Genomic DNA, 72,089 nt, shown 5'->3' on the forward strand with positions numbered 1-72,089 from the left:
TGAATGGCTCAAACAACAGAAATTTATTTCTCACAGTTCCAAGGGCTGATAATTCTGAGATCAGGGCACCAGCATGGTCAGATTCTGGTAAAGGCCCTCTTCCTGGTTCACAGAAGGCTTTCCTTTTGCTGTGTCTTCAGATGCAGAGAAATCATTTCTCTTGTGTCTTTCCTTACAAGAACATTAATCTCATTCATGAGGGCTCTACCCTCATGACCTAAGGCACCATGTCCAAGTATCATCACATTGGGGATTATGGTTTCAACGTCTGAATTTTGGGGAGAAACAACATTTGGTCCATAGCAGACATCAAGAGCTCATGAGCGGATGATGTTCCCTCAGGGAACAGGCATCTCTGAACTAGAGGGTGACACTAAGTTGACACTTTTCTTAATAATTCTGTTGTTCTGGGGTTTGAAGGAGGATGGAGCTAAGGGATTACAAAACATGGCAGCATGAGAAAAGTTTTTTTTTTGTTGTTCAAGCGGTACTCCTTTGAATAAGCTTGCAAGTACTCCTAATCTTGATCCCTTAATGTGCCCAATAAGACACTATCAATGCACATTTCTAAGTTGTGCACTGCAAGCCAGACTGGATTCTCTTTTCTCTCCAGTTCTGCAAGATTTCAAGGTGCTTCTCAAAGGAGACTCTGTTTCTAGTCAAATACCAGCAGCTTTGGCGGTCACTGGATTATTACAAACAGGTGCATTTGGAAGATAAGCCCAATAGTAGTTCATTGTTCTCTCTCCTGTTTGGCTGCTGCTTATTGGCTCTGGAATGAAAACAGAACACTTCCTTTGCCTTTAACAAAAGGCCTGTTTTCCTTGCCTTCCTCTCTTCATTAGAAAACACCAGATGTGCATGAGGCAGTGGGAGGTCCAATTCAGTTCTAGGATGGCTGGTTATTGGAAAGCAGTGAAAAGGATTCTGAAAACCCAGCTCTTCAAAGAATCCCAAACAAAGCCTTTGTGTTCTTAACTGCAAAGCTAAGTTAATTTCTTACCAGATACAGTAGTAGCAGTTTCCAATTAGAACTACAAGCTAGGACACTCAAGGCCAACTTTGGTGTGCATTTGTGGGAGATGGTGGTGGAGCCACCATAGCTTTGTTATTAAAGTAACTTTACCCTACTGGAAGTGAAAAGACACATATGCTTAGGAATAATGTATGGAAATTTGTCATATCACTGAAAAAAATTCATACTTTTACATATCAGTATAATTGCTATCACTTTCACTTTGTTATGTTCTTTTTTTAAAAATAAAAATGCTTACTCATTTTTGGGAGAGAGAGCATGAGGAGGGCAGGAGCAGAGAGAGAGAGGGTAACAGAGGATCTGAAGTGGGCTCTATGCTAACAGCAGTGAGCCCAATGCGGGGTTTCAACTCGTGAACAGTGAGATCATGACCTAAGTCTGTCGGATGCTTAACTGACTAAGCCACCCAGGTGCCCCTCATTTTGTTATGTTCTTCATGGGTAGTTGAAATTTAGTCAAATTCTAGTTATGTTTGCCCACCACTGTATGGTTTTCAAAGTGCATTCTTACACATTTTTACATAATTCTCACAACTGGAGAAAGTTTTCACCACCTGTTACATATAAGGAAACTGAGACTGGGGTGAAAAAAACCCCTCCTGGTCAGTGTTGGTAATGAGGCTGGAAATTCACATCTCCTCAGTCTACATCTGGGGCTCAAAACACCGTGGTTCTTTTTACAGGATCAAGGATACAGCATTTAAGGTCTAGATTTCCTGTGTATGTATGTGTGTGTTATGTGATGTATCTAGAAAAATACCTTCTTGTTCCTGTTAATTCAAGATATTGTCAGGGAATTATTCAGCTATTACTATCACCATTTTATAAGCTTCCTTTATCACCACTTTCATGTTGAATGGTATGTGGGGGAGGGTGGTCATAAAGCCTCTTAAACTCAGGCTTTGAAGCCATGTTACTAGCTATCACGTATTTTTCTCATCAACAAAATGGGATAATGATAGTATATTAGTTTGCTATTAGTAATATTAGTGTATTAGTATATTCGTAATCAAGTATCACAAACATAGTGGCTTAAATTGCAGAAATTTATGGTCTCAAAGTTCTGGAGGCTAAAAGTCCAAGATGAATATGTTGGCATGACCACACTCCCTCTGAAGCTGCTAGAGAAAGATCTATTTTAGGCTTCTCTCATAGCTTCTGGTAGTTCCTTGGCTGGTGGCAGCATAACTCCAATCTTTATGTGGTGTTCTCTCTGTACCTGTGTATCTGTCTCTTCATATGGTGCTCTTTTTATAAGAACATGAATCATATTGGATTAGGGGCCCACCATACTCCAGCATGACTCATCCAAACTAATTATATCTGCAACAAACCCATTTCCAAATAAGGTCACGTTCTGAAGTACTGGAGGTTAGGACTTCTACATGTAAATTTTTGAAGGGGACACAACTTAACCCATGAAAAACAGTATCTATCTCATTAGGTTATTGTGAAGATTAAATGAAATTATGTCTGAAAAATCCTTATCATGGAGATGTCAATGGAGTGCCAAAATTCAGAAATATTTGCTGTTATTTTTGTTGTTGAGAGTTTGCATTTCTTTGACTGAAGGTAGCAGAAAGTACAGTTTTAGTCTTTTTAGAAAAATAAGCTAGTTGGCATCTTTCTCCTCAACCTTAACTGCCTATCCTTTCTGCTGCTCCAAGTCAGTGAGAAAAATAAGGAGCCAGGGACAGTTCTCTCTAGGTGGGAATCACCAGACATGCAAGAGGATGCACTCTTTCTGTTCATTATTTTTTTTTGAAGGGAACAGATACAAAATGATCATTTGAGATGAAACCCACTTCAAGTTTGGCAAACTGATTTCTATTTGCCTCTCACTATACATGACCTTGAGTGAATTAACCAACCCCTAAAAGTCCTAGGAAATCATAATGACAGAAGGTAAATCAAATAATAAGTTATATTCCAATAAGTTTATGTAGGTCCACATTCGTACCACCACAGACAAATAAGTGTTATTTTTTACAAAGTCTAGAGAAGGAGATTTTGTAACTTTCTCATTGTCAGCAAATATTGGATTTGATCTAAATCCAACAAGCTCTAGTTTAAGCCCAGTTTTGTTTGTTTGTTCCCAGTATATAAGCAGAATAACTGGTCATTGTAAATTATATTTAAAAATCCTTTAGGTATATGAGTTGTTTCTTCTGCCTTTGGAGTTCCCTCTCTTTTTCACACTGCTGACTATCTACTCAGTCACAATTTGCATGTATTTATGGGTTATACATCTTCATTTCCAGGCTTGAAAATTTCTCCTTTCTTTTAGTATCATTTTTCCCTTATGCCCACAAGCAATATCCATTTGGACATTCCTCAAGTCCTATGCAGTTCTTCTTTCTCAGATTCGTAACACTGGAGCAAAAGCTTTTTCTCTTCTCTTTTTTCCTTAAATTGATCTCCAGGTACTGTAGATTCTGCCTACTTTTCTTTCATTTCCTTACCTTTTTCATCATCAGTGCCAAAATCCAGGGGTTGTTTCTGCACTCAGGCAATAGTTCCTGGTTGTTTCCAAACTTCCCATCATCTTACCATACTTTCCAGGTATCTTTGTCCAGAATCCTGGCTTCTATTAATGTGAACTTGCTATAATTCCGAATTGCCATGCATAAGTAAGGCTTCCAAGGGTAAGATTACCCAACCTCTGCACACCAGCAATACAATTCAATTATTGAGATCAATAATTAAGCAAATATTTATTGATCATGTCCAATGTTCCAGGTTCTGTGCTAAGTGCTGGGAAGGAGGTTGATGATGGAGAACTACCCTCATTTCCTTGTACATGTGACTCATTTGTTTTCCCATTCAAGCCTATGCAGATGCCAATGACCATACCAGAATGGTCTTCCTCCTCTCTGAGAGATTGTATCATTCATCCCTAAAATTCATTTCCTTCTCTAAGTTTTCTTGAACTAACTACACAGCTTAGATTACTCCAGCCACAGCTGGTCCCAATTACTGAAACATCTGTAGAGCTGCCCTTAGTAATATGCATGTTTTATAAATACACATGGTTTCAATTATTTGTTGCATCTCCTTATTTAGAAGCCCAACTGTTAGAACTGAACAGAGTGGCCTAGTATGTCCTATTAATATGCTCCTCACCTTTTTCGAGACTAAGTTCTCTGACTGAATCTGTCAGTTTTAGTCAGGAGACAAAAAACACAGCTGTTTCAACAGAAAGAGTTTAATATAACAAATTGTTAACCAAGTGTTGGAGATCCAGAAAGGCAAAAGGTTACAACTGTAATAAACTGTTCCTACCTCTAGGACTGGGAAATACAGAGAGGAGGTTGGGATTATTAAAATTTAGTAATTTGGAGGAGGGGGTACTGCTCAACTGGTGCTGATATGTTTGAGGAAACAAATGCCAGTGCCATGGTGAGGAATTCTTACTTGAACGATGCTGACAGAGACAGTGAGCAAATGGGGATAAGTTCCCTCTCCCTCCACCATCCTCACAGACTCTCTCATGCGCTCCCTATTGGCAGAGTCTAATAGGGCAAAGCTGACCAAGGAGAAAAGTGTCTAGCTGACTCTCAGCTCCTACCTCAGAGAAGAGAACAGAGCAGGGCAGGGTGGGTTTGGAGCTGAGAGAGAAAAGCTTTATAACCAAGAAAGTCACTTGAGAAAATTCTTTACTGTGCAGTTGACCATGGAAATCTAAAAGTAGACATTTAAACTGAATCCCACCCTTCACCCATGACCCTAACTCATTTTCTGTACATTTTACTCCCCCAAAGAAATCCATTGTGTTTGCATTTTAAGAGAAGGAGAGCAGTATTTAAAATTAGCACACAGTAGCAAACTTTAAGAATTTGTTAATGGGGTTTTCATGTGTTTTCAGGAGCAGTCAGTGGGGGATATTCTGCAAAACGGAGCCTTGCCTGCTACACTGCACCACACAGATAACGATGTCCTGGGTGAGCTTGGGAGAGGCTGGCTGGTATCACCTCGCTCCAGTGAGCCTGTGACCAGACATCTTAAGCCAAGCAACAAAGAAAACATGTGTGCTTTCCTGCTGAGCTGAAAGTGGCTGTTGGAGAATTTCATTGAGACTTAATTTGTTGGAAGGCCTTTTCATCTTTATGCTATGTGTTGAGGGAAGGTGATGATTGTTTATTCTTTGTAATTTCTTCCATTTCTGGTTATGCTCTGCTCAGAAGACTGCAGCTTTCAATTACACAGGTAGAAGGTCTTCAGATTATTTTTTAAAAGACTTTTTCCCCTCAGAATAAAAGGGATACATGCTCACTGTAGATAATTTATAAAACACAGTCAAGCAAAAAGAAGAGAATCTAAAAATCACCTGTAATTCTGCTTTCCAGAGATAACCACTATTAATATTGTGAACGTAGTGTTACATATCGTTCTATATGTATATATATGTATGTTTTTATATATACACAAATATTTTAAAATATGTACTTTAAATGTGTTTATACTTAAAGGTAGTATATGTGTATTACAAAAATAGTTCTTTGCTGTTTATTTTGGAATCTTCCATTTAACAATAAATTTACCTCTTGTAATAAAATTTCTAAATTGTTCTCTGTAGTACGTATTTTTCCTGTTCAGTTCTTCCGGTTACATCCTGCTGGCTGCAAAGTGGAAACAATTTCACATGCTGGTCATGTGTATTCCTTAGTTGCTTATATATATTTGCTTCAAAAATTGTCTTCATATTCCATACATAACATGGTATCCCAGAAAATGAAGGGATATGTAGATAGACAAAAATTTTCAAAAGTACTGAAGCATAACAACTTAAGTTGGTCTTAAACCCTTTCCTACTAGTCAAGATTCTACCCACTTCTGATCTTCACAAAGATTTCTCTATTTGGGAGTGCACTTGTCTAAGCAAACAGTGAATCAGCAGGTAAGTTCCAGTTTGGGCAACTTAACTTCAAGATAACATGCCTGCCTTCCTATTTCAGTTCATTATATATCTCTATATGCAGAATATTGCTCCCAGTATTTCCCTTAGCCATATAGATCATTGAAACTAATTATTACCAAGAGGAAAAGGAAAGAGGTCAAATGAATTTAAATGACATAATTTATTTAACCTAATAAATGAAAATATCATTTCTACATATAATCAAGATGAAAAATATATTGTTGATATATATTATTTTTTCATATTAATCTTTGAAAATTGGTGTATGCTTTGTACTTACAATATATCTCAATTTGTGAGCTAAATTTTTATTGGGAATAATTGAACTGGATTTAGATTTCATATAATTTTCAGTTGAAAAAGTAGATTCACATACCTAAGTTCTTCCAAACATACTCAACAGTTTTTCAATAACTTAAATCAAGCAAGTACCATAAAAAATCATGTGCCTTTACTATTTGCATCCACATTGACAAAACTGGTTTAAAGCTTTTAGAAGCAATGATTTGATTTGAATAAAAAGCATATCAATTTCAAAACTATATCTTTCCAAGTTAACTAAATTCACTAAATATTGTGTCAACTCAGTGAGATTAACAGGCTCAAAAAGAAATATATAAATTGAAAAACAAGTCAATTAACCAAAATAAGAAAGAGTTTTTTCAAGTTTTTCCTGTAGTATTTTTGTAGTCAACTTATATAATGCTATCAATTATAAGTGCATCTTCTACATATCATTTCACATTAGAAAACACAGGGAAAATGCCCTGCAGTTTGGTGCTACTGCATCTCTGACAAATGCCTGGTCTGACTCAACTCAAGCCCAAAGTGGGCCCAGACTGACCAACTAATGGCACAGGGACAAAACACTGCCCACAGCAGGCAATGAGAGTCACTGCGGATGAATGGACTGAGAAAAGCAGCTAAGATACAATAGCAGAGCATAGGAAACACAAATAGGAGACACCCCTGAAGAGTCAGGCTCTGATGAACAGTGGCATTGCACTGAAGGGCACTAGAGGACCTCTAATTCATAAAGTCATTACTTTCGAAAGCAGGAGACATAGCTGACTTTCCTGACACATAGAAACAGACACAGAGATTTAGACAAAATGAGGAAAGAAGAATATATTTTAAGTGAAAGAACAGGTCACAGCAAGAGAGCTAAATGAATTGGAGATAAGTAATATTGCTGATAGATAATTTTAAATAATGGTCATAAAGATACTCAGTGGATTTGAGAAAAGAGTGGAGGACCTCAGTGAGACCCTCAACAAGGAGACTGAAAACCTAAAAAAAGAACTAATCACAGATGAAGAACACAATAAATGAAATTAAAAATACACTAGGATAAAACAGATAGTAGATTAGGGAATAAGAATAATGCATCAGAGTACTGGAAGACAGAGTAACGGAAAGCAATCAAGGTGAACAGGTGAGATGATAGATAGATAGATAGATAGATAGATAGATAGATAACTCAGCAGCACCATCAAGTGTGATAACATTCACATTATAGGGATCCCAAAAGGAGAAGAGACAGAAAAGGGGACAGAAAATTTACTTAAAGAAATAATAGCTGAAAACTTCATGAATATGGGGAAGGAAACAGATACCCAGATCTAGGAGGACCAGAGAGCCCCTAACAAAATCAAGGAGAGGAACATCAGGACACAGTAATTAAACTAACCAAAAGCAGTGATAAAGAGAGAATTTTAAAAGCATCAAGAAAAAAGAAAACAGTTATTTATAAGGAAAACCCAGTAGGGCTATCAGCATATTTTTCAGAAGAAACTTTGCAGGTTAGAATTTTGAAAGCAGCAAGAGAAAAGAAAACAGTTACATATAAGGAAAGCCCAGTAGGGCTATCAGCAGATTTTTCAGCAGAAACTTTGCAGGCTAAAAAGGAATATATATTTTAATCATATATTCAAAATGTTGAAAGGAAAAAACCTGTAGCCAAGATTATTCTATCCAGCAAGGTTATCATTCAGAATAGAAGGAGAGATAAAGAATTCCCCAGGCAAAGAAAGTTAAAGGAATTAATGACCACTAAACCAGCCTTACAAGAAATGTTAAAAGGTACTCATAGAGTGGAAAGCAAAGGCCATAAGGAGTAAGAAAAGTAGGAAACATAAAAGCGATAAAATTAAAGCATAAAAGCAGTAAAATAAAGTAAAAAAAACTCTCTAAAAATTAGTCAAGGGATTCACAAAATAAAATAATGTAAAGAATAACACCATATACCTCAAACATAAGGGTGGAGAGGTGTAAAAATTTAGTGCTTTTAGAATGAGTTCAAACTCATGTGACCATCAATGTAATATGATGCTATATGAAGAAGACGCTATGTATGAACCTAATGGTAACCACAAATGAAAAACTGGCAAAACTGGCAATAGATATGCAAAAAATAAAGAGAAAGGAGTCCAAGTGTATCACTAAAGAAAGCCATCAAACCACAAGAGAACAGAGAAAGAGAAGAAAGTAACAGAGTAATACACAATAATAAAGCAAGTAACAAAATGGCACTAAGTACATACCTATCAATAGTTGTTTTTAATGCAAATGGACTAAATACTCCAATCAAAAGGCATAAGGTGATGGAATGGATTAAAAAGCAAGACCCACTGGGGCACCTGGGTGGCTCAGTCCATTACGCATCTAACTTTGGCTCAGGTCATGATCTCACAGCTTGTGAGTTCAAGCCCTGCATTGGGCTCTGTTCTGAAAGCTTAGAGCCTGGAGCCTGCTTCAGATTTTGTGTCTCCCTCTCTCTCTGCCCAACCCTGCTCACATTCTGTCTCTCTCTCCTTCAAAAATAAATAAACATTAAAAAAAACAAGACCCATACATGCTGCCTATAAAAGACTCATTTCAGACCTATAGACACATGCAGATTGAAAGTGAATGGTTAATGAAGCATTTATCATGCAAATGGATGTGAAAAGAAACCTGAGGTAGCAAGAGACAAAGAAGGACACTACATAATCATAAAGGGGAAAATCCAAAAAGAAGATATAATTATTGTCAATATTTATGCACTCATAAGGAAGGACTCAAATAAATAAATCAGCTATTAACAAACAGAAAAGAAGTAACAGATAGTATGACAATATAGTAAAAGACTTTAATACCCTACTCACACCAAAAGATAGATCATCCAAACAGAAAACCAGTAAGGAAACAGTGGCTTTGAATGACACACTGAATCAGATGGTATTAAGAGATGTATTCAGAACATTCCATCCAAAAAGAGAAGAATACATATTCTTTTCAAGTGCACATGGAACATTCTCCAGAATAGATCACATATTAGGCCACAAAACATGTCTCAACAAATTTGGAAAGATAGAAGTCATGCCATGCATCTTTTCTGACCACAATGCTACGAAACTGAAATGAACCACAAAAAAATCTTGAAAGAACTAAATACATAGAGGTTAAATAACATGCTACTAAACAATATATGGGTCACCAAAAATCAAAGAATAAGTAAAAAAATATACATGGAAACAAATGAAAACAAAACACTCCGAAATCTTTGGGATGCAGCAAAAGTTGTTGCAAGAGGGAAGTATATAGCAATAGAGGCCTACTCCAAGAAGCAAGGAAAATCTCAAACAACCTAACCTTAGACTTAAAGAAGTGGGAAAAAGAAGAACAAACAAAATTCAAAACCAGTAAAAGGAAGGAAATGATAAACATTACAGAAGAAATAAATGAAATAGAAACTAAAAGAACACTAGAATTCATCAATGAAACCAGGAGCTGGTTCTTTAAAAAGATCAACAAAATTGATAAACCTTTAGCCAGACTTATCAAAAAAAGGGGGAAAAGACTCAAAGAAATAAAATCAGAAATGAAAGAGGAGAAATTACAACCAACATTACAGAAACACAAAGGATTTTAAGAGAATATTATTAAAAATTATATGCCAACAAAGTAGACAACCTAGAAGAAATGGATAAATTCCTAGAAACATATAATCTCCCAAAACTCAATCATGAAGAAACAGAAAATTTGAACAGACCGATTACCAGCAAGGAAATTGAACTGGTAATAACAAACTCCCAACAAACCAGAGTTCAGGACTAGAAGTCATCACAAGTAAATCATACCAAACATTTAAAGAAGAGTTAGTACCTATTTTTCTCAAAGTATTCCAAAATGTGAAGGGGAAGGAAAGCTTATGAATTAATTCTATGAGGCCATCATTACTCTGAGATCAAAACCGGCTAAAGACACTACAAAAAAAAGAGAATATCAGGCCAATATCTCTGATGAAGATAGATGCAAAAATCTTCAACAAAATATCAGCAAACCAAATCCTACAATACATTAAAAAAAATCATTCACCACGATCAAGTGGGATTTATTTCTGGGATGCACAGATAGTTCAATATCTGCAAATAAATCAATATGTTAAATCATATCAATAAGAAAGGATAAAAACCATATAATCATTTCAGTAGATGCAGATAAAACATTTGACAAAGTACAATATCCATTCATGATAAAATCCTTCAAAAAGGTTTAGAGGGAACATATCTCAACAAAATAAAAGCCATATATGAAAATCCACAGCTAACATCATCCTCAATGGGGAAAAACTTAGAGCTTTTCCCCTAAGATGAGGAACAAGACGAGGATGTCCACTCTCACCACTTTTATTCAAGATGGTATTGAAAGTCCTAACCACAAGAATTAGACAACAAAAAGGAATAAAAGGCATCCACATTGGTAAGAAAGAAATAAAACCTTTACCATATGGAAAACCCTAAGACTCCACCAAAAATCTACTAGAACTGATGTATTAATTCAATAAGATCACAGGATGCAAAATAATATACAGAAATCTGTTGCAGTTCTATACACTAATAATTAGCAGAAAGAGAATTAAAGAAAATAGTCTCATTTAAAATTGCACAAAAAAATAATAAAATATCTAGGAATAAACTTAACCAAGGAAGTGAAAAACCAGTACTCTGAAAATTATAAAACATTGATGAAAGAAATGGAAGATGACACAAACAAAGGGAACATAACCCATGCTCATGGATTGGAAAAACAAATATTGTTAAAATGTCCACAAAACAACCTATGGATTTAATGCAATTCCTGTCAAAATACCAATAGCATTTTTCATGGAATTAGAACAAATAGTCTTAAAATGTGTATGGAACCACAAAGGATGCTGAAAGGCCAAAGAAATCTTGAAAAAGAAGAATAAAATTGGAGGTATCATAATCCCAGATTTCAAGATATACTACAAAGCTGTAGTAATCAAAACAGTATAATACCATCAAAAAAAGACACACAGATCAATGGAACAGAATAGAGAGCCCAGAAATAAACCCACAATTATGTGGTCAGTTAATCTTCAACAAAGAAGGCAAGAATATGCAATGGGAAAAATACAGTCTCAGCAGCAAATGGTGTTGTGAAAACTGGACAGCAACATGTAAAAGAATGAAACTGGACTACTTTCTTACACCATACACAAAAAATACACTCAAAATTGATTAAAGAGCTAAATGTGAGGCCTGAAACCATAAAAATCCTAGAGGTTAGCACAGGCAATAATTTTTCTGACATCAGCTGTAGTGACATTTTTCTAGATATGTCTCCTGAAGCAAGGGAGACAACAGCAAAAGGAAACTACTGGGACTACATCAAAATAAAAAGTTTCTGCACAGAAAAGCCAACCCACTGAATGGGAGAAGATATTTGCAAATGACACATCCAATAAAGGGTTAGTATCCAAAATATATAAAGAATTTACACAACACCCAAAATCAAGTAATCCAATTAAAAAATAGGCAGAAGAATAAACAGATATTTCTCCAAAGGTGATATAGATGGTGAACAAATACATGAAAACGTGCTCAATATCACTTATCATTAGGGAAATGCAAATCAAAACCACAATGAGATAATCACCTCAAATCTGTCAGAATGGCTAAAATAAAATTTAAAAAAGCAAGAGACAACAAGTGTTGGTGAAGATGTGGAGAGTCAGTGAAATCTCTAACAAAATAACAATGGCATTGTTCACAGAACCAGAGCAAATAATTCTAAAACTTGTATGAAACCATAAAAGACTCTGAATAGCCAAAGAAATCTTGAGAAAGAAAAAAGTTGGAGGTATCACACTCCTAGATTTCAAACTGTTCTACAAAACTGTAGTAATTGAAACATTTTTGTGTTGTGGCACAAAAATAGGCACACAGATCCATGGAACAGAATAAAGAGCCCAGAAATAAACACATTAGTATATGGCCATTTATTTACAACAAAGGAAGCAAGAATATACAGTGATGAAAAACAATCTCTTCAATTAATGGTGTTGGGAAAACTAGACAGCTACATGCAAAATTATGAAATTGGATCACTTTCTTACACTAAACACAAAAATAAACTCAAAATGGATTAACTTAAATGAAAGATCTGAAACCATAAAACTCCATAAAAAAACATAGGCTGTCAATTCTTAGACATCAGCCTTAGCAATGTTTTCTGGTGTGTCTCTCCAGTCAAGGGAAACAAAAGCAAAAATAACAATGGGGACTACACCAAACTAATGGGGATTACACTTTTGCACAGTGAAGGAAATTATCAACAAAACACAAAGATAACCTACTGAATGGGAGAAAATATTTTCAAATGACATATCTGGCAAGGGAGTATCCAAAATACATAAAGAGCTCATACAACTCAACATCCAAAAAATTAAAATAATCTGGTTTTAAAAATGTGCAGAGAACCTGGAGAGACATTTTTCAAAGAAGACATACAGATGGCCAACAGACACATGAAAAGATGCTCAAAATCACTAATCATCAAGGAAATGCAAGTCAAAGCCACAATGAGATAACATCTCATACCAGCCAGAATGGCTAGTATGAAAAAGACATGAAATAACAAGTGTTGGCAAAGACGTGGAGAAAAAGAAACACCCTGAACTGTTGGTGCAGCCACTATGGAAAACATGAAGCTTTCTCAAAAAAATTACAAATGGAAATACCATACAACCCAGTAATCCTACATTTGGGTATTTACCTGAAGAATATTTAAAACTAATTTGAAAAGATATATGCATTCCTATGTTTATTGCAGTGTTATTTATAATAGTCAAGATACGGAAGCAATTTGTGTCATTGATAGATAAATAAAGATGTGGCATATATACACAATGTAATATTACTCAGCTATAAAAAAGAATGAAATCTTTGGGTACCTGGGTGGCTTAGTCCTTTAAGTGTCCAAATCTTGATTTTGGCTCAGATCGTGATCTCATGGTTCATGAGTTTGAGCCCTGATTTGGGCTCCATGCTGACAGTGCAGAGCCTGCTTGGGATTCTCTGTCTCTCCCTCTCTCAGCCCTTCCCCTGCTCATGTGTGTGTTCCCTCTGTCTCTCTCTCTCTCTCTCTCTCTCTCTCTCTCAAAATAAATAAAAACTTTAAAGAAGAATGAAATCTTGATGTTTGAAACAACATAGATTGGCTAGGGGGAAATTACACTAAGTGAAATGAATCAAACAGAGAAAAACAAATATTATATGATTTCACTTATATGTAGAACCTAAAAGAAAAAGCAGATGAAAAACAAAGAAACAAAAAACAGACACAGACTGATAAAAAGAAAGTACAAACTGGTGGTTGCCAAAGCAGATGGGGGTGAAGGAATGGGTGAAATAGTGAAGGGAATTAATAGGTAAAATTCCTCGTTATAAAATAAATAGGTCATAAGGATGAAAAGTACAACATGTAGAATACAGTCAATAATATTGTAATAACTTCTTATGGTGACAGATAGTAACTATCCTTATGATGAGCATTTTGTAACATATTTAATGGTCAAATCCCAATGTTTTACACCTGAAACTAATATAACATAATTAAACATTTTTTAAAAGCTTTATCAGAGCAAGTTTTCTGTGCTTACTAGAATTAAATTAGTATTTATCTACCCCCACCCCCCAAATAATAACAATGTGGATGGATTTTCAAGATGGTGGCAGAGTAGGAGGACCCTAGGCTCATCTCAATGGATAAACACAACTAGATAACTATCAATTCATCCCAAACACCCCAGAAATAGCCTTGAAGACTGACAGAACAAACTCCACAACTAGAGGGAGAGAGGAGGTCACATTGAAGAAGGTAGGAAGTGCAGAGATGTGGTTTAGGAAAGAAACAGATTGTGGGTATTGTGGAGGGGAGGGAGCAGTGGTCACAGAGAAGGGCAAGAAAGAGAGAAACAGGAATGAACACACAGGGGAGTTCACAAGGAAAACATTTTCCCAAAGCCATTGGCTTGGAAAACAAGAGGTGCTGAATTCCATGATTTCTTGAAAACAGCAGGGCTTAAAGGCTCGAGTTTTAAAGGTCAGGAGCCTTGGCTGGAATAGAGCCCAGGGGGCACTGCACTGCTCCTAGAGAGAAGGCAGGCAAATAACCTGGGGACAGACAACACGGAGATAGTGATCAGAAGTGTGCCTAGGGCACACATGGGAAGATATGTACTCTTCTCGGAGCATGTCCCTGAGAAGCCATGTTAACAGAGATGTCTCTCTGAGAACAAAGGAACAGGATGATGTCATTTCCCAGCCTCACCATCTGCATAAATGCAGAGCCACATGTGGGAAACAGCACAGCTAGGACAATGGCTTCCTAACTTGCTTACACCAAGCAAGTGCAGAGCCTGCACTCTGGTGGAACTGCCCTCCTCAGTCAAGCTTGCCCTAGTCCCAGCACATTGGGCCCCTACCCCAGAACACCAGCACAAACCCATGCCCGCACAACATCTCCTGACCAGAGAGTTCTACAGGGCCACAGTTCCAGTGGAGTTGGTATCAGGTCTCATGTTACAAGCAGATCAGAGCACACCTAGTTAAAACTCACCACATTCAGTCCAAGGACTAAACACCGCCCAAAGAAGACAAGGAGAGCCTATGCAAATGACTGGCCTGAAGGACAGAGAAGACCAAACACAACTACAGAGCACACCCAGTACACACCAGAGACACTTCCTGAAGTGCCAGGCCATGGGCACTACCAAATACGTCTTCTACATAATGCCATTACTTTTAGGAGCAAACTTCTGGTTTGCTTTTCTAACACACAGAAGAAGCCAAAGACTTAGACAAAATGTCAAGGCAGAAAATTTATCTCAAATGGAAGAACAAGATAAGACCAAGGCCAGAGATCTAAGTGAAACATATATAAACAACATGCTTGATGGAGAATTTAAAGCAAAAATCCTAGATAGAACTAGAGTGTATTATGCTAAGCGAAATAAGCCAGTCAGAGAAAGACAAATATATGACTTCACTCATGTTTGGAATTTAAGAAACATGACAGATGAACATAGGGGAAGGGAAGGAAAAATAAGATAAAAACAGAGAGGGAGACAAACCATAAGAGACTCTTAAATATGGAAAACAAAGTGAGGGTTGCTAGAGGGGTGTTGGGTGGGGGGATGGGCTAAATGGGTGATAGGCATTAAGGAGGGCACTTGTTGGGATGAGTACTGGGTGTTACATGTAAGTGATGAATCATTAAATTCTATTCCTGAAATCATTATGACACTATATATTAACTAATATGGTTTTAAATAAAAAAGAAAGAAAAGGAAAGAAAGAGAGGGGGGGTACCAAGATGGCAGAACAGCATGGAAGTTTTTTGTGTGTCTCACATCCATGAAATATAGCCAGACAAACAATAAAACATCTTGCACACCTAGAAAACTGATCTGAGGATTAACACAACAATCTGCACAATCTGAACCACAGAATTCAGCAGGTACGTGGCACAGAGACGTGAACGTGGGGAGTGAGAAGCCGCTGCAGATGGAGAACCACTTTTGTGGGTGGAGAGAGGACAGAGACAGAGGGAGAATATGGGAAAAGCATCCCTCCCCAAAAGCAGCTGGAGAGAAAGTGGAAAATTGAAACAGCCACAGGGACTAAACTAAAAAGGGAGGAAGGATAAAGGAGAGGGTTTAAATTCCATTAAGACTGTAAACAAGGGGAACAGAGTCTGCAACTCCACAGCTTCATATCTGGCGGTGCTCTGGTAGGAGGGGCGAATCCCCAGGAACAGAAGAGGTTCTGGGAGGTTCTTGGGCCACATGGGGAAAAGCTGTTCCACTGCTAGAAGGACATTTGGTGGAGACTGTTGAGGCCACCTGGTCCCAGCAGACCCCAGAGAAAGCCCACATTCGCTGGTGCTGGAACAAGGTCATTAAGGGTGAAGCCTGGTGCCAGATGTGTGTTGTGATTTTTCATAATCCCTGAAACGCTGCTGCTACACTATCTCCTGCACTTTTTCTGGGGCCAGCTGGCACCTGGCCACAGTCTTGGGGCACTGGCAGCAGCAGGGTCCAGCAAGCATTCCTGGGTGAAGCCAGCATTCAGCCATTGCTCAGTGAGATGCTCCCGTAGAGGGGCTGAATCTGTCAAAGCTGCAGTCCTTCAGAAGTAAGTGGCCAAAGAAAACAATCACATCAGAGACAAAACTCAGAAGAGAGGTACTGCCTGGGGCTTGGTCACGGACAGTGAAAAAGTGGGGAGTGGACGGAGCTGAAGACAAAGGACGGGTGCATGATTGCTGATCCAGGAGAACAGAGTTCCGATAGTAGAGACTGGATAGCTGGGTGACGCCATTTTCACTGCTCCCGCGCATGTGTATACGCACCTACGAACTCCACAACAATCAACCCAAGTAGGCTAGCAGTGCCATCTACTGGAGAACGGAGCCGTTACACTAAGCTCCGCCCAACTGGGCCAACCTCGCTCTTTAGGAACACAAGTCTCACCGGCTGCTTAGTTTATGGACTATAAAGCGCTTCATAGTCTGACTTCTATGGTAAAACGAGGTAATTTCAGTCCTATTTCGATCTGTTAACAATTCCATCTATTCAATTTTCTTTTCTTTTTCTTCTCTTTTTCACTTATCTTTTTCTTGAGTACAAAAGGAGGAAAATTTCATTTTTATTTTCAATTTTTATTAAAAATATTTTTCTTTAATTTTTTACTATATTTTTTACTTTTATGTAAATTTTTTCAAATTCTATTTTACTTCCATCATTTTATTTTAGTCTACTACACTGTATTCACTTTTCCAAATTTTGAAACAATTTCCCCGTCTTCTCTTTTTTTTAACTTTTTCATTTCTTTTCTTTTTCTTTAATACACAGAGAAAAAATTCATTTTTACTTTAAATTTTTATTAAAATATTTTTCTTTATTTTTCTACTATATTCTTTATTTTGTGTAATTTTTTTCAAATTCTATTTTGCTTTCATCATTCATTTTAGTCTACTTAAGTGTATTCATTTATTTTAAATTCTCAAACAATTTCCTTTTCTCCCCTTTTTTCTCTAATCTATCAAACCACTTTCAACACTCAGACAAAAACACACCTAGAATCTAGCATCACTTATGCGATTTTTCTTGTGTGTGTGGGATTTTAATTTTTTAATTTTAATATTTTTTATTGTAACTTTTTAATTTTAATTTTTCTACCTCAATAATTCCTTTTCTCCCTTCAAAATGACAAAACGAAGGAATTTACCACAAAAGGAAGAGCAGGAAGAAACTACAGCCAGGGACTTAACCAACACAGATAGAAGCAAGATGTCTGAACCAGAATTTAGAATCATGATAATAAGAATACTAGCTGGAGTCAAAAATAGACTAGAATTCCTTACTCTGGAGATAAAAGAAGTAAAAACTAGTCAGAATAAAATAAAAATGCTATAACCGAGCTGCAATCATGGATGGATGCTGAGGCATCAAGGATGAATGAGGCAGAACAGAGAATCAGTGATATAGAGGACACACTTATGGAGAATAATGAAGCAGAAAAAAAGAGGGAGATGAAGGCAAAAGAGCACGATTTAAGAATCAGAGAAATCAGTGACTCATTAAAAAGGAACAACATCAGAATCATAGGGGTCTCAGAAGAGGAAGAGAGAGAAATAGGGGTAGAAGGGTTATGTGAGCAAATCATAGTGGAAAACTTTCCAAACCTGGGGAAAGACACAGACATCAAAATCCAGGAAGCACAGAGGACCCCCATTAGATTCAACAAAAACCAACCATCAACAAGGCATATCATAGTTGAATTCACAAAATACTCAGGCAAGGAGAGAATCATGAAAGCAGCGAGGGAAAAAAAGTCCCTAACTTACAAGGGAAGACAGATCAGGTTTGCAGCAGACCTATCCCCAGAAACTTGGCAGGTCAGAAAGGAATGGCAGGATAAATTCAATGTGCTGAATCAGAAAAGTATGCAGCCAAGAATTCTTTACCCAGCGAGGCTGTCATTCAAAATAGAAGGAGAGATAAAAAGTTTCCCAGACCAACACAAATTAAAGGAGTTTGTGACCACTAAACCAGACCTGAAAGAAATTTGAAGGGGGACTGATTCTCTGAAGGGAGAAAAGATGAAAATATAAATAAATAAATAAATAAATAAATAAATAAATAAATATAAATACCAAAATCAACAAAGATTAAAAAGGACCAGAGAACACCAGCAGAAACTCCAACTCTATAATCCTCATAATGTCAATAAATTCATATCTTTCAGTACTCACTCTAAACGTCAATAGACTCAATGCTCCAATTAAAAGACATAGGGTAACAGAATCGATAATAAAACAAGATCCATCTATATGCTGTTTACAAGAAACCCACTTTAGACCTAAAGACACCTTCAGATTGAAAGTAAGGGGATGGAGAACCATCTCTCATGCTAATGGTCAACAAAAGAAAGCCTGAGTAGCCATACTTATATCAGACAATCTAGACTTTAAAATAAAGACTGTAACAAGAGATGCAGAAGGGAATTATATCATAATCAAGGGGTCTATCCACCAAGAAGACCTTACAATTGTAAACAGTTATGCACCAAATATGAGAGCACCCAAATATTTAAATCATAATCGCAAACATAAAGAAACTCATTGATAGTAATACCATAACTGTAGGGGATTTCAACACCCCACTCACAGCAATGTAAAGATCATCTAATCAAAAAATCAACAAGGAAACAATGGCTTTGAATGACTCACTGGGCCAGATGGACTTAACAGATATATTCAGAACATTTCATCCTAAGCAGCAGAATATACATTCTTCTCCAGTGCACATGGAACGTTCTCCAGAATAGACCATATACTGGGACACAAATCAGCCATCAACAAGTACAAAAAGAGATCATACCGTGCATATTTACAGACCACAACGCTATGAAACTCAAAATTATCCACAATAAAAAATGTGTAAAGGTAACAAATACTTGGAGACTAAAGAATATCCTACTAAAGAATGAAGGGGCTAACCAAGAAATTAAAGAGGAAATTAAAAAGTATATGGAAGCCAATGAAAATGATAACACCACAACCCAAAACCTCTGGGATGCAGTAAAGGTGGTCATAAGAGGAAAGTATATAGCAATCCAGGCCTTCCTAAAGAAGGAAGAAAAAGATCTCAGATACACAAACTAACCTTACACCTTAAGGAGATGGAAAAAGAACAGCAAATAAAACTCAAAAACAGCAGAAAACAGGAAACAACAAAGATTAGAGCAGAAATTAATGCTATTGAAACCAAACCAAACCAAACCAAATGGTAGAACAGATCAATGAAACAGAAGCTAGTTCTTTGAATGAATTAACAAAATTGATAGACCACTAGCCAGTTTGATCAAAAAGAAAAAGGAAAGGACCAAAATGAATAAAATCAAGAATGAAAGAGGAGAAATCACAACCAACACAGCATAAATAAAAATAATAAGGGAATATTATGAGGAACTTCATGCCAATAAGATCGGTAATCTGGAAGAAATGGAAAAATTCCTAGAAACATATACACTACCAAAACTGAAACAGGAAGAACTAGAAAATTTGAACGGACCCATAACCAGTAAGGGAATTGAATAAGTAATCAAAGGTCTGCCAAAAATCAAGAGCCCAGGGCCAGAGGACTTTCCAGGGAAATTATACCAAATATTTAAGGAAGAGTTAACACCTATTCTCTTGAAGGTGTTCCAAAAAATAGAAATGGACGGAAAACTTCCAAACCCTTTCTATGAAGCCAGCATTACCTTGATTCCAAAAGCAGACAAACCCACCTAAAAAGGAGAACTATAGACCAATTTTCATGATGAACATGTATGCAGAAATCCTCAACAAGGTATTAGCCAACTGGATCCAACAATACATTAAAAAAAATATTCACCACGACCAAGTGGGATTTATACCTGGGATGCAGGGCTGGTTCAATGTCTGCAAAACAATTAACGTGATTCATCACATCAATAAAAGAAAGGAAAGGAACCATATGATCCTCTCAATAGATGCAGAGAAAGCATTTGACAAAATACAACATCCTTTCTTAATAAAAACCCTCAAGAAGGTAGGGCTAGAAGGATCATACCTCGAGATCATAAAAGGAATATATGAACGACCCAGTGCTAATATCATCCTCAATGGGGAAAAACAGAGAGCTTTCCCCCTAAGGTCAGGAACAAGACAGGGACATCTACTTTCACCACTGTTATTCAACATAGTATTGGAAGTCTTAGCCTCTGCAATCAGACAACACAAAGAAATAAAAGGTATCCAAATCAGCCAGGAGGAGGTCAAACTTTCACTCTTCACAGATGACATGATATTCTGTATGGAAAACCCAAAAGATTCCACCAAAAACTTCTAGAACTGATTCATGAATTCAGCAAAGTTTCAGGATATAAAATCAATGCACAGATATCAGTTGCATTCCTATACACCAAGAATGAAGAACAGAAAGAGAAATCAAGGAATAGATCCCATTTACAATTGCACCAAAAACCATAAAATACCTAGGAATAAATCTAACCAAAGAGGTGAAAAATCTATACACTGAAAACTATAGAAAGCTTATGAAATAAATTGAGGAAGGCACAAAAAAACATGGAAAAAGAATCCATGCTCCTGGATAGGAAGAACAAATATTGTTAAAATGTTGATAATACCCAAAGCAATCTACATATTCAATGCAATCCCTATAAAAATAACACCAGCATTCTTCATAGAACTAGAACAGAATAATCCTAAAGTTTTCATGGAATCTGAAAAGACCGTGAATAGGCAAAGCAATGTTGAAAAAGAAAACCAAAGCAGGAGGCACCACAGTCCCAGACTTCAAGCTATTCTACAAAGCAGTAATCATCAAGACAGTATGGTACTGGCACAAGAACAGACACTCAGATCAATGGAACAGAATAGAGAACTCAGAAACGGACCCACAAACATATGGCCAACTCATCTTTGACAAAGCAGAAAAGAATATCCAATGGAATAAAGACAGTCTCTTCAGCAAGTGGTGCTGGGAAAACTGGACAGTGACATGCAGAAGAATCAACCTGGACCACGTTCTTACATCATACACAAAAATAAACTCAAAATGGATGAAAGACCTCAATGTAAGACAGGAAGCCATCAAAATACTTGAGGGGAAAGCAGGCAACAACCTCTTTGATCTTGGCTGCAGCCTTCTTACTCAACACATCTCCAGAGGCAAGGGAAACAAAAGCAAAAATGAACTATTGGGACTTCAAAATAAAAAGGTTCTGCACAGTGAAGGAAATAATCAGCAAATCTAAAAGGCAACCAACAGAATGGGAGAATAAATTTGCAAACGACATATCAGATAAAGGCTTAGTATCCAAAATGTATAAAGAATTATCAAACTCAACACCCAAAAACAAATAACCCAGTGAAGAAATGGGCAAAAGACGTGAATAGACACCTCCAAAGAAGACATCCAGATGGTCAACCGCACAGGAAAAAATCCTCAACTTTGTACATCATCACGTAAATACAAATCAAAACCACAATGGGATATACCACCATACACATGTCAGAATGGCTAACATTAACAACTCAGGTAACAACAGATGTTGGTGAGGGTGTGGAGAAAGAGGATCTCTTTTGCATTGCTGTTGGGAATGCAAGCTGGTGCAGCCACTCTGGAAAACAGTATGGAGGTTCCTTAAAAAATTAAAAATATAACTCCCCTACTACCCAGCAATTGCACTATTAGGTATTTATCCAAGGGATACAGGTGTGCTGTTTTGAAGGGACACATGCACCCCCATGTTTATAACAGCACTATTCACAATAGCCAAAGTATGGAAAGAGCCCACATGTCCATCAATGGATGAATGGATAAAATGTGTGTGTGTGTGTGTGTGTGTGTGTATATATATGGATTATTACTCGGCAATCAAAGAGAATGAAATCTTGCCATTTGCAACTATGTGGATGGAACTGGAGGGTATTATGCTAGTGAAATTAGTCAGTCAGATGAAGACCAATATCATATGACTTCACCCATATGAGGACTTTAAGACACAAAACAGATGAACTAAAGGGAATGGAAACAAAAATAATATAAAAAGGACAAAACATAAGAGACTCATAAACATGGAGAACAAACTCAGGGTTACTGGAGGGGTTGTCAGAGGGGGAATGGGCTAAATGGGTAAGGGGCACTAAGGAATCCACTCCTGAAATAATTGTTGCACTATATGCTAATTTGGATGTAAATTATTAAAATTTTTTTTTAAATAAAATAAAAAATATTAAAGAAAGAAAGAAAGAAAGAAAGAAAGAAAAAAAGAAACCTAAGGATTCTCTCTGGGCTTGAGAAAAGAATGGAAGACATCAATGAGACCCTTACCACAGAGGTAAAACAATTAAGAAAGAATCGATCAGAAACGAAGAATGCAATAAACAAATTGGAAACAGGCTTGATGCAATCAATAGCAGGCTGGAAGAAGCAGAGGAATGAATTAATGACATAGAAGACAAAGTAATGGAAAATAACAAAACTGAACAAAAGAGAGAAAGAAGAATTGTGCAATGCAAGCTTGACTTAGGGAACTCAGTGATTCCATCAAACATAATAACGTTTATACTATAGGAAGCCAAGGAGAAGAAGGAGAAGTAAGAGAAGAAGCAGAAGAAGCAGAAGCAGAAGCAGAAGCAGAAGAAGATGAAGAAGAGAGAAAAGGGCACAGCAAACTTATTTCAAGATATAAGAGCAGAGAATCATTATTTGGCAGATAGGAAGGAAGATGGCGGCGTAGGAAAACGCTGGGCTCACCGCGCATCCTGCTGATCACTTAGATTCCACCTACACCTGCCTAAATAACCCAGAAAACCGCGAGAGGATTAGTAGAACGGAGTCGACAGAGCCAAGCGCAGACGAGAGGCCCACGGAAGAGGGTAGGAAGGGCGGCGAGGCGGTGCGCACTCCACGGACTGGCGGGAGGGAGCCAGGGCGGAGGGGCGGCTCGCCAGCCAAGCAGAGCCCATGAGTCTGGCTTGCAAAAGCGGAGGGAACTGATGGACTGTGTTCCGACAGCAAGCGCGACTTAGCATCTGGGAGGTCATAAGTTAACAGCTCTGCTCGGAAAGTGGGAAGGCTGGAGGACAAAGGGAGGGAGAGCTGCTGAGCCCCCGGACGACAGAGCTCAGTTTGGCGGGGAACAAAGGCGCTCGCTAGCGCATCTCCCCCGCCCATCCCCCAACCAAAATCCCAAAGAGAACCAGTTCCTGCCAGGGAACATGCTCGCTCCACGCAAACACCCAACTCTGCGCTTCTGTGGAGCCAAACCTCCGGCAGCGGATCTGACTCCCTCCCACTGCCACAGGGCCCCTCCTGAAGTGGATCACCTAAGGAGAAGCGAGCTAAGCCTGCACTTCCTGCCCCTGTGCACCTTGCCTACCCACCCCAGCTAATACGCCAGATCCCCAGCATCACAAGCCTGGCAGTGTGCAAGTAGCCCAGACAGGCCATGCCATCCCACAGTGAATCCCGCCCTAGGAGAGGGGAAGAGAAGGCACACACCAGTCTGACTGTGGCACCAGCTGTGGGCTGGGGGCAGACATCAGGTCTGACTGCGGCTCCGCCCACCAACTCCAGTTATACACCACAGCACAGGAGAAGTGCCCTGCAGGTCCTCACCACACCAGGGACTATCCAAAATGACCAAGCGGAAGAATTCCCCTCAGAAGAATCTCCAGGAAATAACAACAGCTAATGAGCTGATCAAAAAGGATTTAAATAATATAACAGAAAGTGAATTTAGAATAATAGTCATAAAATTAATCGCTGGGCTTGAAAACAGTATACAGGACAGCAGAGAATCTCTTGCTACAGAGATCAAGGGACTAAGGAACAGTCACGAGGAGCTGAAAAACGCTTTAAACGAAATGCATAACAAAATGGAAACCACCACGGCTCGGATTGAAGAGGCAGAGGAGAGAATAGGTGAACTAGAAGATAAAGTTATGGAAAAAGAGGAAGCTGAGAAAAAGAGAGATAAAAAAATCCAGGAGTATGAGGGGAAAATTAGAGAACTAAGTGATACACTAAAAAGAAATAATATACGCATAATTGGTATCCCAGAGGAGGAATAGAGAGGGAAAGGTGCTGAAGGGGTACTTGAAGAAATCATAGCTGAGAACTTCCCTGAACTGGGGAAGGAAAAAGGCATTGAAATCCAAGAGGCACAGAGAACTCCCTTCAGACGTAACTTGAATCGATCTTCTGCACGACATATCATAGTGAAACTGGCAAAATACAAGGATAAAGAGAAAATTCTGAAAGCAGCAAGGGGTAAACGTGCCCTCACATATAAAGGGAGACCTATAAGACTCGTGACAGATCTCTCTTTTGAAACTTCGCAGGCCAGAAAGAATTGGCACGAGATTTTCAGTGTGCTAGACGAAAAAATATGCAGCCGAGAATCCTTTATCCAGCAAGTCTGTCATTTAGAATAGAAGGAGAGATAAAGGTCTTCCCAAACAAACAAAAACTGAAGGAATTTGTCACCACTAAACCAGCACTACAGGAGATCCTAAGGGGGACCCTGTGAGACAAAGTACCTGAGACATCACTACAAGCATAAAACATACAGACATCACAATGACTCTAAACCCATATCTTTCTATAATAACACTGAATGTAAATGGATTAAATGCGCCAACCAAAAGACATAGGGTATCAGAATGGATAAAAAAACAAGACCCATCTATTTGCTGTCTACAAGAGACCCATTTTAGACCTGAGGACACCTTTAGATTGAGAGTGAGGGGATGGAGAACTATTTATCATGCGACTGGAAGCCAAAAGAAAGCTGGAGTAGCCATACTTATATCAGACAAACTAGACTTTAAATTAAAGGCTGTAACAAGAGATGAAGAAGGACATTATATAATAGTTACAGGGTCTATCCATCAGGAAGAGCTAACAATTATAAATGTCTATGCGCCGAATACGGAACCCCCAAATATATAAAACAATTACTCATAAACATAAGCAACCTTATTGAGAAGAATGTGGTAATTGCAGGGGACTTTAACACCCCATTTACAGAAATGGATAGATCATCTAGACACACGGTCAATAAAGAAACAAGGGCCCTGAATGAGACATTGGATCAGATGGACTTGACAGATATATTTAGAACTCTGCATCCCAAAGCAACAGAATATACTTTCTTCTCGAGTAGTGCACATGGAACATTCTCCAAGATAGATCATATACTGGGTCACAAAACAGCCCTTCATAAGTTTACCAGAATTGAAATTATACCATGTATACTTTCAAACCACAATGCTATGAAGCTTGAAATCAACCACAGGAAAAAGTCTGGAAAACCTCCAAAAGCATGGAGGTTAAAGAACACCCTACTAACGAATGAGTGGGTCAACCAGGCAATTAGAGAAGAAATTAAAAAATATATGGAAACAAACGAAAATGAAAATACAACAATCCAAACGCTTTGGGACGCAGCGAATGCAGTCCTGAGAGGAAAATACATTGCAATCCAGGCCTATCTCAAGAAACAAGAAAAATCCCAAATACAACATCTAACAGCACACCTAAAGGAAATAGAAGCAGAACAGCAAAGACAGCCTAAACCCAGCAGAAGAAGAGAAATAACAAAGATCAGACCAGAAATAAACAATATAGAATCTAAAAAACTGTAGAGCAGATCAACGAAACCAAGAGTTGGTGTTTTGAAAAAATAAACAAAATTGACAAACCTCTAGCCAGGCTTCTCAAAAAGAAAAGGGAGATGACCCAAATAGATAAAATCATGAATGAAAATGGAATTATTACAACCAATCCCTCAGAGATACAAGCAATTATCAGGGAATACTATGAAAAATTATATGCCAACAAATTGGACAACCTGGCAGAAATGGACAAATTCCTGAACACCCACACTCTTCCAAAACTCAATCAGGAGGAAATAGAAAGCTTGAACATACCCATAACCAGCGAAGAAATTGAATCAGTTATCAAAAATCTCCCAACAAATAAGAGTCCAGGACCAGATGGCTTCCCAGGGGAGTTCTACCAGACGTTTAAAGCAGAGATAATACCTATCCTTCTCAAGCTATTCCAAGAAATAGAAAGGGAAGGAAAACTCCCAGACTCATTCTATGAAGCCAGTATTACTTTGATTCCTAAACCAGACAGAGACCCAGTAAAAAAAGAGAACTACAGGCCAATATCCCTGATGAATATGGATGCAAAAATTCTCAATAAGATACTAGCAAATCGAATTCAATGGCATATAAAAAGAATTATTCACCATGATCAAGTGGGATTCATTCCTGGGATGCAGGGCTGGTCAACATTCGCAAATCAATCAACGTGATACATCACATTAACAAAAAAAAAAAAAGAGAAGAACCATATGATCCTGTCAATCAATGCAGAAAAGGCCTTTGACAAAATCCAGCACCCTTTCTTAATAAAAACCCTTGAGAAAGTCGGGATAGAAGGAACATACTTAAAGATCATAAAAGCCATTTATGAAAAGCCCATAGCTAACATCATCCTGAATGGGGAAAAACTGAGAGCTTTTTCCCTGAGATCAGGAACACGACAGGGATGCCCACTCTCACCGCTGCTGTTTAACATAGTGCTGGAAGTTCTAGCATCAGCAATCAGACAACAAAAGGAAATCAAAGGCATGAAAATTGGCAAAGATGAAGTCAAGCTTTCGCTTTTTGCAGATGACATGATATTATACATGGAAAATCCAATAGACTCCACCAAAAGTCTGCTAGAACTGATACAGGAATTCAGCAAAGTAGCAGGATACAAAATCAATGTACAGAAATCAGTTGCATTCTTATACACTAACAATGAAGCAACAGAAAGACAAATAAAGAAACCGATCCCATTCACAATTGCACCAAGAAGCATAAAATACCTAGGAATAAATCTAACCAAAGATGTAAAGGATCTGTATGCTGAAAACTATAGAAAGCTTATGAAGGAAATTGAAGAAGATTTAAAGAAATGGAAAGACATTCCCTGCTCATGGATTGGAAGAATAAATATTGTCAAAATGTCAATACTACCCAAACCTATCTACACATTCAATGCAATCCCAATCAAAATTGCACCAGCATTCTTCTCAAAACTAGAACAAGCAATCCTAAAATTCATATGGAACCACAAAAGGCCCTGAATAGCCCAAGTAATTTTGAAGAAGAAGACCAAAGTGGGAGGCATCACAATCCCAGACTTTGGCCTCTACTACAAAGCTGTAACCATGAAGACAGCATGGTATTGGCACAAAAACAGACACATAGACCAATGGAATAGAATAGAAACTCCAGAACTAGACCCACAAATGTATGGCCAACTCATCTTTGACAAAGCAGGAAAGAACATCCAATGGAAAAAAGACAGCCTCTTTAACAAATGGTGCTGGGAGAACCGGACAGCAACATGCAGAAGGTTGAAACTAGACCACTTTCTCACACCATTCACAAAAATAAACTCAAAATGGATAAAGGACCTGAATGTGAGACAGGAAACTATCAAAACCTTAGAGGAGAAAGCAGGAAAAGACCTCTCTGACCTCAGCCGTAGCAATCTCTTACTCGACACATCCCCAAAGGCAAGGGAATTAAAAGCAAAAGTGAATTACTGGGACCTTATGAAGATACAAAGCTTCTGCACAGCAAAGGAAACAACCAACAAAACTAAAAGGCAACCAACGGAATGGGAAAAGATATTTGCAAATGACATATCGGACAAAGGGCTAGTATCCAAAATCTATAAAGAGCTCACCAAACTCCACACCCGGAAAACAAATAACCCAGTGAAGAAATGGGCAGAAAACATGAATAGACACTTCTCTAAAGAAGAAGACATCCGGATGGCCAACAGGCACATGAAAAGATGTTCAGCGTCGCTCCTTATCAGGGAAATACAAATCAAAACCACACTCAGGTATCACCTCACGCCAGTCAGAGTGGCCAAAATGAACAAAACAGGAGACTATAGATGCTGGAGAGGATGTGGAGAAACGGGAACCCTCTTGCACTGTTGGTGGGAATGCAAACTGGTGCAGCCGCTCTGGAAAGCAGTGTGGAGGTTCCTCAGAAAATTAAAAATAGACCTACCCTATGACCCAGCAATAGCACTGCTAGGAATTTATCCAAGGGATACAGGAGTACTGATGCATAGGGCCACTTGTACCCCAATGTTCATAGCAGCACTCTCAACAATAGCCAAATTATGGAAAGAGCCTAAATGTCCATCAACTGATGAATGGATAAAGAAATTTTGGTTTATATACACAATGGAGTACTACGTGGCAATGAGAAAAAATGAAATATGGCCTTTTGTAGCAACGTGGATGGAACTGGAGAGTGTGATGCTAAGTGAAATAAGCCATACAGAGAAAGACAGATACCTTATGGTTTCACTCTTATGTGGATCATGAGAAACTTAATAGGAACCCATGGGGGAGGGGAAGGAAAAAAAAAGAGGTTAGAGTGGGAGACAGACAAAGCATAAGAGACTGTTAAAAACTGAGAACAAACTGAGGGTTGATGGGGGGTGGGAGGGAGGAGAGGGTGGGTGATGGGTATTGAGGAGGGCACCTTTTGGGATGAGCACTGGGTGTTGTATGGAAACCAATTTGATAATAAATTTCATATATATAAAAAAAAAGAAATAAGAGCAGAAAGGTTCCCTAATCCAAGGAAGGAAACAGACATCCAAATCCAGGAAGCAGAGAGAAATCGAATCAAAATCAACAAAAGGATACCAACACAAATACATATTGTAATTAAATTTGCAAAATATAGTGATAAAGAAAAAATATTAAAAGTAGCAAAACATAGAAGTCCTTAACTTGTAAGGGAAAACCCATAATGCTAGCTGGAGATAACTCAACAGAAACTTGGAAAGCCAGAAGGCATAGCATGATACATTCAAAGTGCTGAATGGGAAAAATCTGCAACCAATAATATTCTATTTAGGAAGGCTATCATTCATAGTTGAAGGAGGGATAAAGAGTTCCATAGGCTAACAACAATGAAGGGAGTTCTTGGCCACTAAATCAGCCCTACAAGAAATATTACAGGGGACTCTTTGAATACAAAGGGGAGGCCAAAAGTGACAAAGACAAAAAAGGATCAGAGAGAATCTTCAGAAACAACAAGAAAACAAGTAATAAAGTGGCAATAAATACATATCTATCAATAATTACTTTGAATGTAAATGGACTAAATGCTCTAATAGAAAGATATAGGGTAGTTCTGGGCTCGAGGAAAATGGCAGTGTAGGAGGACGCTGGGCTCACCACGTCCTGCTAATTGCTTATATTCCATCCACATCTGCCTAATTTACCCTGATAACCACCAGAAGACTAGCAGAATGGACTCTCTGGAGCCAAGTGTAGAAGAGAGGCCTATGGAAGAGGGTAGGAAGGGCGGAGAGTTGTTGCGCATTACACAGACTGGAGGGAGGGAGCCAGGGTGGTGGAGGAGCAGCCAGCCCACCCGGCAAGGCAGAGCCCCCAAGTCTGGGTTTGCAAAAGTGGATGGGCCGGACGGAGTGTGTTCTGACAGCCAGTGGGACATAACATCTGGAATGTTATAAGTCAACAGCTCTGCTCGGAGAGTGGGAGGGAGAGTTGTTGAGCCCCGGAGGACAGACCTCAGGTTGGTGGGGAACAAAGGCACTGGGAAGCACTTTCTCCCTCGCCCATCCCCCAGCCAAAATCCCAAAGGGAGTTCCCATCACGGAAATTGCTTGCACAGCACAAACACCCAATGCTGTGCTTCTGCGGATCCATCCCTCCAACGGGTTTGCCTTCCTCCTGGTGCCACAGGGCCCCTCCTGAAGTGGACCACCAAAGGCAAAGTGAGCTGAACCTGCCCCTCCCACCTCTGTGCACCTTGTGGAACCACCCCAGCTAATACGCCAGATCCCATCGAGGCAGCACCACAAGACTGGCAGTGTGCAAGTAGCCCAGACAGAGGCCACACCACTCCACAGTGAGTCCTGCCCCTGGGAGAGGGGAAGATAAGTTACACAAGCCTGACTGTGGCCCCAGCGGTGGGCTGGGGGCACAACATCAGGTCTGACTGTGGCCCCGCCCACCAACGCAAGTTACTCCAGACAGCAAAGAGGAAGAGTCCTGAAGTTCCCCGCCACTCTAGGGACTATCCAAAATGACAAAACGGAGGAATTCTCCTCAAAAGAAACTCCAGGAAGTAGCGACAGCTAACGAACTGATCAAAAACGATTTAAGCAATATAGCAGAAAATGAATTTAAAATAATAGTCATAAAATTAATCGCTGGGCTTGAAAAAAGTATAGAGGAGAGCAGAGAATCTATTACTACAGAGATCAAGGCACTAAGAAATAGTCAGGAGGAGCTAAAAATGCTATAAATGAGCTGCAAATTAAAATGGAGGCGACCACAGCTCGGATTGAAGAGGCAGAGGAGAGAATAGGTGAATTAGAAGATAAAATTATGCAAAAAGAGGAAGCTGAGAAAGAGAGAGATAAAAAAATCCAGGAGTATGAGGGGAGACTTAGAGAACTAAGTGACATAATCAAGTGAAATAATGTACGCATAATTGGGATTCCACAGGAGGAAGAGAGAGGGAAAGGAGCTGAAGGTGTACTTGAAGAAATCATAGCTGAAAACTTCCCTGAACTGGGGAAGGAAAAACGCATTGAAATTCCAAGAGGCACAGAGAACTCCCTTCAGATGTAACTTGAATCGATCTTCCGCATGATATATCATAGTAAAACTGGGAAAATACAAGATAAAGAGAAAATTCTGAAAGCAGCTAGGGATAAACGTGCTCTAACATATAATGGGGGACTGATAAGACTCGTGACTGATCTCTCTACTGAAACTTGGCAGGCCAGAAAGGATTGGCACGAGATCTTCAATGTGATAAACAGAAAAAATATGCAGCCGAGAATCCTTTATCCAGCAAATCTGTCATTTAGAATAGAAGGAGAGATAAAGGTCCTCCCAAACAAACAAAAACTGAAGGAATTCATCACCACTAAACCAGCCCTACAAGAGATCCTAAGGGGGATCCTGTGAGACAAATACCAGACACATCGCTACAAGCATGAAACTTACAGACATCACAATGACTCTAAACCCGTATCTTTCTATAATAACACTGAATGTAAATGGACTAAATGCACCAAGCAAAAGACATAGGGTATCAGAATGGATAAAAAAACAAGACCCATCTATTTGCTGTCTACAAGAGACTCATTTTAGACCTGAGGACACCTTCAGATTGAAAGTGAGGGGATCGAGAACTATCTATCATGCTACTGGAAGTCAAAAGAGAGCTGGAGTAGCCATACTTATATCAGACAAACTAGACTTTAAAGGCTGTAACAAGAGATGAAGATGGGCATTATATAATAATCACAGGGTCTATCCACCAGGAAGAGCTAACAATTATACAGATCTATGCGCCGAATATGGGAGCCCCCAAATATATAAATCAATTAATCACAAACATAAGCAACCTTATTGATAAGAATATGGTAATTGCAGGGGACTTTAATACTACACTTACAACAATGGATAGATCAGTTAGACACAGGATCAATAAAGGAAAAGGGCCCTGAATGATACATTGGATCATATGGACTTGACAGATATATTTAGAACTCTGCATCCCAAAGCAACAGAATATACTTTCTTCTTGAGTAGCACACATGGAAAATTCTCAAAGATAGATCACATACTGGGTCACACAACAGCCCTTCCTAAGTATACAAGAACTGAGATCATACCATGCATACTTTCGGACCACAATGCTATGAAGCTTGAAATCAACCACAGGAAAAAGTCTGGAAAACCTCCAAAAGCATGAAGTTAAAGAGCACCCTACTAAAGAATGAATGGGTCAACCAAGCAATTAGAGAAGAAATTGAAAAATATACGGAAACCAATGAAAGTGAAAATACAACAATCCAAATGCTTTGGGATGCAGCAAAGGCAGTCCTGAGAGGAAAATACATTGCAATCCAGGCCTATCTCAAGAAACAAGAAAAATCCCAAATACAAAATCTAACAGCACACCTAAAGGAAATAGAAGCAGAATAGCAAAGACACCCCAAATCCAGCAGAAGAAGAGAAATAATAAAGACCAGAGCAGAAATAAACAATATAGAATCTAAAAATCTTTAGAGCAGATCAACAAAGCCAAGAGTTGGTTTTTTGAAAAACAAAATTGATAAGCCTCTAGCCAGGCTTCTCAAAAAGAAAAGGGAGATGACCTAAATAGATAAAATCATGAATGAAAAGGAATTATTACAACCAATCCCTCAGAGATACAAGCAATTATCAGGGAATACTATAAAAAATTATATGGCAATAAACTGGACAACCTGGAAGAAATGGACAAATTCCTAAACATCCACACACTTCAAAAACTCAAACAGGAAGAAATGGAAAGCTTGAACAGACCCATAGCCAGCAAAGAAATTGAATCAGTTATCAAAAATCTCCCAACAAATAAGAGTCCAGGACTAGATGGCTTCCCAGGGGAATTCTACCAGAAATTTAAAGCAGAGATAATACCTATCCTTCTCAAGCTATTCCAAGAAATAGAAAGGGAAGGAAAACTTCCAGACTCATTCTATGAAGCCAGTATTACTTTGATTCCTAAACCAGACAGAGACCCAGTAAAAAAAGAGAACTACAGGCCAATATCCCTGATGAATATGGATGCAAAAATTCTCAATAAGATACTAGGAAATCGAATTCAACAGCATATAAAAAGAATTATTCACCATGATCAAGTGGGATTCATTCCTGGGCTGCAGGGCTGGTTCAACATTTGCAAATCAATCAACGTGATACATCACATTAATAAAAGAAAAGATAAGAACCATATGATCCTGTCAATCAATGCAGAAAAAGCATTTCACAAAATTCAGCATCCTTTCTTAATAAAAACCATCGAGAAAGTCAGGATAGAAGGAACATACTTAAAGATCATAAAAGCCATTTATGAAAAGCCCACAGCTAATATCCTCCTCAATGGGGAAAAACAGAGCTTTCTCCCTGAGAACAGGAACATGACAGGGATGTTCACTTTCACCACTGTTGTTTAACATAGTGTTGGAGGTTCTAGCATCAGCAATCAGACAACAAAAGGAAATCAAAGGCATCAAAATTGGCAAAGATGAAGTTAAGCTTTCACTTTTTTCCAATGACATGATATTATACACGGAAAACCCGATAGACTCCACCAAAGTCTGCTAGAACTGATACATGAATTCAGCAAAGTAGCAGGATACAAAATCAATGTACAGAAATCAGTTGCATTCTTAAACACTAATAATGAAACAACAGAAAGACAAATAAAGAAACGGATCCCATTCACAATTTCCCCAAGAAGCATAAAATACCTAGGAATAAACCTGACCAAAGATGTAAAGGATCTGTATGCTGAAAACTATAGAAAGCTTATGAAGGAAATTGAAGAAGACATAAAGAAATGGAAAAACATTCCGTGCTCATGGATTGGAAGAATAAATATTGTCAAAATGTCAATACTACCCAAAGCTATCTACACATTCAATGCAATCCCAATCAAAATTGCACCAGCATTCTTCTCAAAACTAGAACAAGCAATCCTAAAATTCATATGGAACCACAAAAGGCCCTGAATAGCCCAAGTAATTTTGAAGAAGACCAAAGTGGGAGGCATCACAATCCCAGACTTTAGCCTCTACTACAAAGCTGTAACCATCAAGACAGCATGGTATTGGCACAAAAACAGACACATAGACCAATGGAATAGAATAGAAACCCCAGAACTAGACCCACAAAAGTATGGCTAACTAATCTTTGACAAAGCAGGAAAGAATATCCAATGGAAAAAGACAGTCTCTTTAACAAATGGTGCTGGGAGAACTGGACATCAACATGCAGAAGAATGAAACTAGACCACTTTCTTACACCATTCACAAAAATAAACTCAAAATGGATCAAGGACCTAAATGTGAGACAGGAAACCATCAAAACCCTAGGGGAGAAAGCAGGGAAACACCTCTATGACCTCAGCTACAGCAATTTCTTACTTGACACATACCCACAGGCAAGGGAATTAAAAGCAAAAATGAACTATTGGGACCTCATGAAGATAAAAAGCTTCTGCACAGCAAAGGAAACAATCAACAAAACTAAAAGGCAACCAACGGAATGGGAAAAGATATTTGCAAATGACATATCAAGAAATGGCTACTATCCAAAATGTATAAAGAGCTCACCAAACTCCACACCCTAAAAGCAAATAATCCAGTGAAGAAATGGGCAGAAGCCATGAATAGACACTTCTCTAAAGAAGATATCCGGATGGCCAACAGGCACATGAAAAGATGGTCAACATCGCTCCTCATCAGGGAAATACAAACCAAAACCACACTCAGTTATCACCTCAGGCCAGTCAGAGTGGCTAAAATGAACAAAACAGGAGACTATAGATCTGGAGAGGATGTGGAGAAACGGGAACCCTCTTGCACTGTTGGTGGGAATGCAAACCGAGTGCATACACTCTGGAAAACAGTGTGAAGGTTCCTCAAAAAATTAAAAATAGACCTACCCTATGACCCAGAAATAGCACTGCTAGGAATTTACCCAAGGGATACAGGAGTGCTGATGCATAGGGGCACTTGTACCCCAATGTTTATAGCAGCACTCTTAACAATAGCGAAATTATGGAAAGAGCCTAAATGTGCATCAACTGGTGAATGGATCAAGAAATTGTGGTTTATATACACAATGGAATACTACGTGGCAATGAGAAAGAATGAAATATGGCCTTTTGTAGCAACATGGATGGAACTGGAGAGTGTTATGCTAAGTGAAATAAGTCATACAGAGAAGGACAGATTCCATATGTTTTCACTCCTATGTGGATCCTGAGAAACTTAACAGAAGACCATGGGGGAGGGGAAGGGAAGAAAAAAAAGTTAGAGAGGGAGGGAGCCAAAACATAAGAGACTCCTAAAAACTGAGAACAAACTGAGGGTTATGGGGGGTGGGTGGGTGGGTGGGTGATGGGTATTGAGGGCACCTGTTGGGATGAGCACTGGGTGTTGTATGGAAACCAAGTTGACAATAAATTTCATATTTAAAAAAAAAGAAAGATATAGGGTATCAGAATGGATTAAAAAACAAAACCCATCTATATGCTGACTACAAGAGACTCATTTTAGGCCTAAAGGCATCTACAGATGGAAAGTGAGGGCATGGAGAAATACTTATCATGCAAATGCATGTCAAAAGAAAGCTGAAGGAGCAGCACTTACATCGGACAAATTAGGCCTTAAAACAAAGACTGTAAAAAGGGAGAAAAAAGGGCATTATATAGTCATAAAGGGAACAATACAACAAGAATATATAAAAATTGTAAGTATTTATGCCTCCATCATGAAAGCACACAGATATATAAAAAAAACAACTAATAGCAAATAGAAATGAATTAGGAGCGGACTTTAACACCCCACTTACATCAATGGACCAATCATCTAAACAGAAAATCAACAAGGAAACAATGGATTTGAATGACACACTGGACCGGATGGACTTAATAGATATATTCAGAAGATTTCATCTTAAAGCAGCAGAATACAAATTGTTTTTCAAGTGCACATGGAACATTCACCAGAATAGATTACTTACTGGGTCACAAATAAGGCTTCAAACAGTGCAAAAAGATTGAGATCATACCATGTATATTTTCTGACCACAATGCTATGAAACATGAAATTGACCACAAGAAAATATTTGGAAAGACCACGAATACATGGAAGTTAAACAACATGCTACTAAACAATGAATGGGACAAACAGAAAATCGAAGAAGAAATTAAAAAATACATAGAAACAAATGAAAATGAAAACACAATGATCCAAAACTTTTGGGATGCAGCAAAACAGTCCTAAGATGCAAGTATATAGCAATACAGGTCTACCCCAAGAAACAAGAAAAATCTCAAATAAACAACCTAAACTTACACCTGAAGGAGTTCAAAAAAGAACAAGAAATTAAGCCTAAACCAGCAGAAGGGAGGAAATAATAAAGATTAGAGAAGAAAAAATTATATATAAAATTAAAAAATAGGAGATCGGGGCGCCTGGGTGGCGCAGTCGGTTAAGCGTCCGACTTCAGCCAGGTCACGATCTCGCGGTCCGTGAGTTTGAGCCCCGCGTCAGGCTCTGGGCTGATGGCTCAGAGCCTGGAGCCTGTTTCCGATTCTGTGTCTCCCTCTCTCTCTGCCCCTCCCCCATTCATGCTCTGTCTCTCTCTGTCCCAAAAATAAAATAAATGTTGAAAAAAAAATTAAAAAAAAAATAGGAGATCAATGAAACCAGGAGGTGGTTCTCTGAATAAATCAATAACATTGACAAACCTCTAGCCAGACTTATCAAAAATAGAAAAGAAAGTACTCAAATAAATAAAATTACAAATGCAAGGATAAATAACAACCACACTACAGAAATACAAACAATATTAAGAGAATCTCATTAAAAACTATATGCCAACAAATTGGTCAACCTGGAAGAAGTGGACAACTTCCTAGAAACACACAAATTACCAAAACTGAAACAGGAAGCAATATACAACTTTAACACAGTGATAACCAGCAAAGAAATTTCATCAGAAAGCAAAAAACTTCCAACAGTCAATAGTCCAGGACCAGATGGCTTCACTGGGGATTTCTACCAAACATTTAAAAGAAGAGATAATACCTGTTCCTCTCAAACTATTCAAAAATATAGAAAAGAAGGAAAACTTCTGAATTTATTATATGAGGTCAGCATTACCCTGATACCAAAACAAAATGAAGACTCTACTAAAAAAGAGAAGTACAGGCCAATATCCCTGATGAACATGAATGCAAAACTTAGCAATAAAATACTAGCAAACTGAATCTAACAATACATTTTAAAAAATCATTCACCACAATGAACTGGGATTTATTCCTGGGTTGCAAGGGTGGTTCAATATTTACAAATCAATCAATGTGATACACCACATTAATAGAAGAAAGGAGAAGAACCATGTTATCATATCAATAGATGCAGAAAAAGCATTTGACAAAGTACAACATCCATTCATTATAAAAAACCCTCAACAGACCCAAGACTTAAGATGGCAGAGAAGTAGGGTGACCGGGATTTTCCTTGTCCCTCAAACACAGCTGTATTGAGGTCAAATCACTTGGAACACCCAGGAAATCGATCTGTGGAATGGCAGAAAGATCTCCACAGTTGGAAGGAGACAGCTTGGTAAGATCGAGGTGTGTGTATGTGAATTGGGAGAGATAAAATGGCATAGGCACAGAGGAGAGGGAACCCCTTCTGTGGAGAGACAAAAGGTAAAGAGAGAGGGGTTGTGAAAGTGCAGCATTGAGTTAGCACAAGAGGAAAACCTCCCTGGGTGACAGACCGGGGAACAAGAAATACAGAGAGCACCATTCATTCATTCATTCACTCATTCATTTATTTATTTACAGCCTTTGGAGCTGGAACTCAGAGGTTTCAGAAGTGCATGACTTTATACAGAGCAGAGGGAGCCAGCCCCAGAGTGCATAGCATGGTGTAGTGAGTTCAGGGGTGCCCTGGGAGAGAACAGTCCCCTTCCTGGAGTACTTTGAGAAGAGGGTCTATTGCCACCCCAAGGACAAAAGACCCTGCCATCTCAGCCAAGGGCCTTTCATTAGCAGGGTAGAGAGGCTGTACTCCAGAGCAGGGGAGAGGAGCTGCACCAGGCTAGATCCTTTAAGTCATCGGGTTTTGAATCCCAGCCGAGCACCAAGAAGGCTTTAGAGAACTGTGGAGCAGGGCAAACTGACCGCCCTCATTATTCTGTGAGGGCTGCTGAAGAGTGTGGCTTGAGATAACTGGTCCAGGGAGGAGAGATTGGGGTGATGCCACTTTCTCCCAACACCAACATGGTGGGACTTCAGAGAGCAGCACAGTACCCCCCCCGTGGAGGCAGGGCACACTTATACCAAACCCCAAGTCTCTGTGCCTGGCAACTGCTTATTTATTGGAGCAAGACTGACTAACCCAAGACAGCTGGCCTCTCCTCCAGATCAGCACAACCACCAGCCCCAGGTGCCAACAGACAACTATTTCTTTTTTTTCCTATTTCTTTCTTTGTTTTTCTTTTTCTTTCCTCCCCCTTCTTTCTTCCTTTTGGAATCAGGCTCATAGTTTCTGATTTGTTTTTTGTCAATTCTTATTATATATACATATATAATATACATATTATATATATTAATATATAATATATAAATATATATTAATATATAATATATAAATATATATTTTTTGATGAGTCACTTTTATTCTATTCTTTTTATGTCTTTTTTCTTTCTTCCTCTTCTATATTTTCTTTTCTCTTTCTCTGGAATTAACCTTATAGCTTTTTGATTCTCCGTTTGTTTTTCTTTTCTCCCCTTTTCTTTTTCTCTTTTTATGGGATCAGGCTTCCCCCAACCCCACCAACCTTTTTTCCCTCAGGGTTACTTCAACAAACAAATTAAAGCACACCTAGTTAAAGGCCCAAACACTCCACCAGTACAAGCAAGGAGGAGTTCTGCAGAGGACTGACCAGTAGGATGGAGCAGCCAAAACGCAACAGCAGAGTGCATGCAACACACATCAGAAACACTTCCTGGAGTGTCAGTCCCTGGAAAGTGCCTATACTTTTTAATATAGTAGTACTCTCAGGTGCAGGACACGTAACAAACTTTTAAAACATGCAAAAGGAAGAAACTTAACCATAATGACAGGACAGAGAAATTCTCCCCAAAATAAAGGTCAAGAAGAAATCAGAGCCAGAGAATTGTTCAATACAAATATAAACAATATATCTGAACAAGAATTTAGAATAACAGTCATAAGACTAATAGCTGGGCTAGATAAAAGCATAGAAGACACCAGAGAAACCCTTGCTGCAGAGATCAAAGACCTAAGAACTAGTTAGGATGAATTTTAAAATGTTATAGCTGAGATGCAAAATAAACTGTATACAGTGGCAGTAAAGACTGAATAAGCAGAGAAAAATAGAAATAAATAGAAATAGAAATATAAAAATAGAAAATAAAATTACGGAAAATAATGAAGCTGAAAAAAGAGAAGGAAAGGAAATGACTAGACCATGAGGGGACAATTAGAGAACTAAGCAATTCCATGAAATGAAACAATATCCATATCATAGGATTCCAAGAAGAGTGAGAAAAAGGGGCAGAAGGTTTATTTGAACAAATTATAGCTGAGAACTTCCCAAATTTGGGGAAGGAAACAGGCATCCCAGTCCAAGAGGTGCAGAGAACTCCCTTCAAAATCCACAAAAAAGGTCACCATGACATGTAACAGTAAAATTGGCAAAATACAAAGATAAAGAGAGAATTCTGAAAGCAAGTAGGGACAAAAAGTCTTTAACCTACAAGGGTAGGCATATAAGGTTAGTACTACAACTGTCCACTGAAACTTGTCAGGCCAGAAGGGAGTGGCAGGAAATATTCAATGTGGTGAATAGGAAAAATATGCAGCCAAGAATCCTTTATCCAGAAACTCTGTCATTCAGAATAGAAGAAGAGATAGGAACTAAAGACAAACAAGAACTAAAGAAGTTTGTGACTACTAAACCAGCCCTGCAAGAGATCCTAAAGAGGACTCTGTGAGTGGAAAGCAGGAAAGACTAAGAAGGGCCATAGAACATCACCACAAAATGAAAACTACAGATAACGCAATGTTACTAAATTCATATCATTCAATAATCACTTTGAATGTAAATGGACTAAATGTCCCAATCAAATGACAATGGATTTAAAAATGGATAAAAAATCAAGATCCATCTATATACTGCCTACAAGACACTCATTTTAGACCTGAGGACACCTGCAGATTGAAAGTAAGGAAATGGAGAACTATATGTCATGCTAATGGACATTAAAAGAAAGCCAGAGTAGCCACACTTATATCAGACAAACTAGATTTAAAACAAATATATAAATTGATTAATCACATACATAAGCAAACTTATTGATAATAATACCATAATTGTAGGAGACTTTAATACCCCACATCCAACAATGGACAGACCATCTAATCAGAAAATCAACAAGGAAACAATGAGTCTGAATGACATATTGGACCAGATGGACTTAACAGATATATTCATAACATTTCATCCAAAAGCAACAGAATACATATTCTTCTTGAGTTAACATGGTACATTCTCTAGAATAGATCACATATTGGGTCACAAAACAGCCCTCAACAGGTACCAAAAGACTGATACTGTACCATGCATATTTTCATATCACAACAGTAGGAAACTTGAAATCAACCACCAGAAAAAATTTGGAAAGCCCTCAAACATGGAGGTTAAAGAACATCCTATTAAACAATGAATGGGTTAAGCAGGAAATTAAAGAAGAAATTTAACAATGTATGGAAGCAAATGAAAATGAAACATGACAGTCCGAAACCTTTGTGATGCAACCAAGGCAGTCCTAAGAGGAAAATACAATGCAAATTCAGGCCCATCTCAAGAAGCAATAAACGTCCCAAATATACAACCTAACTTTACACCTAAAGGAGCTAGAAAAGGAGCAGCAAATAAAGCTCAAAGTCATCAGAAGAAGGGAAATAAAGATTAGAGAAGAAATAAACAATATAGAATTCCCCCCCAAAAAACCAAAAACAAAAACAAAAAATGGCAGAACAGATCAATGAAACTCAGAGCTGGTTTTTTGAAAGAATAAACAAAATTGATGAACCCCTAGCCAGACTTCTCAGAAAGAATAGAGAGGACCCAAACAGATAAAATCACGAATGAAAGAGGATAGATCACAACCAACACCACAGAAATACAAACTATTATAATAGAATAATATGAAAAATTATATGCCAACAAACTGGACAATCTGGAACAAATGGACAAATTCGTAAACATAAACTATCAAAACTCAAACGGGAAGAAATAGAAAATTTGAACAGGTCCATAACCAGGAAAGAAATTGAATCGGTTATTAAAAAACTTCCAACAAATAAGAGTCCTGGGCCGGAGAGCTTCCCAAGGGAATTCTACCAGACATTTAAAGCAGGGTTAATACCTATTCTTCTCAAACCATTCCAAAAAATATGAATGGGAAGAAAACTCTCAAGCTCATTCTATGAATCCAGCATTACCTTAATTCCAAAACCAGACAAAGACTCCACTAAAAAGAATTATAGGCCAATATCCCTGATGAAACTGCAAGAAGAATTCTCAACAAGATACTAGCAAATAGAAATAGAAAACATAGAAATAGAAACAGTACATTAAAAAAATTATTCACAGTGATGAAGTGGGATTTATTCCTGGGCTGCAGGGCTGGCTCAGTATTCTCAAATCAATCAATGTGACACACCACATTAATAAAAGGATAAGAGCCATATGATCATTTCAGTAGATGCAGAAAAAGCATTTGATGAAATAAAGCATCCTTTCTTGATAAAAACCCTCAAGAAGGTAGAGATAGAAGTAACATACCTTAATATCATAAAAGCCATATATGAAAGGCCCACAGCTAATATCATCCCCAATGGGGAGAAACTTAGAGCTTTCCTCCTCAGATCAATTACATGACAAGGATGTCCACTCTCACCACTGTTGTTCAACAAAGTGTTGGAAGTCCTAGCCTCAGCAATCAGACAAAAAAAGAAATAAAATCCATTCAAATTCGCAAGGAATAAGCCAAACTTTCACTCTTTGCAGATGACAGGATACTTTACATGGAAAGCCCTAAAGAATCCACCAAAAAACTGCTAGGGCTGATACATGAATTCAGCAAAATCACAGGATGTAAAATCAATATACACAAATCGGTTGCATTTCTATATACCAATAATGAAGCAGCAGAAAGAGATATCAAGGAATAAATCCCATTTACAATTGCACCAAAACTATCAACAATAGCTAAATTATGGAAAGAGCCCAAATATCCATTGACTGATGGATGGATAAAGAAGATGTGGTATATATATACACAATGGAATTTGCAACAACGTGAATGGAACTAGAGGGTATTATGCTAAGCATATATGTCAGTCAGAGAAAGATATATATTATATGATTTAACTCACATGTGGAATTTGAGAAACTCAACAGACAAACATGGGGGAAAGGAAGTAAAAATAAGGTAAAAACTTATCAGGAGGCAAACCATAAAAGACTTAAATAGAGAGAACAAACTGAGGGTTGCTGAAGGGGTGGGGGCGGGGGCAGGGGTTAAATGGGTGATAGACATAAAGGAGGGCAGTTTTCAGGATGAGCACTGGGTGTCATATGTAAGAGATGAATCACTGGGTCCTACTCCTGAAGCCAAGACTACACTGTATGTTAACTAACTTGAATTTAAATTAAAAAAAAAGCTCAAAAAATTAGGTTCATAGGGAACATACCTCAACATAACAAAGGCCATCTATGAAAAACCCACAGCTAATATCATCCTTAATGGGGGAAAACTGAGAAGTTGTCCTATGTGGTAAGGAATAAGACAAGGATATCCACTCTCACCAATGTTATATAACATACTAGTGGAAGTCCTAGCCATAGCAATCACAAAACAAAAAGAAATAAAAGGCATCAAAATTGGCAACTAGGAAATAAACCTTTCACTATTTGCAGATGACACGATAGTCTAGATGGAAAGCCTGAAAGACTCCACCCCAAAAACTGCTAGAACTGATAAATGAATTCAGTAAATTTGCAGGGTACAAAATCAACATACAGAAATCTGTTGCATTTCTCTATACTAATAATGAAGCAGCAGCAAAAGAAATTACAAAAACAATCCCATTTACCATTACACCAAAAACATTAAGATATCCAGGAATAAACATAAATGGAGAGGTAAAAGACCTGTACTTTGAAAAGTAGAAAATGCTGATAAAAGAAATTAAAGATGACACAACAAAATGGAAACATATTCAATGTACATGGATTGGGAGAACACATATTTTTGAAATGTCTACACTACTGAAAGCAATCTACACATTTAATGCAATCTCTATCAAAATACCAACAAAATTTTTCACAGAGCTAGAACAAGCAATCCTAAAATCTGTATGGAACCACAAAAGACCTCAAATAGCCAACCTTCAAAAAGAAAAGCAAAGCTGGAGGCATTCTGGACTTCAAATGATATTGCAAAGCTGCAGTGATCAAACCATTACGTTTTGATTATTACTGGAATAAAAACAGACACATAGATCAATAGAACAGACTAGAAAACCCAGAAATAAACCCACAACTATATTGTCAATTCATGTTCAAAGAGGAGGCAACTATATGCAATGGGAAAGACAGTCTCTTCAACAAATGGTGCTGGGAAAACTGGACAGCAACATGCAAAAGAGTGAAAATGGACCACTTTCTTACATCATACATAAAACAAATTTAAAATGTATTAAAGATACAAATGTGATACCTTAAATAATCAAAATCCTAGAAGAGAGCACAGGCAGTAACCTCTTTGACTTTGGCCATTGCAATATCTTTCTACATATGTCTTTTGAGGCAAAGGAAACAAAAGCAAATATAAACTATTGGAACTTCATCAAAATAAAAGTCTTCTGCACAGTGAAGGAAACAATCAACAAAACTAAAAGGCAACCTACAGAATGGGAGAATATATTTGCAAATGACATATCAGATAAAGGATTAGTATCCAAAATATATAAAGAACTTATACAACTCAAAACCTAAAAAATGAATAATCCAATTAAAAATTGGCAGAAGACACAACTAATCTTTGACAAAGCAGGAAAGAATATCCAATGGAAAAAAGACAGTCTCTTTAACAAATGGTTCTGGGAGAACTGAACAGCAGCATGCAGAAGGATGAAACTAGACCACTTTCTTATATCATTCACAAAAATAAACTCAAAATGGATGATGGACCTGAATGTGAAACAGGAAACCATCAAACACATTTATGTATCTGAATTACTTTGGCCCTGAATAGCCAAAGTAATTTTGAAGAAGAAGACCAAAGCGGGATGCACCATAATCCCAGCCTTTAGCCTCTACTACAAAGCTGCAATCATCAAGACAGCATGGTATTGGCACAACAACAGACACATAGACCAATGGAATAGAATATAAACCCCAGAACTAGACCCACAAAAGTATGGCCAACTAATCTTTGACAAAGCAGGAAAGAACATCCAATGGAAAAAAGACAGTCTCTTTAACAAATGGTGCTGGGAGAACTGGACAGCAACATGCAGAAGGTTTAAACTAGACCACTTTCTTACACCATTCACAAAAATAAACTCAAAATGGATAAAGGACCTGAATGTGAGACAGGAAACCATCAAAACCCTAGAGGAGAAAGCAGGAAAAGACCTCTCTAACCTCAGCCGCAGCAATTTATACTTGACACATCCCCAAAGGCAAGGGAATTAAAAGCAAAAATGAACTATTGGGACCTCATGAAGAGAAAAAGCTTCTGCACAGCAAAGGAAACAACCAACAAAACTAAAAGGCAACTGACGGAATGGGAAAAGATATTTGCAAAAGACATATCAACAAAGGGCTAGTATCCAAAATCCATAAAGAACTCACCAAACTCCACACCCAAAAAACAAATAATCCAGTGAAGAAATGGGCAGAATACATGAATAGAAACTTCTCTAAAGAACATATCCAGATGGCCAACAGGCACATGAATAGATGCTCAAAGTCACTCCTCATCAGGGAAATACAAATAAAAACCACACTCATATACCATGTCACGCCAATCAGGGTGGCTAAAATGAACAAGTCAGGAGACTGTAGATGCTGGCGAGGATGTGGAGAAACGAGAACCCTCTTGCACTGTTGGTGGGAATGCAAACTGGTGCAGCCACTCTGGAAAACAGTGTGGAGGTTCCTCAAAAAATTAAAAATAGACCTACCCTATGACCCAGCAATAGCACTGCTAGGAATTTACCCAAGGGATACAGGAGTACTGATGCATAGGGGCACTTGTACCCCAATGTTTATAGCAGCACTCTCAACAATAGACAAATTATGGAAAGAGCCTAAATGTCCATCAACTGACAAATGGATCAAGAAATTGTGGTTTATATACACAATGGAATACTACTTGGCAATGAGACAGAATGAAATACGGCCTTTTGTAGCAACGTGGATGGAACTGGAGAGTGTTATGCTAAGTGAAATAAGTCATACAGAGAAAGACAGATATCATATGTTTTCACTCTTATGTGGATCCTGAGAAACTTAACAGAAGACCAGGGGGGAGGGGAAGGTGGAGAAAAAAAAGTTACAGAGAGGGAAGGAGGCAAACCATAAGAGACTCTTAAATACTGAGAACAAACTGAGGGTTGATGGCGGGTGGGGGAGAGGGGAAAGTGGGTTATGGACATTAAGGAGGGCACCTGTTGGGATGAGCACTGGGTGTTGTATGGAAACCAATTTGCCAATAAATTTCATATAAAAAATAAAATAAAAATGTGCAGAAGACATAAATAGCCATTTTCCCAAAGAACTCATGGAGATGGCCAACAGATACATGAAAAGATGCTCAACATCACTGATCATCAGGGAAATACAAATCAAATTACAATGAGATATCACCTCACCCCTGTGAGAATGGCTAAAATAAAAAACTCAAGAAACAACAAGTGTTGGCAAGGATGTGGAGAAAAAGGAACTTTCTTGCACTATTGGTGGGAAGGCAAAGTGGTGAAGCTACTCGGGAAAACACTATGGAGTTTCTCAAAAATTAAAAATAGAACTACTCTACAATCCAGCAATTTCACTACTAGGTATTTACCCAAAGGATACAAAAATACTGATACAAAGGGATACATGCACACTGATATTTATAGCAGCAGCATCTATAATAGCCAAATTATGGAATCAGTCCAACTGATGAATGGATAAAGAAGTGGTATGTATATACAATGGAATATTACTAAGTCATAAAAAAGAATGAAATCTTGCCATTTGCAAGGACATGGATGATGCTAGAGACAATTACGCTAAGTGAGATAAGTTAGGGAAAGACAAATACAGTAAAACCTTGGATTGTGACTTACTTATTCTGCAAGTGTTCCTCAAGACAAGCAAACATTTCTAATAAATTTTAACCTGATAATCAAGCGATGTCTTGCAATACAAGTAGTACATGATGCCAAAGATCACATGATCACAACTGAGCCAATGGTTTTTCTCTCTCTCTCACTGCGGGATTGCTGGTGATCATCTGCCATGCTTGGATGCTCGGTCTCAAGGCATGGTGTTTGGCAGAAATCAATGATTTTTCAGAACATTGAAAGGTGCCCACAACTGGTACTAGTGTATGTTTTGTCACTTCAAATCACCTACGGATAGTCCTTTGCTTTTCCATACAAGAGTAAGCTTAAGAATGCTTTGTTTCATTCTAGGTTAGGCTGCCTACAGATAAAGACCCTTTCATCTGCTGCTTTATTGCCAGGTACATTAAACAGAGTATATGACAAGAGTTTGTTAATACTGTAGTATAGTCAACATCCCACGCAATTGTATACAATGGCCCCCATGCAGAAAAAGGTTGAAAGAAGGGTGGTAAGAAGAATGGGGATGATTACAGTGGAAGTTAAGAAGGAAATCATGGAGAAGTACGAATGAGGTATGCAAGGGGCCAAAATTGCAAGATTTTATAAGAAATCTCCCTCTGCATCTCATCTGCAGAAAAGGAGATGAAAAAGGCAGAGGAATTCCTCACTTCAAATGAGATTAGGGAGATGTGTAAAATGTAGGAAACAGTACAAAATTTTGTAGAAAAGCAGCACCCAAATAAGGCTGTAGCAGTGCAAGTGATGAATCTCTTTAACAATAACAATGATTGCATTTCCATAAAATCTTCAAAATGAGGTAAAAGCAAGTGTCATTGGATAGGTTCCTTGTTAAAGTTGCATGAAAAGAAAAAGATTCCATTGAGCCAATAGATAGCAGTGATTCTGTTAGTGATAGTGAAAGATGTCCTAGACAATAACCCTCTTCTTTCTTGTCTCCCCCACAACAACCACGAAGTTTTTCAAAGGTAAGCGCAGATTAATTTATTTTTCCTTATATTGTGTATTTTCTTTATTATTTTATATTGTATTATAGTATTTTAATCATTTTATATGAATATTTTTGGGTTATGGAATGAATCATCTGAGTTTCCATTCTTTCTAATGGGAAAATTCACTTTGATATACAAGTTCTTTGGATTACAAGCATGTTTCTGGAACAAATTATGCTTGCAAACCAAGGTTTTACTGTACTCATATGTGAAATTTAAGAAACGAAACAAATGAGCAAAGGGGAAAAAAAAAGAGAAAAACCAAGAAACGGACTCTTAACTATAGAGACCAAACTGATGATTTCCAGAAAGGAGATGGGTATGGGGGATGGGTTAAATAGGAAATGAGGATTAAGGAGTGCACTTGTGATGAACACCAGGTGTATTGTATGGAAATGTTGAATCAATGTATTTTAGACCTGAAACTAATATTTCACTGTACGTTAACTAAGAGGAATCTAAATTTAAAATCTAAAAGGAAATAACATTGGCAAGGATGTGTAAAGATGAGACCTCCTCATATACTGCTAGTAAGAATTCAAAATAGTGGAACCACCTTGGAAAAGAGTTTTGTGGTTCCTTACAAAGTTACCATATGGCCTAGCAATTCCACTTTTAGGTATACATACAAGAGAAATGAAAACATACATCTACACAAAAACTTGTACACAAATATCCATTGCAGCATTATTTATAATAGCCATAATGTGGAATCAATACAAATGTTACCACTGAGGAATGGATAAATAAAATGTTGCATATTTATATGCTGGAATGATATTCATCAATAAAAAGAAATGAAGTGCTGATACATGCACACCATGGATGAACATTGAAAACATTATGATGATTGAAAAATACGTCGTAAAAGACCACAAACTGTATGATTCCACTTATATGAAATGTCCCAAACAAGCAAATACATAAAGACAGAAAGTATACTGGTGGCTGCCAGCAGCAGATAAACGGGAGAAACTGGGAGGGAATTGGGCAATAACTGCTAACAGATATGAGATTTCTTTTGGGGTGATGGAAATGTTCTAAAATCAGATTGTGGTGATGACTACACAATTCTGTGAGTATGCTAAAAAATCATTGAACTGTACCCTTTACATGGGTGAATTATATAGTATGCACATTATATTTCAATAAAGCCAGGATAAAAACTTTAGTATATTCATGTGCTGTTTGATATCAGTGAAGAAATGTAAATCCCACATCCATTTTTGCCTTTGGTTATTGACTATTTGGCAAGTGTTCCTTTGGCTTTAAGAAAACCTTGAATTTTATTTAAAAGTACTGTACAATAAATCTTTTCAAAGCTCTTCTGCAACTCAGCCAATAAGTATTGGCAAAGACCAGACGATCATTGTCTTCTATTTCTGTAAACAGTTCCATAAACTGGCAATGACTCATAGCATTTGCATGTGTACCAAACAATTTTAATAACTGTATCCATGACACTTTTCTTAGGTTTGCTTCAGAAAAGTGAGCACAAATATTTTCAATGTGCATTATACAGTGGAACAAAGCAATAAGGGAAACATCAGTCTTTTGTTTAAAAATTCAATAAATCTGTATTTTCTAAACTAACATAGCCAAAGCATCATCTGTTATGATAGAAATTATTTTTTCTATTTTTTGACAGATGTAAGAGATTTAAAAATATCTACACCATAAATTTGATTTTTAGGCTGTTAATTGACATAGTTTCTTTATAAATTCATAAGTCCTTTGAAACAAAATGTACCCAAAGTATTATTGGGCAGTGCCACTTACACTGCATAATTAATCTAAAGCTACAGAAAAGTACATGCAATTTTTCAGATTTTGAATCAATTGATCTTTGAAATTGTTAGAAAATTCTTGTATGCCACAGGTAATTGTTTGCTGGTATAACTGACTTTCACTTTGTAAAATATCATTTAAAATCTTTTCCTTATAAGTTTCTAACACAATTTTCATAACTGAAATGATAAATCTTTTACTGTTTCTCTAAGTATGAGTTTCTTTTTTGTGCAGGAATCCAAGCCATTCATTTTGCAGCTAGCCAAGGTTATGAATTACTTTTTAAACATTTGTTGGACATTTTATTCTTATTTTAAGTGACCCATTTCATTGGGGTTTTTTTGACTATTGATACAGAACTTATCAAATTCACTATGTATTTGCTGAAAATGTCTCTTAATATTTTCCACTTAATTTTTTTCTAAAGTGTTTTACACACAGATAGCTTTTTCATTTTGTTCTGTTGTCACAAATTATAATTGCCATTCATTGTGAAGATTGTGGCATACCTTCTTCCAATTTGCTTCTTTCCTGTTCTGGTCATAGTACTAATTTCTGCTTCTCCTCTCAATTCTGAATCAGTTGTATGCCTTCATTTTAATTTAAACAAATTTGTTCATAATGATTTTTGAAACTAGAAGAGTAATTTAAATATATTATACTTAAAATACGTATTTGAATTTAATTATCAATTATGATTTTCATAGATATTACTGTAACTCGTGGTGTCTCCATAAAATATTCAAATAAGTATCACCATGATACATTGGTGTGTTCAAATTCTATCAATTCATTGACACTGACTAGATCAATGATATGTTAATGGGTAAAACTAGAACTGGGACACATACCCACCATGTGCACTACATAACCATAATAGCTTATAAGATGCAATGTTAAAGTGAAACAGAGTATTTAGCTTTCTCTACCTCATTGCTGGTATTATCATTCCTCATCTTTACTTGGGATACTTTTTATTCATCTGTTAACCCTCAGGCTGTGTGTGATTTCCTGTAGGATGCTTTCTTTATTTTTTCCACTAGGCTGAACCAGACTGCTTAAATATTACAAGAATAGCAAGGGTTCTAGCTTGAGTCTCAGAACATTGTAGAAATACTTGAACATGACTTCCCAAATGGTCAAGAGGCCCTTTTGTGAGCCAGATCACCCTGAAGAAAGAAAGAGGCAGGCCCAATAAGGGTGGTTCAATAAGTAATAGCTAAGAAACTCCAAGGGCAGGGGGATTTTGAGTACAGCATGGTATTTGTCATTTAGATTTGTCTCTTGAACTAGTATAAGGCCCATAGGGAGAAAAGGGCTTGCATGGCAATTGAAAAATAGAATACTTAAATATCTGTAAAGATATTTGAAAACTCAGGATCCAACCTAACAGAATGTTTCCCAAAAGGGATGCACTATTGAGCACTGCCCATAAGCACTCCCATTCCCTGGGCCAGGACATAGTGGTTCTTGGTGACAGTACCTATCTTCACAAGTATATGTGAGATATCCCATGGGGACTTCCAGAGATCTTCAAGGTATACTTTTTTTTTAAATAGTCATAAGTGTTTTATTTATTTATTTATTTATTTTAATATATGAAATTTATTGTCAAATTGGTTTCCATACAACACCCAGTGCTCATCCCAAAAAGTGCCCTCCTCAATACCCATCACCCACCCTTCCCTCCCTCCCACCCCCATCAGCCCTCAGTTTGTTCTCAGTTGTTTTTAAGAGTCTCTTATGCTTTGGCTCTCTCCCACTCTAACCTTTTTTTTCTTCCCTTCCCCTCCCCCATGGGTTCCTGTTAAGTTTCTCAGGATCCACATAAGAGTGAACACATATGGTACCTGGATGGCCAACAGGCACATGAAAAGATGCTCTATGTCGCTCCTCATCAGGGAAATACAAATCAAAACCACACTCAGATATCACTTCACGCCAGTCAGAGTGGCAAAAATGAACAAAACAGGAGACTATAGATGCTGGAGAGGATGTGGAGAAACAGGAACCCTCTTGCACTGTTGGTGGGAATGCAAACTGGTGCAGCCACTCTGGAAAACAGTGTGGAGGTTCCTCAAAAAATTAAAAATAGACCTACCCTATGACCCAGCAATAGCACTGCTAGGAATTTACCCAAGGGATACAGAAGTACTGATGCATAGGGGCACTTGTACCCCAATGTTTATAGCAGCACTCTCAACAATAGCCAAATTATGGAAAGAGCCTAAATGTGCATCAACTGGTGAATGGATCAAGAAATTTTGGTTTATATACACAATGGAGTACTACATGGCAATGAGAAAGAATGAAATATGGCCCTTTGTAGCAACGTGGATGGAACTGGAGAGTGTTATGCTAAGTGAAATAAGCCATACAGAGAAAGACAGATACCATATGTGTTCAAGGTATACTTTTAAAAAGTCTGAGGTTTTCAATGAGTATGTGGGGGTAAGACCCAGTTGAATCTGTACCACTGTCAATATGGCTCCCTTTGAACACTGGCTTCACTCTTTAATAACAGATTTGCAATGTATATGTGTGATCAGACATGGGGACACCTAACGCTCTAACTACTTATATGTATCTTCTCTACTTGACTTTTAGTTCCTTTAAAATAGGGATTCTTTTTTTCCTCTTTTTTCTTTTTTAAAAATTAATCTTGGTATCCTTATTGTCAAACACTGTGTCAGGAACACAGTAAGTATACAATAAATAGTTAATTGAATGAACAAATGAGAACATGTTAATTGGCACCACTTGAGTGAATATCCAGCTTTATTGTTTAATCCCGAGAAGCCACTTTCATGGTATGCAGGAAGAGAGATTATTGACAGGATATGCCAAGAGATGGATATATATTTCTACAGGACAGATTTGCCTCATTTCAGAAAGAATATTGTCTATATCTATAAGTTTTCTCCCTACACATATACAGCTGTCCATGACTCTTAATGAACAAAGGGAAGATAGCCCTTGTGTGTATTTTATGCACCAAGTTTCTGTTAACTGTACCAAAATGCTTTGTTTGAAAGAAAAGGGACTCTAGCTACATTTAATTTTTTTTATAAATTTTATAAATTTTATATTCCTCCTAGTATGAAAGAGCTTTATAAAAGGCAAAAAGCAATAAAAAAGAGTCTTATTTTTCATTTCATAAACACTGCATCAGGGGACAGTCACAGTTCCTGTATAATTTCTTAGCCTACCTGTGAATGTGCTTGAATGACAAACTCTAAAAATTGACTCAGTAACAATCTCAATTTCAAGCAGAATTCATCTGTGTGCTTTGCATTGAGGTTGTAAGAGACTTTCATTCACAGGGATGAGTTTGGTGATAGGATTGAAAAAGGTATTTCCACAGGAAACAAGTCTGGTTCTACCAATTTGAATCCCAGGTCTTGACAGTTGCCAGGTGGTAACAGCTGTGGCTTCCTCCTAACAATAAAAATGGAGAATTTCTGCAAAGCTGCTATGGATTATGAAGCAGACTCCTTTTCCACTGCTTCTGTCATTGAGGGCTTCCAAATTCTCTGTGGGTGTTAGAGCTTCTGTCTCCTAATGGTTGAGGAGAGAATGTTTTGTCTTGTCATAATTAGATTTTGTGGGGATTTTCAAATACTCAGCTCTGAATAGGTTAGGAAGATAAAAATCACCCACTGCACATGCTCAGAATTCTTGTGTTCTCTGGGTTTAAGTTATGGCTCCTTAGAATTCTTAGTTGGCCTCTCCCTTTCAGGTAACAGTATTCTGCCAAAACATCACCTGCCCAATTAAATCTAATTAATATTTCTTATCTTTTTATGTGACCCATCATTCATTCATCCATTCACCCACTAGATAGTTATTAATACTTATTGTGTGTAAAGTGCACTTGGATCTCAAGATGTATTATATATAGTCCCAACCTTCTACTACTTTGAACGCCAGTGGTCATATGTCTGTATGCACAATATGTATTGCAGCAAAATGAATGAGGTAGGGTAGAATTACTTCTGGTTAGGAAAACAGAAGAGCTTTGCATAAAAACTGGTATTTGAAAGGTGGAAGAATTCCAGTCAGATAGAATGGCTTGAGACATTGTTCAGGAAGGAATATGTAATGACTGGTTTGATTGATATTTAGATTTGATGCTATGCTGGAGCTGACTGGTGTGGTTATGAGTATACTCTGTGCATCTCTTCCCAATTTCATGTTCTGTGATGCCATGTTGGTAGCTTAAAATCAACCATGGTAGGAATATTTACACCATGGAAATTAGTAAAAACTGTAAATCAGGGTTCTTTTTGTTTGTTTTGTTCTCGTTTGTTTTTTGAAAGCTGGTCTACCAGCACACCACTGTGTATATTACGTTATGATTCCTATTATCTCAACTCTCCCTAAATCTATGCCCTTTGTCCTGAGACTTTGAAATTCTTTACACTAGAGGCAAGTGATATTTTACTGCCCTGCTGATCTTGGGTTTGGCCAGGTAAGGTGCTATGACCAATGGAATGTCAGCAGATGTGACATAATCAAATACTTGAAATGTACTTACCTACTTAGACTTGTGGCTTGCATCCTTTTATTTCAACATGAGAAAGATATTTTTTAGGAAACTTGCTGTTTCTGGAACAATGAGAGGTACATGGAATAGAGGTGAACTGAACCAACAGTGGGCAGCCAGCAGAACCCAGCTAAGACCAGTAGAGCCTGGCTGACCTGTAGACATGTGAGCCAGAGGTAAATGCTTATGTTTGTATGCAACTGAGATTTTGTAGCTGTCATTTATGGAGCAATTGCTAATGAATTGTGTTAGATTTGTATTACTGCTACAACAAATTGCGACGATTTTAGTAGCTTAAAACAATACAAAGATCAGAAGTCCAAGATGAACCCTCCAGGACTGAAATCAAGATGTAAGCAGGGCTGGTTTCTTCTAGAAGTTCCAGGGAAGAATCTGTTCCTTGCTTTGTCCAGTTTCTACAGACTGTTGGCATTCCTTGATTTATGGCTGCATCACTTCAATCTCTGCTTCTGTTGTCAAATTGCCTTCTCCTCCCTCTGACTTCCTGTCTCCCTCTTATAAGGACTCTTGTGATTACACTGGACTCACCTGGATAATCCATGATAATCTTAGATCCTTAACGTAATCATATCTGCAAAGTCCCTTTTGTTATGCAAGGTAACATATTCATATGCTCTGGGGATTATGGTGTAGACATTTTTAGGGGCCATTACTCAGCCTACCACAGAAATATAATCAGAGAAAAATATACATTTGGAATGGTGGAAAATACGCTGGAGAGATAAGTTGCAGTCAGCTGGCAGGTGCTCTGAATACACACTTTGTGGAGTCCATGATGGTTTTATCTAGGAGATGGATATACTCAGTGTCATGCTTGAGGAAAATTAATCTGGTGGACTTGAACAGGATGAATTGAATTGTGGAGCAACTAGAAGCAGGGAGACTAGCAAGAACATTAGTCTGGGAGGATATTAATAAGTATGTGAACCAGAGGCATGGCAGTAGAAAAGGAAGGGAGGGATGTTTAATTTTAGAAACTTAATAATAAATCTAGAATTTTAAGCTTGGGTTAATGTTGATTACCTGGAGTAGAAATAGGAAAATCAGGAAGAGGGGCTAGGGCAGGTAGGAGTTGGGAGAGATATGAGGATTAAAATACATGAATTTTTTAAAATGTTGATTTAAGGTGCTTGTAAGATATATATTTTCCCTTAAGAGCATAAGCTGTTTCTGTTTGGTGGCCAGTATTATTAATTTTTGTGCCCTCAGTGTCTAACAAAGTAATTAACATTTGTTAAGTTCTCAATACACATTTACTGAAGGATGGAAGGAGGCGGGGTGGGGGTGGGGAAGAAACAAAGAAGGGAAGAAGGTGTTGAATGTCAGCTCTTCTCCCACTCCTTACTCTGGCTGAGCCAACCCAATGGGTGGTTGCAGGGCTGGGGGAGCAGTCTGAAAAGCAGGACCTCCAGTTGCTCTGATGCCAGTCTGGGAAAATGCTTTTCTGTCTTTTTTTTTTTTTTCCAGACCAAGATTCCTCATAGGCATCTAGGCCAATGAGTAAAAAAAATGAATATGCAACCGGATAATACTTTACCAACAATGACTTTACCAACATAGAGGTAGAAACAGCAGGAGTGTACTGGTTCCAGAAGCTATAACAGGTGTGTAGGTCCAACATGATCTTTATGTATTTAATCCAATTTTTTTTCTCTTGTGATCTGTCTTATTGTTTGTCTGAGGCACAGACCCTACCCAAACTCCTTTGAAACCACTCCTGGCTTTACCTTTAATTATCCTGTTTTTTGTATTTTTTAAAAGTCAATATGATGGCACTACTGCAAGGTAGGTATCTCCAATGCCAGGGCATCTGGGGTTGGTACATATATATTTCAGCTTCCGCTGGGACCTGACTTTACTTGGTTACACTCCCATTCTGTTTTTCTTCTTTTAATTTGCCTATATGTCTTCGACAACTCACTCACCAAAACATATTCCCTCTAAAGGTACTGTTTTATCTCATTTTATTTCTAACAATGTTTTCCCCTTCTTCCAAATGAGAGGCCCCGATAGTTCTATACTCTGACCAGCGGTGCTGTTGATGCAATAGGATGAAGGTACCAGGATAATTTAGCAGTTTAGATGATAAAGAACAATATCAATGTCAACAATGTCAAATATCGTGGGTAAATGTCAATAAGAATGACAACTGAAAAAATACCAAAAGATCTTGTTAGTGGCTGAGGAAGGCCAGCCATTCATTAGTGACCTTTAGGAATGCAGTTTCAATGGAGGTAGAATTAAAAATTGACTAACAAAGAAGTGGAAGTCAAGGGGAGAAGATACTCTTCTGAGACGTGTGATGTTCAAAAATAAATGAGACAAGATAGTAGTTTAAAGTTGTAGTAAGATAGCTGAAAGACTTTTGGGGGGTAGTTCAAATCATGTTTTATAAATATTACCCAATTATGTAACCAAAACCTTTAACTCATTTGATAACCAAAGAATAAGGGGAATTGATTGAGTCTCAAGATGAAGTAATTTGGGTTAACAATAATTTGTGTATTGTTTATTATGAAATACAAATATCAGAACATTTTAAACCAGATGTGGTTATTGTTATTGTTATTGTGGTTATTATTTCCTATGTAAAATAAGTTTTGAATTAAATCATATCCATCTCTTAACCTTTACATAACTCCACATCTGTTTTTCAGCAATGGAGGACTGAGGTAACACAAAAATATTTATTTGTACACACATGACAGATGTAATTCTTCTTCAAAAGCTTTAAACAAAATAAAGTACAAATTAATCTTGTTATTTTTTGTTGGCTTTATACTTGAAAAAAGAACAAATAAATACCATGTTTATTATTCTCTACTGTTTCAAAGGAAGTTGGTTCCTCTGATTTAAATCTAATTGAAGATTAAATGAGAATGCAACATAAGATTGAATTTGTGAGGTTTTCATCAAATTAGCTGTATTCTACCACAGAAAAGTCCCTTGATACAATATAATTGCCAAAAGAAGTTATAGTTGGCTTCATGTTAAGAAAGAAGAACATTAATTAAATATTAATGTTATAAGGAATTGAATACTGATATTAAAAGAGATGAATATTTTATTTCTGGAAAATACTATTTAAATAAACCATCATGTCTTCTCACACTATTAGCTTGTGAGAAACTTCATGAGACTTGAAGCCCAACAAAGCTTTAGGATTATGCAATGTTGTGAAAAGAGTAGGGCCTGGGTATCAAGAAGCTAAGCTCTTATTCTGACTCTGCTGTTTGGGCAAGTAATTTTTCTGAGATTCATTTTCTACATTTTCAAAATATGGGAAAAGGAGTAGCTAATCTGTAGATTTCATCCCAGGACTAAGCCCTTAACTTTGAATTATTCATTTGTTACCTGGTAAAGACAAACTATTAGGAAACATCACTGTCTCTTATTTCTCCCTTAGAATTCTTGGCAGAAGGAGTGAAATATCAGCCTGACACATGCAGCTAAATATAAAAATGGAGGCATTATAAAAATATCAATAACAATTAGAATTTCTGCTTATACTTGCACTGTTATGTCCACATCAAATGAGAATGAGAATTATAATTTTAGAAAGGATAACATTTCCATTTTGATTAAAGTCAATAAGAGGAATTTGAATTTGATTGAGAGCTGTTTTAAACATGGTTTACTTTGATTGGATTCAGACATAAGTAAAATTAACAACAACAACAGCAACAACAAAGATATGCTAGCTAAGAGAAGTTTATGTTCTGAGTTCACTTATCCACAAGGAAAGTAGTGTGCTTTGGACACATTTCCTTGAGGGGATTCCACACCCCCATCCTCAATTTGCTTGTTTCATTTGGGACGGAATCCGATGGTATTTGACAGTGGTTCAGAAAAAGAGAAAATGATTAATTTGGAAGGGAAACTACTTTGGGGTGGGCTCCTTATTTTCCACTTTTATTAATAAAAGAACTCCAAAAGTGAAATAAGTCAGTCAGAGAGGGACAAATACCACATGATTTCACTCATATGCAGAATTTCAGAAACAAAACAAATAAAAAAGAAAAAAAAAAGAGAAAAAAACATACCCTTAAATACAGAGACCAAATCTGTGGTTGCCAGAGGTGAGGTGAGTGGGGTGATGGGTGCAATAGATAAAGAGAATTAAGAACACACTTATCTTGATGAGCACTGAGAAATGTAAAGGATTGCTGAATCATTACATTGTACACCTGAAACTAGAATAACACTGTATGTTAATTATACTTGAAAAATGAAACACAGAAGACATCCTCAAACATTAAATAACAACAATTTTGGAAAATCACTAACATACTTTTAACACACAGCCCAATTGGATTTCCTCACATGACTTTTCTTATATCTGGAATACTATTTCCTTTATAAGCCAGGTTCCTTCCTTCTCTTCCAAATTGTTTTCAAGATACATTTCCTCTCTGAAATCACATTGCCAACCTTGAACAACATCTCTCTGCTTCTGTCACTCACTTAGTTGTAGATCTTTCAGATATACAGGCATTGTCTAATTGTGCGTATGTGTTCAGACAGCAAAAACTGGTTTTTATCTATGAGCCATCATGGAGAACACTGGGGCTATAAACAGTAGCCCCTAGCACTGGGATGGCAGGTTTCTTAGCCTCTTCAAATTCTTCCTAAGGAGTCAAATGGCCATATGAACCTTTTTTTTTTCAAAGTGAAAAGTGTTTTATGAGAAAGTATTTTTTAACAAAGGTCATGATTCTTAGCTATCCATATGCAAACAGAAAAAAAAAAAAACAGAAGAAAAACTTTAATCCATAACCTGCATCATGTAAGTATATTAAATGAAAGGTTCAGGGACATGAATGTAAAACCTAAATATATAAAATTTCCAGCAGCAAACAAGAAGACAATCTGTTTGATCATTTTGTTTGATCAGTTTTTTTCATTCTTTATTTGGCCATTTCTTTCTCATTTCTCCCAACCTCATTAAGCAGTTTCCAGATTGCTCCTATGTCTTCCTGTATTCCTTCCTTAAATCCAATAAGTCTCCAAGTTGTGTTGAGTTTAATACTCATGATCACTAGTTTCCTTCTCTTTCTTACCATCTCCATTACTTCCACTCTGGTCTAATGCACCATCACCTGGATTATTGTTACAACATCCTTTATTTGCCCCTGCATTCACTATTGCTCTTATTTATTCTCTGTACACAGCTAAAGTGCTATTAAAAATAATCATAGTAAAATATAATTATACATTTCCCCACCCTTAATTTAAAATCATTCAATGACTTCTTATTGTTCTTAGGCTAGAGAATGAATCCTTTATAAGGCCTTACAAATTAGTCATCTGTCCCAGTTTACCCAGTTCAATACCTGTTTATGCCTGTTCTCCTGGTTGAATTATTATCAGCACACATTTCACTTTGAAAAGTATGCTGATTGGCTGAGATGTCATGTGACCCCTGCCAACCACCCCTACCTCTTTGCATGCCACTTTCCTCCTCACTCACTGTTCTTTAGCCTCACCAGCCTTCCCTCAGTGGTTTAGATTCCCTTCCCTTCCCTTCCCTTCCCTTCCCTTCCCTTCCCTTCCCCTTCTTCCTCCCTTCCTTCCTTCCTTCCTTCCTTCCTTCCTTCCTCCCTCCCTCTTTTCCTTTTCTTTTCTTTTCTTTCCTTTTCTTTTCTTTCTTACCTCAGAGCATTGGCACACGCCTCCTTGAAATGAGTTTTCCTTTCCTCTTTGCCAAGGTAACTGTGACTCATCCTTCAGATCTCATTTGATCTCATTTTAAATGTCAAGTCCTCCTATTATATGCTTGGTACTTTGCTTCAAAGCATTTGCCACCTTTGTAGTCACATATAAATGTATGCCATTAGTTAAATAATGTCTGACACCCTTTCCCTCCACAAGACAGCAGAGGAAGTATCTGTTTTGCTCTCATTAAATTTCCAGTATCCTCTACAGAAACTGGCACAGAGTAGGCTATCAATTATGGAGTGAATAAGCTGCTGAATATGCTCATGGCACTCTGTACGTAGCACCTCCTACAAGGTCTAGACCAAGATTGAAATGAAATGATTGCAAATATTGTTAATGTCTTATATGATGTCTTTTTTGCAGACCATAATATAAATTCCAACACAAAAGACCAATAGAGGTTAGGACTCTTTAGAAGGCAGCACATTGTAGAGTTCAAATCCCAGCTCTAGCCCTAACTATTTGTATGGCTATGGGCAAGTCTCCTAACCTCTGCTTTAATCTTTAAAAGGGGGCTGACAAGCATATGTATCTAATAGGGTATTGTGTGAATCTTGCAAAGTAGAATAGTGCCTGGTACATTGTCAGCACCATGGAAGAATGCTTTCTTTTTGTTATTGAATACTATATCTTTGGTATTTAGCACAGTATTCTGCTGACATATGTATATGCTCAATAAATATTTATTAAATTATTTGATGAACTAATTCTCTGCTGTCTGATGTGGTTATAGCCAGTATTGCATTTAATCACTCATTCAGCTGCAGTGGGAGCAAGAACAGTCTCCTACTTAGGTTTTATTTTTATTATGTCTTAAGATAGCTCTGCATTGTTCTTGGAGGGTTTTAGAATCACACCAGAGAATCAACTCCCTTGTCTCATTCACTATCCTTTTAGGTGTCCTTTGCTTGGAATCCTGGTCTGGGCCCCAATATGAGATCCAATATAGAAGGCATTTTGAGGATTATTTGGCTAGGGGATACCCCATCTCTCCTTCCAACTGGCTACAACCACTGTTCTTGGACCAAGAACATTCTTCAACTCTCTTTCATTGTTTTTTTTTTCCTGGAAACACTGGAAAACACTTAATCTTGGGGTTTAAGGGATTGTTCTTGGTGTTTGGTACCTTTGAAGAAAGGGTGAGAACTGTCCACCAGACTCTCCTTTTCAAACATTGCCTTGCCTTGAGGATCTCCAGGCCCTCAGACAAAGACCTACAAGTGGCCCCCTCAAGTGGTACCTCACATATTAGTGCAACTACCTACATGGTAATGATTATGTCATAGACCTATGATATTATATATTACAAATAAATATCATATTATAGGTCTTCTGAATATATATCATAATCATATTTATCTTCTGTAGAGTAAGGCCAGTATTATTTCTATGATTGCTCCCACGTATGAAAAATACCAAATCCTGGTTGGTATGCAGCATGTTGCTTTGAATTGTGTGAGAAGAATATAATCTTAAATTAAAAAACAAATTCTCATTGCCTCTTCTAACCTAAGGCTCTTACAAAGACATAATCTTCTTTGGATATATTATATTTAGAGATCATCATCTTTGTATTGAATTTCCTTCATTGTTTACATTGTGCTGATTGGACCCATTAGACAGAAAAAGTACTTTTTCCATGGAAGAGGTGCATCTTGGGAAAAAGCTATAACTACTAATCATCCTTTGTCTGTTATCTGGACTGTCCTTAATCCTGTTGCAGTTGGCAGGAATTACACACCACAGATCAACCTTTGATGCTGACCATGTGTGAAAGTGAGTAGAAGTTTGTCTTGGTTGGGTTTTCCCCTGAGGCAGAAAATTGAATGTATGTTAGGGAGGTACATTGTGGGAATGAGGAACTGATATAGGGAAGGGAAGACAGTTAATAAAAGGTGATTTTTAAAAAAGTGGACAAATTAAGTTTATTCCCATTGTGAAACTTTGGAAATGGGATAAAACATGCATCGCAGCATAACCCACCCAAGGAGCCAGATACCTAAGACATTTGTGCCTCTATAACCATCAGCCATTTGTTCAAGGCTGTCCCTGGAGGAATATTAATCTTAGGCACTGTTGTGTGTGTGGGCAAAGTTTGTTCCAGCAGCCCCAGGTCAGTTTTCTGGCAAAGGCACATGCAATGGCTATTGGAGTTCAGGCTGGTATACAATGTATGTGGTAAGTAGATCAAAGAGGACATAGGAGGAACATTGACAGCATCTACTATATAATTGAAATTATCCTCAATTGTATATCTGACTAATGAACACATTGTAGAGTGGATATAATGTGACTGTGGTAGACAAACCTCTTATTCTCAACACTATTGTAAAACCAGCCTTTTAAATTTCTAGCTTGTATTGTATAGTGTTTATTGTGCCTCTTTCCTCACTGCCAACTGTCTTTTATCCCTTTATTCCACTCTCAAATCCATATGCCCTGTTTTTTTTTCCCACCCCTACTGGCATACCCATCCTGCTTACATCACCTTTCTTCTCTAAGTTTTTCCCAAATGGAAACCTCAAGCCTTCTGAGTCTTCTCTCAGAATAAACACCATTATCATGGGTGATAACATAACTATTATTGCAGTGATGATAACATTTGTTGACTGAATGCTCCACTGGTCACTGCTCCCGGCTGTCAGAAAGATGGCTGAGGAGCCACTAAGTCAGGATAATGAATAATAAAACTTAAGGGCTCTTTTCAGCGAGCTTCCCTTATGCCCCGGCAGCTATTGGCCCATTATAACTCTGCTCTGGATCTATGCTGTTATGCCTCATCTATCTGGAATTTCCTGGGGGAAGACTGCCTCTCATGTCAGATGATACCGATGATGATTCTTAGGAAAGTAAGATTCCTAAATGATTAGGACACTGAGGCCCAAGTTCATATCTGATAGTCCTTTAATCAGGCCATCTTATCCTCATTCTACTTTCAGGACTATGACTCCTGTTAAAATGCCCTTGGGTTTGATTTTTATCATTTAATCATGCTTTCATAACTGTTTACTCAAGGATGCTGACATTGTTTAGAAATTACAATGCAATGTTACCAAATACACATACAAATATTCCACTAGGACCAGTACTCATGTAAGTGGAATGCTGTGATGTGATCACATGGATACTGGGCTCACCACAATTATATAGTGCTTACTTGATTCCTAATGCCTGACATTTCTTAACAAGGAAAAAATCACTTCGGGTTACAACTAGGAGGTGGAAGAGAATCCAAATTGTAAAGGGATACTTCTCAGAGAAGTAATGTGCTGTTGATCTGCCTGTATTTTTATTTTTACCAATTTAATAGATGTATTTAATTTTAAAAAGTACAATTAGCACTAAAACTTATAAGAAAATACATCTACTGCCCTACTCCTCCCTACACCCCAAAACCACTCCTCAGAGAAAACTAGCTTCAATTCTTGTAGCTATTTATTCTATTTAGGTACCTAATTATACACAAAATGTTTATACTGTGCTTTCTTTTTTTTATTTTTTTTTCAACGTTTATTTATTTTTGGGACAGAGAGAGACAGAGCATGAACGGGGGAGGGGCAGAGAGAGAGGGAGACACAGAATCGGAAACAGGCTCCAGGCTCTGAGCCATCAGCCCAGAGCCTGACGCGGGGCTCGAACTCACGGACCGCGAGATCGTGACCTGGCTGAAGCCGGACGCTTAACCGACTGCGCCACCCAGGCGCCCCTACTGTGCTTTCTTATTTACCTATTTTGCACATTATTTATTGACTTCCTACAGTGGAAGATTAGAATTTAGTACACTTATACACACCCATATGGTCCCTCTCTTCATCTTTCCAATATAGTTGTATCATAATTTTTGGTTAAATAAATATATTGTGTCAAACACTATTATGACTATGTAGAACTGTTCACACTTGAGGCATGTAGTATGCACTAATTCCTTTACTGTATATTTTTTCTATAGGTAATAATTGCTTTTTCTTTATGTTTGTTTAGTTTTCTGTGAACCAATCGCTAATTATTCCCCAACTCTCCCATAGAGTTATAGATGCTTCTCAATACCATCAAACACATCTGGTAACCTATCAGCTCCATCTCCTCTCCCTTTCCCCTGGAGACATCTGTCCTAGAGTCTCCTGTTATTCTGATTCAATCTGATTTAATTGTTCTTTAGACCAGCTTCATGGCTGCCCTGTCACAATCCTCTGTTAATAAAGGAATTCTCTTTTCTTTCCTGTGTTGACTTCTCTGTCTTCTGGATGATAATCTTCTACTTTGTAGGTTCACTCCCTTAAATTAGTGAAGCACATTCTGGAGTAGCTTTCTGAAAATACATTTTAAAGTTCTCTCATGCCTGAAAATGTTCTCTCACTCTTGAGTGTTAGCTTGCTGCATGTAGATTTCCAGAATGGAAATAAACTTTAATGAAAATATTATGGGCATTGTTCCAGTTTCCAGTGTTGCTGCTGGAAAGCCCAATGGAATATTGATTCTTGGTTCTTAGTGAGGAAACTTAATTTTTATTCTAGGAATTTTTAGGCTTTCTCTGTATCTCCCTGTTATCCTAACATTCAAAATGATGTATCTTGTGGATGGGTAGTTCTTACTTTCTGCATTTTACTTAGCATTTAATGAGTTCTTGCATTCTGAAAACTCATTTCTGTAATTTCTAGAATATGTCCTATTGCCTCTTTTATAATTTCTTCACCACCTTTTAACTATTTTTATTTTGAAATTGCTTTTTTATATTTATTTGTTATTTATTTATATTTTTGAATTCCACTTTAATTAATATACAGTCTCATATTAGTTTCAGGTGTCCAACACAGTGATTCAACAATTCTGTGCATTACTCAGTGCTCATCATGATAAATGTACTCTTAATCCCCTGCACCTATTTCACCCAACCCCCTACCACCTCCCTTCTGGTAACCATTAGTTTGTTATCTATATTTAAGAGTCTTGTTTTTAGTTTGTCTTTTTTCCCCTTTGTTTTGTTTTCTAAATTAGACATATGAGTGAAATCATATGGCATTTGGCTTTCTCTGACTGAGTTAATACACTTAGCATAACCCACTAGGTCCATCCATGTTGTGGAAAATGGCAAGATTTCATTCATTTTCATCTCTTACTAATATTTGTGTGTGTGTGTGTGTGTGTGTGTGTGTGTGTGTGTGTACCACATCTTCTTTATACATTAATTTATTGATGGCCACTTGGATTGCTTCCATAAATTAGTTATTGTAAATAGTGTTGCAGTAAACACAGTGGTGCATATATCTTTTCGATTTAGTGTTTTTGTATTCTTTGGGTAACTATTCAGTAGTAGAATCACTGGATTCTATGGTAATTTTATTTTTAATTTTTTGAGGAAACTCCATACTGTGCTCCACAGTGGCTGCATCAGTTTCCATTACCACTGACAGTGCACAAAGGTTCCTTTTTCTCTATATCCTTGTCAACACCTGTTGTTTCTTGTGTTTTTTACTTTAGTCATTCTGACAGGTGTTAGGTAATAAATATTTCATTGTGGTTTTGAATTGCATTTCCCTGACAATAACTGATGCTGAGCATCTTTTCATGTGTCTGTTAGCTATCCGTATGTCTTCTTTGGAGAAATGTCTATTCATGACTTCTCACCATTTTTAAAAATGTTTTTACTATTTATTTTTGAGAGGAGGGGGAGAACAAGTTGGGAAGGGGCAGAGAGAGAGGGAGACACAGAATCTGAAACAGGCTCCAGGCTATGAGCTGTCAGCACAGAGCCTGATGTGGGGCTTGAACCCATGAACCATGAGATCATGACCTGGGCCAAAGTCGGATGCTCAGCTGACTGAGCCACCCAGGTGCCCTGACTTCTGGCCATTTTTAATTGGATTATTTGCTTTTGGGTGTGGAGTTGTATACATTCTTTATATATTTTGGATACTAACCCATTATTGGATATGTCATTTTCAAATATCTTCTCCCATTCAATATTTGTCTTTTCATTTTGTTGATTGATTCCTTCACTGTGCAGAAGTTTTACATTTTGATGTAGTCCCAATAGTTTATTTTTGCTTTTTTTCCCCTTGCCTCAAGACACATACGTAGAAAATTGTTGCTATAGCTGATATCAGAAAAACCACTGCCTGTTATCTCTTCTAGGATTTTTATGGTTTCAAGTCTCACATTTAATCTTTAATCCATTTTGAGTGTATTTTTTGTATTTGGTGTAAGAAAGTGGTCCATGTAGCTGTCCAGTTTACATGTAGCTGTCCAGTTTTCCCAACACCATTTGTTAATAAAAATGTAGCTTTCCCATTGCAAATTCTGGCCTCCTTTTTTTTTTAATTTTATTTTTTATTTTTTAAAATTTACATCCAAATTAGCATATAGTGAAACAATGATTTCAGGAGTAGATTCCTTAATGCCCCTTACCCATTTAGCCCATCCCCCCTCCCACAACCCCTCCAACAACCCTCAGTGTGTGTTTTTAATTTTTAATTTTAATATTTTTTTAATTAAAAATTTTCTACCTCATTAATTCCTTTTCTCGCTTCAAAATGACAAAATGAAGGAATTCATCTTGTCTCCTTTTAAAAGATGAATTGATCACATAATTATGGGTTTATTTCTGGTCTCTCTATTCTGTTCCATTGACCTATGTGTCTATTTTTTGACAGTATCGTACTGTTTTGATTACTACAGCTTTGTAGTATATCTCGAAATCTGGGATTGTGATACCTCAAGTTTTATTCTTTTTTTCAAGATTGCTTTGGTTATTCAGGTTTTTTTTCCTGGTTCTATACAAATTTTAAGATTATTTGTTCTAGCTCTGTGAAAAATGCTGTTGGTATTTTGATAGGGATTGCATTAAATCTGTAGATTGTGTTGGGTAGTATGGACATTTTAATATTTGTTCTTTCAATCCATGAGCATGCATTATATTTCCCTTTGTGTCATCTTCATTTCTCTCATAAATGTTTTATAGTTTTCAGAGTACAGGTTTTTCACTTTCTTGGTTAAATATCTTCTGAGATATTTCATTATGTTTTGGTGCAATTGTAAATAGGATTGTTTTCTTAATTTCTTTTTCTGCTAATTCATTATTAGTGTATAGAAATTCAACGGAGTTCCTTATATTGGTTTTGCATTTTGAGATCTTATTTAATTCATATATTAGCTCTAGTACTTTTTTGGTGGAGTCTTTCAGGTTTTCTATATATAGTATAATGTCATCTACAAATAGTGAAAGTTTAGCTTGTTCCTTACCAATATGGATGCTTTTTATTACTTTTTTCTGTCTGATTGTTGTGGCTATGACTTCTAGTACTATGTTGAATAAAAGTGGTGAGAGTGGACATCCTTGTCCTATTTCTGACCATAGAGGAAGAGTTCTAAGTTTTCCCCATTGAGTATGATGCTAGCTGTGGGTTTTTCATATAAGGCCTTTATTATGTTGAGATATGCTCCCTCTAAACTCACTTTGTTGAGGGTTTTTATCACAAATAGATGTTGTATTTAGTCAAATGCTTTTTCTGCATTTTTTGAAATGATCATGTTGTTTTTTATCCTTCCTCCTGTTGATGTGATCTATCACATTGATCAATTTGAGAATATTGAACCACCTCTGCATCCCAGGAGTAAATTCCACTTGATCATAATGAATTATTTTTTAATGTATTGTTTGATTTGGTTTGCTAATATTTTGTTGAGGATCTTTGCATCTATGTTAATCAGAGATATTGGCCTGTAGTTCTGTTTTTTGGCAGTGTCTTCATCTGGTTTTGGTGTCAGGGTAATGCTGGCCTCATAGAATGAATTTGGAAGCTTTCTTTCCTCTTCTATTTTTTGGAATAGTTTGAGAAGAATAGGTATTAACTCTTCTTTAAATGTTTGGTAGAATTAACCTGTGAAGCTGCCTAGTTCTGGACTTTTGTTTCTTGGGAATTTTTTGATGACTGATTCAATTTCTTTGCTGGTAACTGGTCTGTCCAAACATTCCATTTTTTAAATGAGTTTTGGGACATTATATGTTTCTAGGATTTTATCCATTTCTTCTAGGTTGTCCAGTTGGCATATAATTTTTCATTACATACTCATAATCCTCTGTATTTCTGTGGTGTCAGTTTTAATTTCTTCTATTTAATTCCTTATTTTATTTGAGAACAACTTTTTCTTCTTCCTCCTTTTTTGGAGAGCCTGGCTAACAATTTATCAATTTTCTTGATATTTTCAAGGAACCAGCTCCTGGTTTCATCAATGTGTTCTTTTGCTTATTTTAGTTTCCATTTCATTTATTTTTACTCTACTCTTTATTATTTCATTCCTTCTACTGGTTTTGGACTTTGTTCTTCTTTTCCTAGCTCTTTTATGTGTAAGATTAAGTTGTTTGATTGAGATTTTACTTGCTTCTTGAGGTAGACCCATATTGCTATAAACATCCTCTGTAGAACAGCTTTTGCTGCCTCCCAAAGATTTTGGACTGTTGTGTTTTCATTTTAATTTGTCTCCATGTATTTTTTGTTTTCCCCTTTGATTTCTTGGGTCACTCATTCATTGTTTAGTAGCATGTTATTTAACCCCCATGTATTTAGTTTCTTTCCAGATTTTTTCTGGTGGTTGATTTTTAGTTTTGTAGCATTGTGGTCAGAAAAGATGCATGGTATAACCTTGATCTTTTTGAATTTGATGAGACTTTTCCTGTGGACTAACAAATGATATATTCTGGAGAACGCTCCATGTGCACTTGAAAAGAATGTGTATTCTGCTGTTTTAGGATGGAATGTTCTGAATATATCTGTTAGTGCCATCTGCTTCCATGTGTCATTCACAGCCGCTGTTTCCTTGTTGATTTTCTGTTTGGATGATCTATCAATCGATATAAGTGGGATTTCAAAGTCACCTACTATTATTTTATTAGCATCTATTACTTCTTTTGTGTTTGTTAATAGCTGATTTATGTATTTGGGTTCTTACATGTTGGGTACATAAATATTGACAACTGTTATATCTTCTTGTTGGATTGTTTCCTTTATGATTATGTAGTGTCCTTCTTTGGTTTAACATCTATTTTGTTCTAAAAGTAATTCTACCCAGGATTTCTTTTCAAATCCATTTACATGATAAATTCTTTTTCATACTTTCACTTTCAGTCTGCATGTGTCTTTTGGTCGTAAATGAGTCTCTGGTAGGTAGCATATAGATGGCACATGCTTTTTTATCTATTAATCATCCCATGTATTTTGATTGGAATGTTTAGTTGATTTACATTAAAAGTAATTATTGATAGGTATGTACTTATGGCCATTTTGTTACTTGTTTTATGTTTGTTTTGTGATTCTTCCCTGCTTCTTTCTTCTTTTGCTCTCTTCTCTGATAATTAGTTGGCTTTCTTTAGTGATATACTTGGATTCTTTTCTCTTTAGTTTTTGCATATCTATTACTGATTTTTCGATTTATGGTTACCTCTAGGTTTATATATAACATCTTCTGAATATAGCAATATATACTACATTGGTTGCTTAAGTTTGAACCCATTCTTTACCCCCCCCACACACACACACATTTTAGGTATATGGTGTCATACTTTATATCTTTTGATTTTGTGAGTCTCTTGACTGATTTTTACAGATATACTTATTTTCACTTCTTTTGTACTTCCTACTTTTCTTACTTTTAGTTAGTTTTTACTTCCCACTCAAAGAGTCCCCTGTAACATTTCTGGTAGGGATGGTTTAGTGGTCATGAATTCCCTTAACTTATTTTTCTGAGAAACTCTTTATCTCTCTTTCTAGTCTGAATGAGAGCCTTTCTGGATAGAGTATTCTTGGCTACAGATTTTTATCTTTCATCACTTTGAATATATCATGTCACTTTCTTTTGGCCTGCAAAATTTCTGCTGAAAAACCAGCTGATAGCCTTATGAGGTTTCTCTTTATGTAACTGTTTTCTTTTCTCTTGCTGCCTTTAAAAGTCTCTCTTTATTACTACTCTTTGCCATTTTAATTACTAGGTGGCTTGGTGTGGTCCTCCTTGGGATGAGTTTGTTGGGGGCTCTCTGTGCCTCCTTGATCTGGATTTCTACTTCCTTACCCAGATTTGAGAAGTTTTCACCTATTATTTCTTCATAAATTATCTGCCTCCGTTTCTTTCTTTTCCCTCTGGGATCCCTATGATGCAAATGTTATTATGCTCAATGGTGTTTCTGAGTTCCCTCAGTCAAGTTTTCTTTATTATTACTACTTTTTTCCCCCTTTCTCCTGTTCATCTTAATTGCTTTCCATTACTCTAGTCACTGATTGATTCTGCTTCCTCTAGTCTGCTGGTATATTTTTAATTTAAGTTATTGAGTTCTTCATCTCTTATAGTTTCTTTTTTGTGTGTTCTATCTCTTTGTTGATGGTCCTACTGAGGTCCTCCACTCTCTCAAGTTCAGTGAATGTCTTTACAACCATTACTTTGAATTCTCTATCAGCGTTATTATTTATCTCTGTTTTGCTTAGATCTCTTGCTGTGATTTTGTTCTGTTCCTTCATTTGGGACATATTCTGCTGTCTCCTCATTTTTCTTGTTTTTTTATGCTTATTTATTTATTTATTTATTTATTTATTCATTTTGAGGGAGATATATATATATATATATAGAGAGAGAGAGAGAGAGAGAGAGAGAGAGAGAGAGTATGAGCAGGGAGGGGCAGACAGAGACAGAGGGAGACAGAGAATCCCAAGCAGGCTCTGCACTGTCAGGACAGAACCTGCTGTGGGGCTTGAACTCACAAACTGTGAGATCATGACCTGAGCTGAAAACAAGAGTCAGACGCCTCAGTGACTGAGCCACCCAGGTGCCCCTGTCTTCTCATTTATCTCACTGTCTGTGTCTGTTTCTATGCGTTAGGAAAGTCAACTATGTATCCTGATGTTGAAATTAATGGCCTTATGAAGTAGTAATCCTATAGTGCCCTTCAATGCAATGCTCCTGTTCATCAGAACCTGGCACCTCAGGGGTGTCTTTCATGTGTGTTACATGTGCTCTGCGGTTGTGTCTTAGCTGCTTTGCTCAGTCCAGTTGTCTTCATGGCTCTCTCTGCCTGTTGTGGGTAGTGTATGGTCCCTGTGCTGTTAGTTGGCCGGTATGAGCCCACCCTGGGTTTGAGTTGAGACAGACAACACATTTACCAGAGATGTAGTAGCAGCAAACTGAAGGGCACTTTCCCTGTGTTGATCTTTGATAGGCTTTCATTGGTGGGCAGGGCCTGTGGTTAGACCAGCCGTCTTCTCCCAGCCCACTGCTGGGGCTAAAGTCAGATCTTTCCCTCTCCTCAGGGCAGGAGTCACTTTGGAGTAGTGCTGGCCCCTGTAGGGCTGCTTGTACACTACCAGGCTTGTGATACACAGCAATGAAATGAAGAAATTATAACTATATGTAAAAATACATAACAGATAGGTGCAAAAAATCACACAAGTGTAATAATGAGCAAAAGAAACCAGACCCAAAAGACTACACACAGCACAATTCTATTTACATAAAGTTCAAAAACAGGCAAAATAGTCTATGGTATTTAAAGTCAGATAAGTAGTTACCTTTGCTGGTAGAGGTCAAAGGGTGGAGTGGGGTGTAAGTGAATGGAAGTTGACATGAGCAAGGTTTCTGGAAGTACTGGTAATATTCTATCTATATGGATGTTGGTTATATTACTGGTGTTCAATTTGTGAAAATTCTTTAAGCTGTGTATTTATTTTTGTGTGTTAATTTCTATTTTAAAATTCAAAAGAAATTAACCCCTGACTCTATCCTCCCACCCTCAAAATTCAAAACCCTTTCCAAGGCTACTGATAGTACAGCTTTCTTTCATTGATTATTCTATCAATCACCTACTTAAAAATTACTTCATGAGAAACTGGGATGAAACCAGTTTTTCCACCAATAAGAATTTAGCAAAATTCCCTCTCCCTCAACCAGATGTGTATCTCCCTTCCTTCATGTTGCCCCATATGAGGACAGAAAATAAAAATTGAAAACAAGAATGAGAGACTTGCACTTCACAGCATCTTTAGGGAAAAATGAATACCTCTGGCAAGTTAACCCTAAGGGGCAGGCTTGGAGAATGAGCCACTCAGTAAGTCACATGGTCAGCATAAAGCTAAGAAGCAATGTGGGTATTAAAAGGTTTTTTTACACTTCAGTTTGTTTAGGAAGAACAATCACTGATCTTGGCTTGCCTCCAATGGTAAGTAGTGCTCTCCATATTGAAATACAGTTTCCAAAAACCAGCAGCCACCACAGCCATCAAAACAGTCCAAATTTTTTGATACACTGAAACTGGAGAACAGCTGCTTAAAATAATTTGAAATGTGTTGGTCTTTGAGTACATGTTTATATTCATTAATTAAGCAGGTTAAACCATAAGACAAGAGAATAGCCAGCTGAATAACCAATTTTTCTCTTTGGATGCTTTAGGCAATTATGTTTTCTTTTACTTACATGGAAAAGCAGTTCATTTTGGGATTGTAACTCACCCATCATTATTTATCATTCACTATTACTATATGCTAATTTTCATAGGTACAGCAAAAGTTGCAAAAATCTTTG

This window comes from Prionailurus viverrinus, chromosome X (assembly GCF_022837055.1).
Source record: "Prionailurus viverrinus isolate Anna chromosome X, UM_Priviv_1.0, whole genome shotgun sequence".
Taxonomy (NCBI): Eukaryota; Metazoa; Chordata; class Mammalia; order Carnivora; family Felidae; genus Prionailurus; species Prionailurus viverrinus.